We start from the raw sequence: 72,089 nt of genomic DNA, 5'->3' as shown, positions 1-72,089 counted from the left end.
CTTTACCGACCCCACCTATGACGGATTTGTTTACTCCTAAACTTTTGCAGACAAATCTTTTAATGGGTTAATATTTGAATCGTTTTTTGAAGATGTTGAACATACTGACTCCGTGCTTTCTGGCAAGGTATAACACTATGGGTTATGACAGAAAAACATTTGTCGAAACAGCGTTTGAATTTCGTCTGAAAGCAGTACGAATCGCAGTAGGGTACCTCGAGTAAAACGTATTTTAAGTCAATTTGTAGCTTTTATTTTAATATAGCAGTGTATTTTACTGATAGTTTGATAAACAAGAAATCCTTTTTTAAAGAAAAGTCAAACTGTACAAAATTGAATCCTATCACCTTCCAGGGCCTCGAGCACAAAACTGTTCCGCGCGATTTAAGACTCATTTCGTCTGGAGGGTCACAAATATTTTTAAGTGTGATTGCATAGATTGTTAAAGAAGCTTTCCTGTTTGTGTAAGTTACAACTACTGTATTGGGTTACTGACCAACAGCCTATGTTTCTATGGTTAGCTGCTTCTTTCCGCTTAGGGTATGACGAGAGGCTGATGAAAGATTTTATGTAGATGCACTTGTGCAGGGGCGTGTTTTTCGTGTCTATGTTGCTTAATGTAGTAGTATTTGATGTTTTGTATGTATTGTATCATACAACAAATGTTTCAAAAAAGGAAAACACTACACTTAACTAAAATACTGTATGTAAATGACTACAAACCATAAATAGCATATCATTGTCATCAGCGACTCTCAACATTATCGCAGTATTGGTCAAGTTCAAGTAATTTACACACACCGTGGTTGTCACCTGCACTCTACAGCGCCTTTCAGACGAGACAATTAATAAAATCAAAACACAGACAACAGTTTAAACTTTAGAAATATAATATAATTTAAAAATCAAAATAAAAGAAGAAAACAAAAAAAAAATAAATAAACACAATACAAAACGATTCCTAATTTTCCAACCCCACAATTCGTACACACGTTTCTTCCAACAGTTTCAAAAGTATTCAATCCTCTCGTCCAGTTTCTCTCAAAGTCTCCACTTGAAACGGCACAATGTTTCCGCCTCTAAGATACACATATATCCACATGAAAAGTACACAAAGTTTCCACTTCTTCTTGAAGTTATATTCCCAAAGAAAATCCACAAGTAAATCCAAAAGTAAAATCCACAAGAAAAGCTCACAAGAAAATCCACAAGTAAATCCAAAAGTAAATCCACAAGAAAACCTCACAAGAAAACTTCAACAGGTTCAATGTTAACAAAACACAAACAAGTCTGGTACTTCAAGTCGGTTCAGGACTTATACACACAATCCAAGTCTGGTCAGGACTTGTACACACAGGTCTACAACACCAAGTCCGTCAAGACTGGTTACAAAGCAATAGCCGTCCGCTCCGGACGCACTGACAACACCAAGAAGACTGTCCCTTCTTCCCGCTCCCGTCAAGGAAAAACCCCAATCAAACCACACACAGATCCAACACACTACCACCCTCTTTCCTTTGTTCAAAGTAACCACCAAACAACCTATCAACAGAACTTAATTACACAAAGACCGGCCGGCCATCCCCGTATGGCGCGGCACGCCTCAGACTGTTGACACTAACAGCCCCAGTGATAGCTGTCTTTACCACCTCACCCGAACAATTACTTTTACTAATTAAAAAAAAAACATTTTATAAAATACATCTCAACAGGTTTGTGACAAATAGCCCCCCACCAAAACCAACCTACGGCTTGGTTAAACTTCTACGGAGCAAACCTGCTCAGGTAATCAGCCCACATTATCCTTTCCAGTAATAACTGGCACAACAAATGCCAACAGTTACAGTCACAAAGCCCACCTCCCTTCTCTCTCATGTTTACTCTGACTGTCTTAGGGCTGTCGACTTCTCTCTTCTCAGAGTTGGTCGTTTTAAAAGGTTTTATGACACGTAAACCTCGTACATCTCTCCTAGCTTGTGCGTGAGTCACAACTGCAACAGCTGGTGGCGGCACTGGTGGTAATGGAGAATGAACCGACACTGCACTTTGGTTCCATCTCTCCGCTCGATGTGGTTGCCTATGATGACAGGCACCACCAGATTGGCGAGTACCACAGTTATTGCTTCACCACAATAGAATGGACTTTGTAATCGCACTAAAGCAGTTGGACATGAGAGAACCTCATTCTTGCAAGCCATGGTTATACTGCAGTGTGTAGGTAGCAAATCAGTTGGAGCTACCAAATCTGCATCCACTACCAACACATCAGCTCCTGTGTCACGCAAAGCTTTCACTGTCTTCTCCCCGACAGTAGCCAGACAATAAGGATTGTAGGACCCTGTCTCTGATTGTGCTGGCTGGTCGGCGCACCTAACAACAGTCACCTTCGAACTATTTCCAGGAACAAAACTTTGTTTTCGGTTTTTACAGTCTTTCTTTATGTGTCCTGGTTTCCCACAATTAAAACATGTGATTTCCTGCGATCCAGCTTGTTCTGTCAACTCATTCCTATCCTTTTGCCCATAGTCAGTTCGACCTGGCACTCCTGGTGAACGTTTGGCAGCTCTACGTGCATCAGCGTAGCGCTCCGCCAACATCGCTAATTCCTTCACAGTCTTTGGAGAACATTGGCGGAGATAGATGGCCATCTCTCCTCCTATAACCTCTAACATCTGTTCTTGCAAAACTAGATCGAGCAAGTCTTCATACTTTGTCTCTTTTCCAGACAAGCTCAGCCATCTTTCTACATAGCGGGTCAGTCTGGTGGCAAATTGAGGAAATGTTTCTCTGTCGAGTCTTCGTTCATTTCTAAACTGACACCTGTAGGAGTCTGGAGTCAGCTGAAATGCTTCTCTCAGTGCTACTTTCACAGCCTCGTAATCTCGTCTCTCAGTGTCTGTGAGTGACAAGTACACCTCCGCTGCTCGGCCTCTCAATTGACCCCCAAGCATCACCCCCCAGCTATTTACATCCCAGTTCTGTAGCTGAGCTACACACTCAAAGCGTCCTAAGAAAGTATCTAAGTCTTCCACAGCTTCATCAAACACAGGAAGTTTCACACTGTAAGTACTGATACATGGGTTAGATGGGGTTGAGCCCACTTCATTCTCTAGCCGTCGACAATGAGTTTCTTTTTCTCTTTCTTGTTCTAATTCAAACCGTCTTTCTTTCAATTTCAGTTCTAGCTGTCTTTCTTCTTCTTCTAACCTCAGTTTCCTTTCTCTCTCTTCTTCTTCTAGCTGAAGTTCTCTTTCCCTTTCTCGTTTTCTTTCATTCCTCTCTTCTTCTTCCAGCTGAAATTTTCTTTCTCTCTCTTTTTCCTCCAACTGAAGTTTCCGTTCTCTTTCTCTTTTTCTTTCCTTTCTCTCTTCCTCTTCTAGCTGAATTTTCCTATTTCTCTCTTCTTCTTCTAGCTGAATTTTCCTATTTCTCTCTTCCTCTTCTTTCCTTCTCTCCCTCTCTTCCTGACGACGATCTCTCAACTCCGCCGCTATGAACCTGACCAACTTATCCCCTGTCAGACCAAGTTCTGTGGCGAGTAACTTAGCTTCAGACGTCCATCTCTGAAGTTTACCTAGATGCCCCTCTATTTCCACAGACATTTTTTCTTGGAAAGGCATTCCCTTCATCTCTTCTGAAGTAGGATCAGTTTCCTTAACCCCCTTTGGATCAAATCCAGTAGCCATGACACCAATAAAATATCACACACAATATTCAAACAGTTTTAAAAAACCCTGCGTTCCAATACAAGAAAAAAAAAATTCTAACCTCGTCTGAAACGACAATATATTGCCTATAAAATCCCGGACAGAGCCCCCATTAATATTGTCACCTGCACTCTACAGCGCCTTTCAGACGAGACAATTAATAAAATCAAAACACAGACAACAGTTTAAACTTTAGAAATATAATATAATTTAAAAATCAAAATAAAAGAAGAAAACAAAAAAAAATAAATAAACACAATACAAAACGATTCCTAATTTTCCAACCCCACAATTCATACACACGTTTCTTCCAACAGTTTCAAAAGTATTCAATCCTCTCGTCCAGTTTCTCTCAAAGTCTCCACTTGAAACGGCACAATGTTTCCGCCTCTAAGATACACATATATCCACATGAAAAGTACACAAAGTTTCCACTTCTTCTTGAAGTTATATTCCCAAAGAAAATCCACAAGTAAATCCAAAAGTAAAATCCACAAGAAAAGCTCACAAGAAAATCCACAAGTAAATCCACAAGTAAATCCAAAAGTAAATCCACAAGAAAACCTCACAAGAAAACCTCACAAGAAAACTTCAACAGGTTCAATGTTAACAAAACACAAACAAGTCTGGTACTTCAAGTCGGTTCAGGACTTATACACACAATCCAAGTCTGGTCAGGACTTGTACACACAGGTCTACAACACCAAGTCCGTCAAGACTGGTTACAAAGCAATAGCCGTCCGCTCCGGACGCACTGACAACACCAAGAAGACTGTCCCTTCTTCCCGCTCCCGTTAAGAAAAAACCCCAATCAAACCACACACATCCAACACACTATCACCCTCTTTCCTTTGTTCAAAGTAACCACCAAACAACCTATCAACAGAACTTAATTACACAAAGACCGGCCGGCCATCCCCGTATGGCGCGGCACGCCTCAGACTGTTGACACTAACAGCCCCAGTGATAGCTGTCTTTACCACCTCACCCGAACAATTACTTTTACTAATTAAAAAAAAACATTTTATAAAATACATCTCAACAGGTTTGTGACAGTGGTCTTATATAAATATATATGTTAATTTATATTAATTTGTGTTGTTGACTGAGTGAGAAAACTTCTCTAAGGTTTTTGAACTAGTGTCATATTATCATAAATACTCATTAGTTAACTGTCTTTAAGGAGGTCTTCTATGGGGCCTTTCTGTGGACTCTGTGTCGAGGCTACTGTTCTACGCCGACGACGGCAAGGATGTCATCGGAATGATATCACTGGACAACAACAGTCATCATATTGTCGTCGATTCAGACATTGGTCAGCCTATAGACATCGAGCTGGACAAACACAATCGGTGACTATAATAGGACTTGTAAATAATAATAAACACTTGAAATTCTTAGATACTTAGAACCTTAGAAAAGAGTTGGAAAGAGATACTAAAAGATGGTGTATAAAAAGAGTAAATTAAATGAAAGTAGATGGAAATTAGAAAAAATATATAAATCTGTGTGTAGCAAGGTGAGAGTTGAACCTAAAGACATTGAATAGCTGTTCAAACAGACGAGATATGCACTTGTTTTAAATTGCTCATCAAATGTTTACACAAACAACAGTGTTATCTATTGGAGTGACTACATCGGGAGTAAAATAGAGAGGTGTAACTATGACGGCTCGCACCGTCAGATAATAATTTCCTCATCCTCGTATCTTCGAAGTCCAACTGGTCTTGCTTTGGACACAGTAGGTAAGATGTTTATTTTCTCCTGCACTCTTTTTTAATTTTAATTGGAAATTAATTGATATTTGTTCTTTCTTTTCTTCTCTTGTCATTTTTGCCTGCTTCAAAATGTTTGATTTACTTTTAGAAAGTAGGCTTTGTTCATTTAACTTTGTATTTGATGATTTGTTGCTGTTTGCGTGTATCTCATTTTTCTTTGCTTTGTGTAAATTCATCCGTTAGCATACATATTCATGTCTTTCCATTTCTGCATTCTATCATACGTACTTGCGTTTGTGTGTATACATTGTATGAATGAATACATTAACGAATACCTGGATGTGTGAACCGATGGATCAATGGGTACGAATGTGAAGGGAGGAGACTTTACTGGGCAGATGAAAGTACACACCTGATAGGATGGATGGATTTGGAGGACAGGCGACCTGACGTTTTTTTTTATCAGAGGGACTCATACTTTACGGGCCTGGATATCTACCAAAATGAGTTGTTTGTCACGAACTGGGGACCTGAAAAGTAAGCAATAATATCGACGTTTACGACGCAAAACCACGTAAGTGTAAACAAGGCTTTATACAATCAGTGGGAGATGTGTCGTAGCCATGATACATCCTAACTCGGGGCTGACGTAACCCGAGGACTGCCTGTACATGTTGATAAACAAAAATCTCTGTGTGGATTATTAGGTAGATTATAGATTTTTTTTTAAGACGAATTATCAATGGTTATACTTTACCTTTTGTTGAGTAGTAGTCAAATGCGACCGTCTGACATTTGACACAAAATTTGTAGTTGTGTGTCTACGACACTTTGTGTTATATTTTGTATTTCTGTTTGTGCTTCGGGGAACTACTACCAGGCATCTGTCAGAAACTACATACATCTATCGCATTGGCAAGAGTAGAACAATGCTGGCGAGTGTACAAGTTAATGGCAGAGTAAACGAAGTTCGTGTCTATGCCGAGGAGAGTATACATACAGGTGTGTAAACATTCTTTACTGGCCTCAAATTTAAAGCAAAAATATGAGTCAAATATTACAAAAATGCAGAGGAGAGGATTTTTTTTCTCTAATCGTTTATGATCTGCGTTTTATGCGCTTTATTTACCCCCACCTTAAAATTTAATAAAGCTTTCTGTACGCATAAAATTGTTCTAGACTCAAACTTTCATTCATACATTTTTTAGACACACCACTTGCGCATATCTTGGGCGGTAATGAGTGGGTCAACTGCTTTACATTTTCCATTATTGTCCACTTCAGTTGTTTTATTGCCCACTACAGCATTTCTTCCTCTCCTGGAGGTCTTAGAGTGGTGGCTACAGAACACATGACACCAGACCGTCCACTATCTTTACTGTAGCGAAAAGCGGTTCCAAATGTCCCAGGGTGTCAACGGTGTTCTGTACTAAGTGGTTGGTTTTGTGTTCCATATTAATAAGGAACTTAAGGCACTTGAACTTCAAAGGCCTGTGTTCACTGGTTCATACTAGCAGGCTTAGTGACACATTAATACTGAAAGATGTGAACTTAGCGTAATTTGTACAACATGTGTTTAGCATTACCACCTGATGAATTGGAATGGTCAAAGGTCTGAAAATTAGATTTTTGAATACATGATTCTTTCTTACTGATTTTGCTGCTTTTCCACCCCTTGTCCACCCTGTTACTGTTGTGATCATGACAGAATGTACGTAGTGCAGTTGTCATGGTTTTAATTAAATGTCGGCTCCTGTGTTCTTCTCCTTCTCCAGCTGTTTTTTTTTTCTTTTGTAAATTTCGACTTTGTGTGTGCCTTTGGTGTTAACATGACACTGTTCTTGTTAGTGCTGGTCTCCATTTCTATATAATGCAAAGTCAACAAATGGTAACAAAATCCCTTACCCTAACTTTCACTCTGCTTGCACTAGAATCCCACTTGAAATGTTCTGATGCCTTTAACGGTAACTTCAGCCAAGAAAAAAGAGTTTGATATTCTCCTTCAATTCTCTTCGATTTTGAAGTCAGCAACTCATTTAGGGTAAAAAGACATCACACATCTAAAGAGTACTTCTATGCCTCTAACTGATTCGTGAAATTAAAAGAAATGATTTATTTAAAGTTAATAGATACCAAAGTGTGTAAAACACAAACGGTAAAAACACAAGGAATGACCTTTATCTGATTATTAGGAGGAATATTGTAGCACAACACGTGGACATAAAGAGCCGTAATAATGGTGTTACTAACTGTTGCTTTTATAGCCTTTTAATACGATACTTCAACTTAAAACGTGTTGCTTTAAAAAGTAAAATATAGAAATATAACTTTAAATTGTTCAATTATTAGTTCTTTCCTATGATAATTTACTTATAATTGTGCGTTTTCATGTTTAAAAGTGATAAAAATTCCTTTTCCTTTAAAGTTCTCGAATCAGAGGATCAAACCTATGTGGCAATAACAGTGTAGATAAAACTTCATAGGAACTCCTGGGAACAGAAGAAAGTTTCTTGTTCCCTTAAACAGATTATCTAGTGTACATCTCATATTACAAATGAAACACTGTCAGACAATATAAGATATTTTTTAAATCATTAATGACAGTTAAACATGTTCGATACAAACAACAAACTTCTATTAATAAAAGCAAGAATTAACTTTGAGATTAGGGTATTATTTGCAAAACAGACTCTACATAACATTTGTGGAGTTTGAGAAGGCTTTTGACTTTGTAGACAGGGAAACATTTCGCAGTTGATGCATCACTACAGATTTCCACCAAAGTTTATTGACATGAATCTGAATCCCAAAAACAGCAGCAGCCAGTTGGTGAGCCACACAGGTAACACCGGTAACCACACAGGTAAAAATTGCCGCTGCCGGAGCGATAGCCTCTGGCTCGATGTTCGATCGCTCGCTACTCGCTGCTCGATGGCCGCTACACTGTTGACCGTAACATGGCAGAGGGGCAACACACAGGGCGGGCTACTCCACCCTGCTCCCCTCCACCTCCTTCTACCATACTCAGGTGAAGAAACACGGGATGCACGGACTAGTCCGTGACACCAGGGGATCAACAACGGAAAGGTGACTGCCCCCTTCTCAGTGAGGACTTGAGTGAGGCAAGGCTGTCTGCTCTCACGGACAGTCGTACTGATCGTCATAGACTGGATCATGAGAAGAACAATCTTTAACAACACAAGCGTTCAGTGGACTTTCGATAATCATCTTGAGGATCTCGACTTTGAAAATGTCCCACAAGCAACAACATACACAAAGCTCACTCGGCTCGCAGAAGAAGCAGCGATGACTGGCCTGGTCAACATCAAGAAGACAGAGGTCATGCGGGTCAAAAGCAGGCAAGAAGCTCCACACCAACTTCATGGGGAATGTTTTACAGAGTATGACCGTTTCACCTACCTTGGCAGCATTGTAAGAAGATGTAAGAAGCCGAATAAATAAATCCCGGCTTCCATTCCACACGCTTCCTCCTATCATTAACTTCAAGGCTTTATATCTTTCCACCAAGCTTCGCACCTTGAAAGCAAATTTGAAGTCAGTATTTCGATATGGATCTGAGAAATGGCGTGTGACAAACATAATCACCAACAAGATTCAGACAAGCGTCAACAGATGTTTGAGCCACATCCTCAACATCAGATGGCCCGAGAAGATTCCAATACAGACGCGTGGAAGAAAACCAACCAAAACCTGTCCTTTTAACGATATTTCCCCTAACACCTCTACTTTTCTACCCCTCACACACTCTACGTTGGTACGTAGTTCCCCCGCCCCCCAATTTTCTTGCATGAGGGGTCTATGGATGTGTTGTCTACTGTCTACCTTGCGTTATGTTTTTGTTTTGTTTTTATCCACCACACACCTGTAATCAGCAGACCTTAGAGTCCACAAAAGATCGTGCTTTACTTGCTCAGACTAAAGTGTCTCTTCTATCGGTGCATCAGTTCCGCCGTATCTCCAGGTGTGTTGTCTCTATTGCTGCTCTGTGACAATTACATGGACAACACAAACCTCACTCGCGCTAGTGGTACGCGTTCACCTCATTCACACGACGAGGACACACGCACGACACAGCAGCATTCATTCGCACTGACAGACTCACACATCTAAATAGGTTTAAAGACAAATATTTATTTACATAATTTACACATACAACTACTGTATCTATCCTAACCTACCCACCTAGCCTATCAAAATCTAGCACCTAACTCTGGGGAAAGAGGGTTGTTGAGTAACACGAGCCACTATTCCAGCGGACCAAAAAGATAATATAAACCCATTACATCAGACGTTTTTCTGTATAGACTTTAGTGCTAGGCGTTGCAATGAAAGTGACGAGACTGTCGATGAAAGATGAAAAGAATCAAGTTACACAGGAAACAGAGTAAAGCCTACTTTCCGTGGGAAATACAGGCGTTGCTGGCTCGGAATAAGGATGATGTCAGTGTTGTACAATGATTACTGACTATTTGAATTTTCCTAAATGTTTATAATAGTCGACTGTCTGGGTGGTATCACCATAGATTGCATCAAACTTGTTCATCCTCAAGTCCAGAATTATTTCCCTTGTCTTAAAGGCGTTGAAGTCAAGAAAATGTTGTTCACACCCAATGTACATGTACACTGTCAGACAGAGTGCCACTGTGAACATGTTCATTATCATACAACAGTGATGTCAGCAGATAGTGTGACAAAATCTCTGTCTATGGGCAAGCTACAGTGGTTCAAGATATTTATCTCCAGCAGTTCAGTTCTTATTTTACCATTTATTACTGAATAAGTGTACATTAATCTCATTATCGATATATTTGTCGGTATCTACCACACCGGTCAGTTGTTATACAGCAAGAACTAAAAGTACATGTAAGAAGGAACGCTTGAGGATCTGTGCGGAAAGCTTTTGTTTCGGTCTTAGTAGTAAGATGTTAGTTTAATACTACAGTTAATTAACATATAATTACTTGTGCTACAATTGAGTGTAGAACTAAGATATTTAACGTGTTGTACAAATCATCAGGAGTGTCAGATCCTTCTGTGTACGTTGATATTTGATGTTTCTATCTCATAACCAACTGATGTGAAAATCTTATTTCCTAAGCTACAACAACCTACACCTTTATTTCTATTTTCAGCATCTACCCCACCAGCACCAACAAGCGATCACACAATAGAAAGTGGAAGTACAGGTAGTGTTAAAAGATTCACTTATTGTCCCATTTACCTGGTCACATTTCTTAAAAAAAAAAAAAAAAAGCTTTTCGAAGACATTTTATTTCACTTCTTTACTGACACTCAATACATTTTAATATAATAATTTCACTCATTGTATAGTATCGGTTTTTAGACCCACATAGTGCTTTATCAAATAATTTGAAAAATTATGTACCGCCAATAGCGGACTATATACTATGTACCACAACCTTTGCACCCGGCTTTAAGCCTTGCGGCTTACCCAGCCTTGCCGCGTGTTTGCGGATTTTTGATTATTTTTCAGATTCCGATGGAATTTTTAATATGCTCCATGTTAAACTCTTCACGTGGTTGCTGTGTTAATTACTCACATATTATAATCAAAGCCTCACATAATTGAAGCATTCATATTAGTGTCCCAAGCACACACCCTGTTCATGCCAGAAGCGAGACAAAATGATTTCCATGCAGCTTTCAAGTTGTAGAAATTTGAGGTTTATAAGCCAGTCTCTGTAGGAGGGAGGATAGAATGAGGAGTCTGATGAGGAGCCAAGGTTTGGGGCAGGAGTGTGAACAAACAAGATTTCAGTAAAGTAGTGAGTGGGGAGGGAGGAGCTACAAAGAAGTCACAGCATAGAGTTGAGAGCTTGTAGTCTATGGTAGCTTTAACTGCTAGACAGTGAAGACAATAAAAAAAGTAGTGTGACATGTTCACATTTGAGAGTCCGGAGAAGCTGAGTTCTGGACTTTGTGAAGATTATCAATAAGGTTCTGTGGACAGCTAGCAAGACGAGAGTTGCAGTAGTCTAGTGGAGACACAACAAATGTGTAGATGAGAAGTGGTGAGATGGACAGAGTATGGTGAATGGAGCTGATCTTCTGGAGCTCATAGTATACAGAACGACAGATGTGAGAAACATGTTAATCAAGCAAACATCATGTAACCTACGTTACGTGTTGAAGTAACAAAAATGAAAAAAAGCAGAGAATTAAAAACAAATTGTAGTAGGAGGGCCTTATATACTGCTGCGCTAAAAAGACCGAAATTTACGTTGTGTGTGTGTTTTATAACGGAAGAGGAAATATATCATAAACAAGTTTGCAATTGTTCTTATATCTCTTATTATATTTTGTTGAAACAGACTCTGATGGCACTGAGACTTTAAACATCATTTTGGTCGGCGTCATCGTTGCCTTGGTAGTAACTACTGGCATCACCATTCTCATCGTTATCATTAAAAAAAGAAAATGTAAGTAAACATCAGGAAATATTACTAATATAAACATAACAACAATCCACCAAAATAACAAATAGATTACACATTAATTACTTTGACTACACTTTAAACATGACAAACATAACAGTTGCAACAGCACAATTAAACTTCTTGTCATAAATAATCTCCAAGTTTACAGTTTTCTGTGAGAAGAAATCACCCGGACATCGTCGGTCAGTTTTTGCGGCCTCAGGGCAAAGGTTACACACCGTCACACAAAGTCTCGCTGTCGCTATAGCAACGCTCGAGGAAAAAAAGAAAATTTGCTGATTATTTGTTCTAGTAGAGTGACAATTCTTCTTTGAAAACGTGAAGAATGAGAACATTCTGCTGTCTTTTGTGTACACAGACTTTTATCTCGTCTTTACAGAGGTAAGAAAAAGAATTTGTTTGATATCAGGCCCATGGTTTGCAAGACTTTGTTCCCATGTAACATAAAAGCTTGAAGAAAACACTATATTTCATAATTTTTCTGTAACGTGCAATTGATCTAACATTTTTGGAATCATAGCCGCTTTTTCTTAGTTTTTGTTTTTTTTGTTTTTTGGGGTTTTTTTGACATTTTTTTTTCTGTTTTGATCACATTTTTTAGAAGAAAAATCCTGAAACACTTCTAGTAATCTACTTGGTTTTAGAAAGTTTTCGATGTCTTCAGTTACGAAATGTAGAATCTGTTCACTTTAGCAAGGTCTTGATACATCCATCTATTAGTCTGTCTTTATTCTCGACCACTGTAATAACTGTTGCCACTGATAACCACTACTAGGAGGGAGATATGAGAGTGAGTGTAGTAATTGTATGGGTGTGTGGCAAGTGGCTGTGTTGTCTATTTTATTGTTTGTGAGCTCCAAATATAGAAAGATTTGTGTATCTTCTGTCCTTTATTGTTATGATCTGGCCTTTAATTGAATCAAACAGATCAGCAAGCAAATGGTTAGAGACACATCAATGATGATGATGTAGTTTTGTAACGCACTAGTATCCCTAGTATCCCTAGTATCACAAAGATGCGCTCAATGCGCGGTGAACCCAGCAGCCACCAAACTGCAGGTCAAAGGATCAACTGCAAATAATGTTAAACAAGTGAGTCTTAAGATTTTTCTTGAAAGATGCAATACTATCAGACTCCTTGATCGAGAGGGGAAGCGAGTTCCACAGAAGGAAGCGGGGCTACATTGGAGAAGGATCTGAAACCCGCAGTCTTCTTGTTAGTATTCCCTGACTGAACACTCGGTCGTTCAAGTCTGAAGTGTGCTGCTGAACGAAGGTTCCGCTGAGGTTGGTGACGGCGAATGAGTTCTTGGAGATAGACAGGCGCAAGGTCGTGAAGGCAGCCATATGTCAAAGTTAACAATTTATGCTCAATTCTCTTCTCCACAGGAAGCCAATGTAGGTCACGAAGTACAGGAGTAATGCGATCAGATTCCTGCTTGCGTGCAACTATCCTCGCAGCCGTATTTTGCACTCGCTGTAGCCTCGACAACTCGCTCTTTGAAATTCAACAGAGGCAGCTGTTTGCATAGTCTAATTTTGAACACATGAGGGACACGGCAACTGCATTGGCAGTCTTCTTATTGGGAATGGGTCGGAGTCGTCCAAGTGTGCGGATATGGAAATAATTAACAAACATTAAAGACAGAAAAATTTGCCCATGAAGCAATTCAGGGTTCAACTGGTCCAGAGAAAAGAAATTATGTGGCGCAGGCATAGAAGAACAATCCAGAAGATGGAGTACCAGAAGCACAGATCAAACACTGGATTCAAAAGGTAACATAGATTAAAAAAAGAAAGAAAGAAGGAGACATTATCTTGCTAAAAACACCTTTACATCGTTTTTTATCTATTGACACTCTTTCATCCACCAAACCGCAAGATTTTTAGGTGTCTCCATATATAATATTGTAATTTAAAATATAAACAAGGAACCATAAAATAAAATTGGAATAAACAAAATCTTACATCAAGATGTAAAATAATGTTTATTTTTGTATACTTTCACTTAAGTTATATTTGAAACATTTTACAACTTTTCTGTGATTGGAAATTCTTTGATCAGAACCTCAAAACTGATCTAAGGCCACTCATCTGTTACTGGTAGCAGCTTAACACTAGTACAATGGGGCAGTTAAACTAGTCCTAGTCTGATTTATTGTATTCTTATTCCAAGATTAATGTATATCATTAATCTTGATCATTACTGGGATTTTTCTTTGCTTTTGCTGAAGAGATTTTTTTAACCCCACTGTCATGCATATTGGTTACAAATTTCACAGACTGCATGCAAAGTTTTGCTTCCTTTCATTGTTTTTTTTCCCTTTGATTTCATTACCCTAGGTGGAAGTCTACACTTTCTGAGTGTTCTTGTTATTTTTGTTTATATATGTATGTAATATTTTTATGTAATATGGGGACCTGTTTTGTGACTCCTGGTTCAGTTTCCACCATTTGCAGTAATGCGTCATATGGATTATGGTAAATTTGGTTATGGAAAATTTCTTGTGTTCCCACTTCTTATGATGGCCTAAGTACATGCTAATTTTGCTTAATGGTTAATCCACCTTTGATTATTTGTATGTATTTTCTTTGGTTTCAGGGTCAATGACAGCAAGAGACAAATACCTATTGGCTTTTTATGACCTGTATAACAAAAAACTTGCTGAATATGTATCTGCTCCTGCTACTGCTAGTCATCATTCAATATGCAATGATAAAAGCACTTAAATGTGGGGATTGCATTGTAATACGTTTTGAGATGCAAGGTTGTTATCTAGTTTGCAGGTTTTTAGTAGGTGAATTGAATCAAGAAGAAAAGACTACAAACTCTGAAGTTTTAAGGTTTGCTTGTAAGTTTGAAGTTTCATGAGCTTTGTGTAATCACTTTGGTTAATTGGAATGTTTGTTAATTCAGAGACTAGGAACATGCCTAACATTTTAGTATAATTGCTGTGCATGTCTTCTGGTGGGGTATGTTAACTAGTAATTGTCAAACTAATATAAAACTAGGATGATGTATAATTGATAATATATAATATACCCATTTAAGTAATATAAATATTGTGCTTGTTACAACACATTACTGTATTCTTGTCAACAGGCATGCTGAAAAGGTTCAGCCAGTTTATGGTGAGTGGCAGTGAGGGGTATAGACAGGCTTTGTCCAGTGCCGTCGATAGCCATTGCAGAACCTACATCAGCAAGCTCAGGGCTGTTGCTGCAGAAAGAAATAGCAGCTTGATGCAGCAGCATGCAGCACATATGTACCATTGATAGTAGAAAGGCAAAACAGATAGGCCTAATTTTATTTGTGACTAGACTGCATGGAAATGACGACCACAATTATATTTAATCTATAGAATAAAACTTTTAATGTTTGTATTTATTTGCAGGTGGACTGGAGGTGGCCAAGAAAATCAGCGAGACTGTTTCTAAACTTAACAACAAAATGAAATTGCTGATCACTAATTACAACAGCTATAGTAATTTTAAACCCACCTTGCCAGCAACCCTTATTTTTTAGACATATTCTCTGAGAATAATCAGGTATTTTCCAAATTACCAGGGATCTTCCACATTCAGAGGAAAATAATATACATAAAAGATATTGCTATACGTTGTACAGAAGAAAGTCACCTTTTGAAAGTTCAAACAGCTACTGAAAGTCATTTTTATCAACCAAAAAGTTGCACTGTGCCAGCAGTTGATGGCTGTTCAGCAGCTTACAGCCGACAACATTGATTCTGCATGCAGCAAGTACAAAACAGGGATGGACAATGAGCTGATAGAAATCTCTAAACTAGAACAAGATGAATTTGTGTCAATGGTAGAGGAGGGACTTAAAGAACACAATGACAATGACAGTAACAATGACTATTCTTAATTTACGAGGAGTAAAATAAGCAGCAGAGCGCTTTTTTCCACTTAGCCCTCACCCTTTGCAGGGAAGGAAATTAACTATAGAAATGAAGTAATTAACCATTAAATGTAAAAAAAAAGGTAAGCATAAAGAGGGGTGGATATGTACAAGGCGATGATTAAAGAAAATATTTGCATATGTTTACAAGGTCACCTGGAGTTGGGAGGAATGTCTAGAGGCCTCATCTATATGTCTTGAAAGTATTCAGATAGATGGCGTCGAAAGCACCAAGACGTTTGGTAATCGCAGCACAACTGTTATTGTTGTACCCGGCAGGTCTCACACATTCATCTGCTAGCAACTCGCTTTTACATGACGCTGTCTTCTATATGTGCTGTAGATAATTTAAATGGTTTAACCATATCCTTCTTGTTGTAAATAATCAAATTGTTTAATCGTATCTCTTGCCTACTAATTGCACGTATTTACTAATTACAGAAATGAAATGTTGAGCGCGAATCAATACGATTGGCAGAAGCAAGATGACAGTGCATGATGGGTTCAAATTAACTAGTCAAGAGGTAAAGCACACACACACACTCTCTCGTATTATTGATGATTAACTTCGAAGTTGAAATCTATGACATGAACTAATTGAGTCATGCTTGAAATTCGTCGTCTGCTTTCTCAATAACAGTGGTGCTGCGATTACCAAACGTCTTGGTGCATTCTGGGGGAAAAGCAACAAGACAATCACATTGCTTTCTGAACAACTAAAATTTTGGAAAATTAATGCAAAGCAAAAGAAAGAAATTTATTTTTGTACTTATACACTTTGAAATTTAAACAAAATGTATGAAATCCAAAGCTATGCAATGAACTTTGTCAAAGTCTGTCATTTTTCTAACAATCACTTATCTGATCACATATATTTTCTTTGTCCTTAAAATGCTGCATGCCATTTTTTCAGTATATTTTACATGATTTACAAAAAGAACTAATTATAACAATCTTTAATTGTAGATCACACCAACTGTAGGTCTGGCTCAGTGAATTTTACCAGTAAGTTTATTTTGTCTCCCTCTATGATTTCATGAGGATCACTATACATGCACAGGTTTTGTGTTTTTAATGGTCTACATGCACATCCTTATTATATCCATCTAAACATTTTCTGTTAATTAAAAAAATTGTCAATAGACTTACATCCATAGTTTTGTTTTGTCATTACTTTAAAGACTAAAAGTAATATTTTTATTTCAAATACATTTTTGAACAGAGTTCTCAGCAAAGTTGATGAGCAGAGCAAAGCACTACAGAATGTAGTTCACAAACTAAATCAGGTCACCCTGCTTCTTCAAAATATGGGGAAAGAGGAGCTGATGAAGAAAGGAATTAGAACAAAAGTGGTATGTCATTTAAGTATAATGTGTTAGTACTAAAGACCTTTTTTAAATGTTACCTTTAGCTTTAGCTAAAATATCAGTTAATATGTATGTTATGCTTTACAGTCTTGATAAACCATTTAACAAACAGGCAGGCATAGCATCGGCTTACAGGTTAACTCTCCTGACAAGAATGTGTGGTCAGTGTAATATTTGTATTAACAAATACTACACATTTTATGAAGTACAAAATAATTTATTTTATATGCATAGATTTTATTTATAAAATAATTCTGTCACTTGCTTTTCATGGTGTCAAAATGAGCAGTCTGTGTGTCTATTAACTATGACCACTAAAATTGTTCTACTTTCATAAAGAACAGCTTTGATTAAACTCTTAATTAACTTGGTGATTTGAGTCACTTAATGCCATTATTTTCTCTGAAGTCCCACTAGGGTTTATTTAAGAGACTGTAGCTATATTCATCATGCAACCATTGATCCCTCATCAGTGGAGTAGGGTTCAGCATTATATCTTAAACTTACCCAATCCAGTGAATTAATTTATTTCGCATTTGTATTGTAATATTTTACATGGTGGAAACAACTAAAGATTTTTTTTAACAGGTTCAGCACCTCTCGTGCACGGAGAATTTTCAAACGGCTGCTTTCTTCAGAGTTGGCTCAGTGGAACCAAAGGGGAAAAAGTTTCCAGTCACTTCAGCTGAGAAGTATATTAATTGGTGTGTACTTTTTGTTTGGTTTTGATTTCTTTGAGGTGTATGTCAATATGAACTTAAAAGGACAAGTTTCCGAACAATTTAAAAAAATAGTGAATCTAAGTATTATTTTCTCTACATTTACAAATTTATTATTGTGTACAATAACATTTAAGTATATCTTACAATTTCTATTTGTGCACAGCTGCAGTCCAAGAGACATGGATTGAGGAATGATTCGAAGGGTGATGCCATCTAATGGTGAGTGGAATTACAAAATGAGTTTGTCAAGTTAAAATTATTAATGTGAGCATTGTTTTATTCTTTGTGGATTTACTCAGTAGGCCTATTTACTTTACTTTTTGTACTAAAGATTAATTGGTTACTTTCAGATATTATCCAAAACTTCTTATACACACAAATGGCCATCAAGACATTACCGTTTAAAAATCTTTTTATTCGACTCTTGTTCAAGTTGTTGTAATCTCACTAGTAATTAGTAGATTTATGAAAGCTTTAACTCTTTCTTTACACAAGGCTAAAGGCGGTCAAACCCCACTGTACGCATGAATTTACCCTTTTTCAAAAAATTATAAAAAAATAACTAAACAAGATAGAACAGCAACTTAAATTGATTATGACAGATCAAAATGTGTAGAAGTGGAACAATTTACCGTGATCTTGCTTGTGAACTCACTTTTATGATAATCCAACCAAAATTAGGTATATTATGTGAAGTTTGGAAAATGTTTTTTTTTACACATTTCAAACAAAAAATTCAGGAGCAGATGAAAACCATTTTTACACCATTCGTGGTCAAATTCTCCTTCATCTGAAGCAGGAATATCCTCTGGGATGTTCTTTCTTTTGTTATTCGACGTTTCAGATGCATGATGTTCACAATGTGTACCATCGAAAAGGACAGGTAGTGTAGAATATCGGCGAGACTTTCGTTCAAACGTACATCCTTCGTCATGTAAGGGAGATAATTGTGTTCATAAAGGCCTAAACTATCTTATTTATTAAGTTTTTCTTTTAAACCACGAGCTGTAAAGGCCTAAAAAAATTACACCAATGCATCAGCCCAATGTGAATATTGCGTAACAAGTGAGCGGGGAAAAATCGGCCACCCGTGTTGAGTGCATAAAGAAAGAGTTAAGCTTTCATCTATGTGAGAGGTTAGTTCTACTTACATAGCAAAAATCAAAATATGTAAATACATTGTAACTTTTTTCTTTTCTTCTACAGGGATTCCACCACTCATGGATCGATTTTTGGTGTCATATTTTTCTATCTTTTATGTAAATTGTTTGACTTTATGTTATAAATAATTATTTCAAAAATAACTTTCATGGGGTAAAAATTATTGACTGCAATTTTTATGTAAATAATTGGATGAATGCTTATGTTCAAAAACAACTTTAATGCTTTAAATAATGTAAACTGTTAAAATAGTTTTTTGTTGTAAATAATAAAATTGTTTAATGATATCTCTTGCCTACTATTTATGCGTTGTGAGGAAACAAGATTTTGAAAAGCTGTTGAATGTTTTCTTCATGGTGTGCAAGCCTGTGTACCAGTGTAAGTAAAAGTGAGATAGGGTGAGGGATGCAGCAAGAGGGGAGTGGGAGTGGGGAATTTGATGGGAAAACACGACTTCTCATGGGCGATCGGTGGGTATGCAATGGTTCTTTCGTGGGAAGGTGGGTGGGTGTTTCGTGGGAAAACATGGGAACCCGTGGGAATTCCCTACGAGGTCCCCTTAGGGTCTCTCTTCCAAAACCCGAGTGGGACCCAACTTTCTTCCCGAAGAGGTCCCATGAGGGACCCAAGAGTTCTTGCAGGCTGGGTTAAAGCCTTACATTATAACAGCTCTTCATGGCATTTATTACACTGAAAAATTACCTTCATCACCATCTTCAGCAATTTCATAATTTGAAATAATAAATTTTGGAACTAGAAAGCAGAAAACTAAGGCTTAAAACACACATACAAGAAGCCGGTTCACGAGGAGACTGCAGATTGGAGGATACTGTCGGGGCTACACGTTGTTATAAAATTACTCTCGCTAAACATATGTGGTATTTTGTCAACCTTGATAATAGGGTATTTTAAATAATAATCGTTAAAAGACACCACTTTGTACACGGCCTTAATCGTAAAGCTCGTACTCAGCAAACTCCAATCCGACTACACATTGTCTAAAATTGCTCCCGCTAAACAAATAAATATATGTTTCCACATAAATAATAGAGTATTTTTAACACTAATCATTAAAAGATACTTACCACTGTGTATACAGTCCCAATATTCCTTTTTAACGGGAACGTCAAAGAAACTTCCGTCTGCAAACTTGAAACCGATAACAATGTCCGCCATTTTGAATAGCAAGCGTAGGTCGTAGGACCTCCACAGGCCGCTAGCTTTGCTAAACTAGGGAATAGCTTCGTTAGCTTGTTTGGGTGCGCTGTGCTACGCTTTGGCTCGGGTGGCTAGCTTCGCTCGATTCGCTACGCCTATGCAACACGTCTTAGCTTATGTCGCTTGACTGCTGAGAGTAGAGGTTCCTGCCCTGCGTACCGTACCGCGGGCGCTCACTCACGCCTGTGAGAGCCTGTGATACCCTTCGCCCACCGTGGGCGCCTGTTAAAATGGCGGCTGACAGCGAAGTAGAGAATATACAGTGTTCCCTCGCTACTTCGCGGTTCATATATCGCGGATTCACTACTTCGCGTTTTTTTTTGAGTGAAGTATCAATCGATACTTCCGCGCCTCTACAAAATACCATAGATATTTCAACAGGAAAAAGGTGAAAAATGTAGCTATATTTGTATTTCTATTAAAATACCATGGTTATTTTGTAGATAGAAAGAAATAATTCTGTAACAGAAATCTATTGCTATGCGTAAGCGACGAGCCGTGATGGTTATCTCCCATCTCGCAGCCAGTTCGCATCACTTTTTTGGGTTTCTCTGAGTAAAGTTATAATTTTTTTACACTAATTTGTTATTGTACTGTATTAAAACCATGATTAATATATTACTTTACACTCACATGATATTGTTTTACAGGTATATATTATTATTGCATGTATGTCCCTACTTCGCGGACATTCGTTTATCGCGGCTGATCATGGCACCTATCCCCCTCGATAAACGAGGGAGCACTGTAATTTTGTTGATGGACATATTTGACAGCCACGACGAATTAATAGAAGCAATCTATTGCAGCGCCAAACAATATACTTCTAGTGGCATTCATTTGGGAACTAAAGAGGAAAAAGTCCATGAGAATTAAAAAGAAAGAACAATGCGGTAGTCAAGCATATCACGTACAAACAAACGACGAGTAGACTTTCTGTTGTTGTGGTCCCGATTCGAAGATTCAAGATCGAAGGCAAATTCATCTACCATCTCTAGAAAGACATGACGATGAAATCTGAACTTTTAATACACTTCTTTGTCGTCGTATATATCTATCTATTGCAAAATACTTATTTATTAGAAGATCGACCGTGAATATCATCGACACGCCTAAACTCGACAACCATGGCGGCCATCTTTGCGCCCTTGGCGTAGTACCTCTAGAGCAAGTACGCGTGCGCCCGCGGGCGCTCACTCAAATTTCGCTGCGGTACGGCCCGCCCGTCATAGGCGCCCGCGCGCGCACGCGTGCGCCCGCGTTGCGGTACGCAGGGCTGGTGTCTTACGAGTGTGGCAATATTGTTTTGTACAAAGTCGTGTATAATAGATAAACGTTGTACTAAAACGGTATAAGGAACTTGATATCATGTCTGGCTATTAATGATACAAAGAGACAAACGGGTTTTCGTAAATGGTCTTTTGAAATGAGGGGAGTATTTACAATACCAGCTGTTTGTATTACAGTGTAATGCACTTGTATTAATAACAACGTGATGGGCGGAAATATGACAAAAGACTAGTCAACAATTTTTTATATAAAATCATGTTACTGAAATAAAATTATTCGTTTCTCATCAATTTGTTTGTTCTCAATACGAATATGACAATCAAAATGAAAAATTGGCTCTAGATTGTTGTTGTTGTTGTTGTTGTTGTTGTTGTTGTTGTTGTTGTTGTTGTTGTTATTGTCTGCAATAATTAGTGCGAACATCACGAAACGCAAGCTAATAGTAACTGAACTCTGGCTATAACACCTGTAAACAGGTCAGAGACTACGTGTTAGATGTGTTTGCCTGTGTTTAGTAAGCTGTTCGGGGAGCATCTCTGGGGAGTGTCCACCAGTAGTTAGCCAACATGATAGTGGACAACGTTCCCTGACATCTTTTTCTTCCATTGTTGCGATATCTTGATGAAAACGTTGTCCATGTTTATCACGAACCATACAACAGTTATCAAGAAAGAAATCCAGATAGGGATGAATAAAGTGGATCTTTATAAAGCGATATAGAAGCCAGATTTCTTCTATTGCATCAGCATTTCTTCTACTAGCGCCTTATAGTTTTCTGCCCTAACATTCCCGAGGAAGGTTGTAGACACTAGGGTGACTAGGCAAAAAGCATTTCAGCCTCGTTTCGCATCACCTTGCTCCAAGTTGTTGAATCAGTCATCTCTGAAGAGCTATCGAATCTGAGGACCCACAAAAACATCCTTCTTCACTTGAGAATGATACTTTTCTTTTCGTTGACAAATGTCACATTTTTTTTACAAATATAGCAAAGATTGGCAAAGGTATTAATGCACTTTGGAGACATAAGTGGTGTGTATTGTCGCTAAATGGATAAAATAATAACAGTTTGATTTAACAGTAGCTTAAATTTATTAGACTTGGTGTGAAATAATTAATTGCTTCGCTTTTGTGACTGGGATACGATATATATATATAGTACACTGTGACGTCAGCTTACTTCATCAACCGTTTGGCAGTAGTCCTGCATTACATCAGCAATCAACTCTGCGTGACATGTGCGTGACAGTATTATTCAATCTGATGTAATATGACGTCATTGTAGGCTTATTTAGGATGTTACAGACTTACAGTCCTACTGGAGACATCTACACGGTGAGACATAGACAATGGACGACATGAAATATGTTTTAAATGAGGGCAACTAAAAATGTCCATGGTCATATTCGTGTTCAGCAAACCAAGATACTACACGTCACACGCCAGTAATAAGTTCAGTGTCGTACAGTGAAATTTGTCTTTCCTGGGTCCGGAAAAAAATCTGTACTTATCTTTTAGCGTTACATTCAGTAAAGGGAGAACTGTCAAAGAACAAACAAGAGGGAATCGTAAATCGATGAAATATAAAGAGGATAAATAAGTCCAGGGATTAATATTTGACTTCCTGATATACAGAAATGTCTTGAGCATTGCGATGCAGTCTTCACTCTTTGTACACACACGCACACACATCTTACCCCTATACACACATAAGCACACACAAACACATACACCAACCAAGATTAGTGAGCCTTTCAGATACATTTATATTTAGTAATAGATAAATGTAAGCAGCTTAAACTCCATTTTCTCCTGAACTAAAGATCGCACTAAGTGACTGATAAGAGTTCTTCTTAGAATTCTTGCAACAAATTCGCCCCAGTCACTACCTCAATGGCATTTGATTGCAAGAAAAACTGTTTCTGATACTCCAGACGGTATTGAGAAAGCAGCTTTACAGCTTCACTGATACAAAGACTATGTAAATAGAGAATACTAAGAATCGTTTTGCATACAAATCCTGCTTAAATCAACATTAAAAAAACCAATTTATTCCGTTTTAAGAAAGCTTTATGACCAGTACTTTTTATTACCAGCTCGGTTACAACAACACAATCTACTTCCTAAGACAGGACAGTATTGACTAGTCACATGTAATGTTTAATGGAAGACAAGGTGAAGGCTGACAGACAATATGGCCAGCAAGAAGTTATTTCTTCTTGGAGAAATTGTACCGCTTAAATCTGCAATAAATCTGTCTTTCCTGCCTGTAATGTTCTGTCTACAAGCCCTCCATCTCACATACACACACACGCAGAGTATTGAGTGCTCACAAAAAGCGAGTGAACTAAGAAAGTGTGAACGAGACACGGAAAGTATAAGAGAGTATTAGAGAGGAAAAGGAGGAAGACTGATTTTCCTGCTTTGAATGTTGATGACTTATCAGTGAGAAACATTCACGAAGGTCTCTAAATACTCATTGTAGCTTGGCCTTGGCGTGTGGACGTTAAATCCTATGAAATCTGCTTCCTTATCGTCTCTGATATTTTAGTCATTCTAAAGACAACGTTTGCTAGTTAGTTTGCTTCTTTTTCGAGTGTATCATCATCAATCATCAATCATCAATCATCAATCATCATCATCATCATCATCATCATCATCATCATCATCATCATCATCATCATCATCATCATCATCATCATCATCATCATCATCATCATCATCATCATCATCATCACTACATTCTAATTAAGTTGCACATTTAGAAACAGCAGAATTAAAAATTACAAAAGTAACACAGTATCTACTATTGTGGCAACAATGAGTAGAAAAGTAAGAAACGTGGAGAAAACTGCATGCTTTGACATATCTTTAGAACTTGCGGTTCTGATCTAGAAGCACAACTTTCATGCCAAGTATTGTGTTTGTTCATTCTATTCGAATTTTTCACTTTGCAATTAATAAAAACTTCCCCTTTTATTCACCAAGAGTACACAATGTTCCACAGACTTTATGGATTAAGGCAAACTATGTCTTTGACATTATTTCATACATGCTGTCTGATGTTCTGGAACAGGTACAGTGGGTATAACAGTACAAGAGAGGGAATTTCAGAAGGCATTGAATCCCGCATGTCTACCTTGGTCTAGTTGTCATCTCAAACCGCTGCTCTGCATCTATTGATGTTGTTCAGTGCAAAACAAATCCTGGCTGTGCAGCACTAAATCTGAAGTGCCCAATAGGTTTGATCCTCTTTAGCTCCCTGACGGCTGGAGCCAGGAAAGCCTGCAAGTTGGAGGTAGGCACCACAACACTTCCGTCTTCATGGCCAACAAGCTGGGGAACGTTCACTCGCGTAGTCGGTGTACTTAGTTCCTCAGTGCGAACAATGTCTGCCAGGACTCATATCATCCTGCCTCCTGATGCATTTCTTCAACAGACTAAAGCACCAGTCTGGAGAGAATTTTGTTTCCAAGAGGCATGAAGGTTACAGGGACTTCTGTCCTCGCCAGCATACGTATCACAGTTTTCCGTGTTCTTATTCTGACCAGCACAATTGTTATACATTTAAACATTTAAACCTAACCCATAGTGTCCACTCTCCCTTCCCGGCCCTCTCGTCGTCACCAAACTCTATACAACCCCTCCCCCCACAACCCCATTTCTCCCACCAAAGACCAATACATTCGCCCACTAAAACGAGGACGGGACAGACTACCCTCAGCCCTCCAATTACTAGACGACAAATGTGTTCAGAGGTAGTGGCAAAGCGATATCAGTCGACCAATCACCGACAGGATGACCCTTCCGGCACTCTGCTGACCTACAAGAGCACCTTTTAAGGTATGAACTCCTCCATACAAACCAATCCGGCTTTAGGCCCCGTCACTCTTGCCACACTGCACTTGCATCTGTGGTGGAACAATGGCTAAATAATATTTATGACAATCTTTTCTCTGCCGCCTTAATTGTTGACTTTGCTAAAGCCTTTGATGTTATAGATCACAATCTGCTTATCAGAAAACTAACTCTATATAAACTAAGTACCAGTAGCACCGAACTTCTTATCTCCTTTCTCGACAATCGAACTCAGCGAGCTGCTGTAAACAACAACTTTCTGATCCCCTTGAAATTAAATTTGGTGTCCCTCAAGGGTCAGTATTAGGACCCTTGCTTTTTTCCATATACATAAACGATCTTCCTCTTCGTATATCCCAATCTTGTGAAATGTTCAGACGACACCACAATACACGCACACCACCAACAGATTGAGTCACTTGCTTCCATCCTACAGCTGAGCGCTGACGAGCTTCAGGCTTGGACTGATTCAAACCACATGTCCCTCAACCCCCAGAAAACTGAAGTCATGCTTATAACAACTAGACAGAAAAGACAAAATCTAGCCACCCCATTTCCTAAATCCCCAAATCGGTGCTTAGTTAATAACTGAAGTACAGTTTCACAAACTCATGGGTGTTACCATTGACAACAACTTATTATGGTCCCAACACATCGTTACCACAAGTAAGAACATCTCAAAGAAAGTCTACCAGCTGTCCAGAATAAAACATTTCCTTGACATTCACACAAGAAAACTCTTCTGTATCACTCACATCCATTCAGTCATCGACTATGCCTCTACCCTCTGGGACTCAGCTAGTGGAGCTTCCATCAAACCTCTAGCTAGTGTTCAGAAGCGAGCTGTCAAAGCTGTTCTACTAAAACTGACAATAGACCCGAATGACTTCACCTCTCTAGGTGTCCTTCCTCTGAAAAACAGACTTAAATTTAACAAATGCATTTTCATGTATAAAATACTGACGGGCAAACTATCGCCAAGACTCTCTCTCCTATTTTCATCCAATAACTCTAGAACCTTCCCAAAACTGAATATCCCCTTTCCCAGACTAGACCTCTTCAAATCAAGTCTGAAATTCTCAGAGAGCGTGCTATGGAACAGCCTCCCACTCCATCTCAAGCAATTGCACTCCCTGAACTGCTTTCGATGCCATCTATCTGAATACTTTCAAAACATATAGATGAGGTCTCTAGATATTACTCCCAACTCCAGGTGATTTGTAAATATATGCATATTTTTTCTATAACAATCGCCTTGTAATATCCACCCCTTTTTATGCTTACTACTTTTTTTATTTTTAATGTTTAATTACTTCATTTATGTTGTTAATGTCCTTCCCTGTAAAGGGCGAGAGCTAATTGGAAAAAAGCGCTCTGCTGCTTTTCTTACCCTTCGTAAATAAAGAATTATCATTGTCAAAAGAATTGTCAATGTCTGAAGAAGTGGTGCAGGTAACTCATAACTGTTTTTCTGCATTTAGAAGAGCTGACAGCTTCATCAATAAAATAATTAATTTTCTGTGGGATGGCCTCACAGCAAACACCAAACATTCCACATTTTCTTGATGTTAAAATGTTTGTGTCCCGGTTGGGCAGACATACTAGGGAAGTGTACTTGCTGGGCAAAATGAAACGACTCGTGCATTCTGAAATTCCCACTGCTGTGTTGACTGGCTTGTAGACGCTTAAGATGATGTTGTGCAACTGTCTTGCACTTGTTGACAATGTCTCTAAACTCCCTTCGTTCTGCTTGCACCTGGTTAAGATGCTGCTGCTGTTCTTGCAGAAGCTCATACTTCTCATTGCAGGTCATGTTGGCGCCTCTGTAAATTTTCTGTTGTTTACTTGATATTTCCAACAGAGGTCAGTCAATGAAAGGGCAAAGGTCTTGTGAAAGTTGGTAAAACGTTGTTGGAGCCCAGACCCGAAACCTCGTGCTCAGCAAGACCCTTGTACATCTCGTATTTGCCACTTTTAGGTATGGCTGAGGACAGTAAACGGATGTCCTCTTTTTCAAAACCAGGCACTCTACCTGAAAGACAGATGTCATTGTCTTCTGCATAGATGCGGTTGAAGTTAACCACTTCCTGTACATCATGTGTGCTTAGACTCCTTGTACTGTTCTTCCTGCCACCTTTCTTCTGCAGTCTTGGTGCCAGCGTCTCATTCTGGTAATGTTTGCTGAGAGTTGTCAGCAGGTTCTGGCTAATCCTGAAAAAAGGAAACAAAATGCAAGAAACCAGATGGACTCAGGACAGACGGTATTGAGACAGCAGCTTTACAGCTTTACTGATACAGAAGACTATGCAGGTATCAAATATATAAACCATTTCCGTCTAATATTCTTGATTTACTCAACATCAAAAGGTATTTTACTGTTTTGTAGGAAAGATTTCAGACTTCCACAATTTACTGCACACGCAGTTACAACACAGTATAATTCATAAGACTAGTCAGTATTTGCAAGCCTGTCCTCGCATGTAATGTTTTATGGTAGTCAAGGAAAAGGTTAAAACACGATATTTGACTATCAAACAGTTATTCTTGTGGACAAGATGCGCAGCTGTAATCTGAACTGCCTGTAGTGCTTAGTCAATAAGCCCCCTTACCTCATGTACACAAACACACAGAGTGAGTTATGCGCAAAAACAAGTGAACAAAGAAAGTATGAGAGGTCAACGAGGGACAGAAGCGAGAGAGAGGTTTACATGGGAACAGGACGAAGGCCGTCTTTCCTGATGTGATTGTTGATGACTTATCAGTGAAGAACACGAAGGTTTCTGACTATTAACTGTAGCTCCGGACTGGCCTACGGAAGTTAAAATCCTATTAAATCTTTGCCTTTATCCTATCTGATGTTTACTCGCCCTAAATTTAAATTCTATCGGCAGAAAGTTTGCAGATTATGTTGCTTGTGTGTGTGTGTGTTGTTCTTATTATTCTGCTTGCTTTATTGTGACTAACTGTACATTTTTTATCATCATCATCATTATTTCTTTCAAGTGCGGAAGACCCACATAGATGTATATATGCCACTACTCTGTATTTCTACTACCGCCAGTTGATGCAACCCACCTTGTAGTGGTGTGGTGGATTGCACGCCTTGTCGATCCACAGAGCGATGTCGGCGGGAGCCTTGTGCTCCTGGCAGGTGTAACCAGGTCCAACAGGTCTGTCAGGGGAGAGGCCAGACTAAAATGTTGTACCCTGTCCCTTCAGGTTGCGGGTTTGCGTTTGGGCTAACAACCCACTCATGTAAAAACAAAAGCTGTTACAGACACCGCAACAGTAACACAACAAGGGCATGGCCGGGATGATTCCTCTCTAGAAGAACTCGTGAGGCGCGATAGTGAAAGCCTTAGGGAAATCAGCTGACGACCAAGGCAAAAGCCAGGATTGGGACCTGGAACATGAGAACCCTCTATGAAAGTGGCGTCAGCTCAAGTGGCAAGAGAAAGAAAAAATACTAGGGTTATGAAACGCTCGACGAGCCCCCGCGGTTGACGATAAGAATGAAGAGATTTGTAGGAGAAATTAATTGAGGCAGCACACGTTCAGAGGAATGTCACTGAGAGAGTTATAAAGAAGATGGAGGAGAAGACCACTGTTCCCCACCCCCCAACCCTAACTTGGCTATTTTTAGTGCAACTGCTTTTCTCTTACATACGACGTCCTTTTCTGCTGCACTTGAAGTGGAACTCACAACCAGGAGAAACTATTATTTACTCTGGCCACACAGACCTGGTCCACGATCACACCCAGGGAGTAGCACTGCTGATGTCAACTGAGGCAACAAAGGCACTGATGGCCTGGGTACCAGTCACACCACGGCTCATGTCAGCAAGACTCAACGCTAGATGAAAAACATTACCATCATCCAATGCTATGTACCAACAAAGCAGAAGATGGAGGAATAAAAGGCTTCTACAGTTCCCTGCAGTTTCTGCTTGGCCACATACCAAGAACAGATATGAAGATCATTATGGGAAACTTAATGCCAAAGTGGGAAATAATAACACCAACAGGGAACTCATCATGGGAAGACACGACGTCGGCACCTGCAATGAAAATGAGGAGCTCGTCACAGACTTCGGCGTTTTCAAAGTCCAGGTGGCTGTGACTGTCACAACTCCGCTGCGCTAAATTTTTCTTAAATACTTTTTTTTTAGCCTGGAAGGGGACAGGGAAAAGTAACTTGAAGGAGGAGGTGTGGAAGACACCAATTACTGCGGCTGTCAGTGCCAACAATCTGAGGGGATTGCCGCGCCAAACAAGGCTGGCCGGAGCGGACGTTTTTCTTTTGTAACGATATTATTGTTATTGACTTGGTGTTGTAGTATGCAGGGAGCACTGATAGCGCTGCTAGAGGTACGATATCTCTATCGTCACGATAGCGCGGGAAAATTCGTATGCAGGGACCGCCGATAGCCGGCTATCGTACCTATCAGGCTATTGGAGCCTCACCCCTCCGTTAGCTCGCTATCGTACCCAAAGCACAATATGGCGGACTGGATGTTCGGGGACTGTATTGTACGCTGTTTGCGCCGAGAACTTTTTCGGGACAGGAATCATGGCCTGGACCGGTACAACGACCAAGAACTTTACCAGTCATGTCGATTAAGAAGACACGATGTTCTAGAACTGACAAATCAAATTGCAGCAGCAATAGCATTGTCGAATCGACGTCGCTTTCTCCAGTGTTACAGGTACAGAATAAATCAGTTACTACGCTGCTAAAACTTGTTCAGCTTGTTGTATATTTGATTTTAGCAGTAAATAGTTGCTTTATATATAATATTTTAAATTTGAAAAAGGCAAAATTAACATCCTGGCTTAGGTATTGTGCAGGCTAACATGACTGTAATATGACAGTCAAATCTTCTAGTTCTTGACATAGGATTTTCACAAGGCACAGCGAGGACGGTAACCCTTGTCTCGCATCTCAGGTGTCAGACTGTAAGTGCCTGTAAGTAGCGCTGCGCGTTCGTGGCATGGGCCTGTCTTGAACAAACTTACTGCTTACAGCCGCTAAGGCCCTCAGAGACGGTAATTCCTGCTTCGTAATGGGGAAAAGGCCCCGACTAAGTATCTACACTAAACTATATACTGGTAGAACACGTGATCACTCTGCACCAAGCCTAACTTGCCCTAACGCTATCGATCTAACACTAACCTACTCGCTACCGCACTATACCCCTAAACTGATACATCTAACCCCTCGACCCTGGGCCTTGAACGCCAAAACTTTGCGGCTAAACATTTCTCTGATGATGAATAATGAAGGCCGCTGTGGTCGTTTCTTCCCAGTGTGCTTAGAGAAAATGTCTGTGTGTGACGCCCAGTCACGAACTGACTTCCTTGTATGTTCAGCCAATCAAATGTCTGTGAGGTGGCCAGGAGGTCAGAGTACACAAAATGTCCAACCAATAGATCGCTTGTGGGCTCGTCAGACAAGGAAGTGATGTCTTTGTACTTTATAAATGTCCACAGCGCACCACCTCTTGGCGTCTTAACATGGAAGCTCTTGGGTGACGAAAATTCGTTTGAGTTTTTTCTTTTGAGTTTTATTCATAAAGATTTAAAAAGCAGAGCCTATATCGGTGTGAAAGCTTTAGCTGTATTATACTGTGGACGCAAATAAAAGGAAAAGGTTCTCTAAGCAAGTCTATGAAGTAGCGTCTCGATGTAAGTAATTATCATCATCATAATCATCATCATCATCTGTATTATTATTATCACAAGCTCCAGAAAGTCCAGAAGTCTGTTGCACGTCTGATGTAGAGCTTGTAACCGGACCACGCCACCCGTCTCTTTCGTTGTCTACACTGGCTTCCCATCCGTTCTGACATCCAGTACAAACTGTCCGTGCTGTGTTTTAATTTCTTTGCTGGCACCAGCCCTGATTATTTCTCTGAACTGCTCTTCCCTTACATCCCAGCGAGACAACTGCGCTCCTCATCTGATGATCGTTTCCTTACTCTTCCTGTCACATGTGGCCAGGATGTTTAGTTATTGTACAGAGAAACTGGAACTCTCTTCCTTTCAATATCCACCATCTACCCACTATTAAATCATTTAAACGTGCACAGAAAAGCTCTCCTCTTCAGTAAACATTACACCTAACAATCTTTCCCATAATGTGAGTTCTTTTTAACACCCTTCCTTTTGCAATATCATGTTACTCTTTGTTCTTGTTTTTTGGTTCCTCTTTGTGTTTCCTGTATTTGATTTTACTCTTAGTTTAGCATTGCTGTTTATTCTTTTATAGTTTAAAAGCTATTTGTTTTCCTGTCATTGTATGCTGTCCATATTTTGTTCTTGTTCTTAAGGACTAAGAGGAGTGTGACTATGCGTTTTACAAACGTATTATTATTATTTGTCGTAGCCCTATGGGGTCTAGGGTCGTGTGATGAACAGTGCCTCGTAGTAAGGAGTCCGGAGCGGACGTTTTGTTTGCAACAAGTCTTGTACCCACTTGGTGTTGTAGTCCTGGGTACTAATCCTGACCAGATTTGTATGTTATGTACAAGAACTGAACAGACTTGGAAGTTAGTCCTAACTGGACTGGGCCGATCCTTACCAGACTTGTATCTTAGTGTAACATTAAACCTGCTGAGGTTTTTGTGTTTTTTTCCTTTTGTTGTTTGTTCTTCACTTATGCATCATATCGCCTGGGGTTCGCCGACCAGCGCTGAATTAGAAATAACTTCAGTAAGAGCATCTGTGTCAGTGGAAACTACGAAATGCTCGATGACGGATCGTCTTTCCCGATCAGCGAGAGGTCGAGTGGGCTGTTGAGTAGGAGACTAGAAAAACTTACTTGTCCACCCAACGGCTGTTGAGTTTGATTTTTCAAAAGAGTTTAGCTTTTGGGGATTTTCCTGCCACGTGCCTTAATCTAGATAGCGTGTTTGTGCTTTGTTTCCCCTTTAATTTTTTTTCTTTTGCTCCGAAAACATTGTCACGAAGATTTTACAAGTTTTTAATAATATAAACAAAGTTAACTAACACTCTTAATGATCTTTTGTCTAGAAAATACGGAATTAATTTCTTTTTCAAGTAAGTCACTAGGTGGACTAGTATAGCTTTTAATCTTATAATCTGCTGATGCATTTTACATTTTAGTTAATGCTATGTAATTTTTATTGACTGATCTTTTTTCAAAATGCTTATATTCTTCATGTCCTGGTCTTATTTCAGTGATAAAGATGACTATGGAGCTTTTTATGTGTTTATTTACACTCTTGATTCAGCACCACGTACAGAAAACACGAGGTAAGATCCCGAGATGGTTAAACTATAGGGTAGAATCAGTTTGGTTGAGAATTTACTGGTGAATAATTTTTTTACAAAAATCATGTTACAAACGTCATTTCTAAACGAATTTTTATTTGCTTAATGGCAATCAAAATGTAAAATTTGCTTTAGTTTTGTGTTTTACTTTACTCCTTGTTGCTCTACCAGGAGCATAGGTTCGCAACACCACCTCGCCAGCGGACAAGGTATAGGGCAGCACCCCTCAGTTGGGCCCATGTGGTTCCCCCGTCCTTTGCATCGCCTTCCACTGTTCTTTTCCAAGTTTGCTTTGATCTCCCAACTCTCTTCTTTCCCTGAGGGTTCCAGTCAAGTGCCTGACTGGCAATGGTGTCAGCTGGTTTGTGCAGGGTGTGTCCTACCCAGCCCCATTTGTCCTTTGTGATGTCTTGGCTAGTTGAAAACATGCCGGGCCCTGTTGATGCGTCTTTTGAAATCATCGTCCACTTCACCATCCTTATTGACAATGCTCCCCTGAAACACAGACCGATTTGTTTCCAGGATTCTATCTCCTTGAAATGTTATTGGGAGTATTAATCAGTTCAGTCGTCTATCTGTTGACCTTTAAGCCAGTCTTCTCTGCTTCCTCTGCTAGCTTACTCAGTGGTTTGTGCGTGTTGTTGCCGATGAGATAGAAGACTAATTTCATATGCAAAGTGAAGGTACATAAAGCTGTTTGGTGAGGGATACGGGTGTTGTTTTCTTGGGTTGTCTTGCGTATAATCCAGTCTTTGATCATCAGGAAGATTGTTGGTGATTATATGCCACCCTGTCCTACGCCGGTCTTTATTACGAAAAGTTTAGTGAGTTTCCGTAGAGGAATAGCTTGAAAGGACGAGTCTTCACACAAACCATAGATAATGTTTATTAGCTTATGTGGAATACCATAGTGGATCATGAGCTTCCAGATGAAGTACTTGTCTACATTATCGAATGCCTTCGTAAAGTCCACAAAAAGTTATATAGAGACAGGACTGCCACTCAATAGACTGTTAAAGGATTATACGAATGGTGGAAATGTGACCAGTGCATAACCTTTCCTGGAGAAATCCTGCTTGTTCTTGTCTCAATCTGTTGTCTAGTGACTTCTTCAGTCTCTATAATCACCCTTGATAGAACTTTACTGGGGATGGACAGCAGCATGATCACCCTCCAATTTTTGCACTTAGAGAGGTCTCGTTTCTTTGGTAACTTGTCCAGGTGGCCTAGTTTCAAGTCTAGTAATTGAATTCTAGTTAATAACTATAAACAATCAAGTCATCGACTATGTCTTGGCTTTCTTTGCCTGTTTCTCGTACAGCTGTTCTGCAGCATCTCTGGCAAGTAAGTGTCCATAAATAGTCAGCCTGTATGGTAGTTGTTAATTCTCCTTGGTATAATTTCTCAATTGTTTAAATATTTTGATTAAAATGTTTGCCTTGTTCATCCCTAACCATATCACAAATGTCAGGAAAGAAATCCATATGGGTAGGAAGGAAGTGAATCATTAGAGATATAATGCAGCCAAGTTTCTGATAATGCATCAGCATGTCTACTCATAGTTTCTTGTAGTTTTCTGTCAACATTCCAAAGAAAGTTTGTGGACATTATGCGAAAAGCATTCCATGATTATTTCTCATTCATATTGATACATATTCATAACCGTGCAGCAAGTTGTTGAACCTGTCATCTTTGAAGAGCTCTGGAGCCTAAACCCTCAGTAGCAGGACTATGTGAGCCTCTACTAGAGCTGAGTGATGGATATATTTCTGTCCAACTGCAACATTTTATCTGCGAGTCCATTCTTTCTGCAAATAATGAAGTTCACTTCCTCGGCTATCGTATATAAATACATGTTTCTGATATAACATGTATTTATATATCCCTGCTTCAGTCCCATTAAAAGGACAACTATCTTTCAGTCACCAGAGAGGTTCCAGCTGTACATGTTGTACTAAATGGAATTTAGTGGCTCTTTCTCGGGACAGTATACACTACTGGATTAGGTTGAAGACAGTTTCCATTGTACAGCTTTAAGAATAATTTGTTAATAATAATAATGATAAGAAGAAGAAAAAAGAAGAAAGAAAGAAAAAGAAGGAAAGAAAATAGAAAGAAGAGAAAAGAAAAAAGAATTAAAGAACAAAGAACAAATAACAACAAAAATGAAGTTAATTTATAACGTGTTTTACACCACCTTCACGGACAGACAGAGTTGTGAGTAAATTTCTAAAGCATTAATAAGGTCCTGAATATCGGAACAGAATACCAGATTCTAAAGAAAAAGATCCTACTGCTAGAACCGCTTTTGATATGAAGTAGTTGTGACATCTTCTAGAAGATAACATTGTTGACGTTGTGAACCTAGCGAGTCTGCCTTGTTCTTGGATAAGTTCAAATCACAAACCAGGTCATTTAGTTCTTCCTGTGTGGGGTTGATAATGCACCACAATAATATTCTGGATCACTGCATGCTGAATGACCAGAAGATGAACATGTCGGTTCACCCTCATCCTCATCAGCTGAATAAAAAAAAAATAGTCTGCTGGAGGTTCTGAAATACCACGTCCCTCATCATGTGGAACTGGTCTCAATGCAGACTTAACATTGGGATGGACTATTCTTGACTTCTTTTGCTTCGTTATCCCGCAGGAAGAAGAAAGAACCAAGCAGAAACAGTTATTAGTGTAGTTATTGGCTCTCTCAAAACACGAGGACTGCAAACGGAATTGATAGTTTTTTGCAATTCAACCACTGTGACAGCTGTTACATATGTAGCACAACATACAAGTCTTGTCTTGGTCGCCAATCTTGCATCTGACATCCACACCCATGAAGTCTCACGTAGCCACAAAGTCTCAAACCCTCACGTTAAGACTAAATGTTAATTACGATGAAGTCTTATATTTTAGTTTTGGTCATTGGCGTTCAAACAGATTTGTTTACATTCTAGCCTGTGATGGTGTGTACACCTCACCCAGTGGCTCCATCTCGTCCCCGCTGTACCCCAGTCAGTACCCGCCTAATGAAGACTGTACCTACATCATCAGCACAACACAGGGCCATCGTATTACCTTGACATTTGTTACATTTGACATTGGTGATGGAACCGATGACTGCGAGTTGGACTATTTGGAGGTTTGTGATTGTTTCTTTGCCTTTATTTTGTTACAGACCAGTGCGTAGTTGAGGGGGAATGAATGGATGGGGGTAAGGATGACACGTGGGATGGACCTATTTTTCGTGGGAAGAGTGGACCATGAATTCAGCGTGCGGTCCGGGCAGTGCTCACCCTTCGTAGCTGAAGCAGCCAATTGTGGCTTTGAATTTCTACCCATCCCCCTAACTCACCAGACACAGCCCCATGTGATTTTACCTTTCTTAACCTTAAATCCAACTACTTTGTCGCCAGTTTGGAAAAACATGATGAGATTACATGTGCTGTGGAGGAGTTGTGATGGCCCAGAAGGCCACCTTTTTCCGTAATGGGATTGCAATGCTTGAGCATCGCTTGAATGTGCATTGATGTCAAAGGGGACTATTAGAAAAAATTCCGAAAAACTGTCTTGTTTTTGCAAGTCCTTCTGAATGACACAACGTTTTGAACTGCCTTCGTTCTCATTTACAATACGGTCTTTACTGACATGCAGTGAAAAGAGTCAGAATAAAATACAATTTACATGAAAACGCAGGAGAAATGTGATTTTAACTATTCACTTATTTTATATATTTAGTATGTAATCTGTCTTGTACAACTATATGCTTGTAGGAAATTGAGGTGGGTATGAAGGTTTCTTTCTGATATAATAAATAACCGTAACGTTTATGAACTTTAGCAGTCATTATCATATTTTTGTTTATCTTTAACGACTTTATGTTCACATCCTAAGATCCGGGATGGAAGCTCCGAGCTGTCACCGTCTATGGGTGTCTTCTGTAACACGAGAGTTCCGGACAGAGTGAGGTCCACGTCTAACACCATGTGGATCAGATTTATTTCTGACTCATCAGTGTCAGGCACTGGCTTCAATGCAACTTACTCATCAGGTAAAGCAATAATTACCAGATAGCAATAATTACCAGATTACAAAAAAACTAATTACCAGATAGTTATAATTGTGTCCTTTTACATATATTCGTCTGATATATACCAATGACATGTACAGCACACATAAATAGTAAATCGTCTGCCCGAGTTTTGTGATTTAATCATAAACAGACATATGCATTGGGGGTTTCCTTTTATTTATCCTAAAATTTATTACTTTGGCTCTTTTCTTGTTTCTTATTTCTGTCAGGGACCTAGTCACTTTACTACTACTGAGTACACGTGTGCGGACAAAAGTCGTGAATGATGGAAGTTTTTGGAATGTGTGCCCTCTTTTTGTTAAAGAAGAAAGAAAAGGTGTGACTGGAAAGGGAGAGAGCGGCCAGCGAGGAGAGATTGGGGTAGAAAGCATAGGGCGAGAGCAGGTGAAACTGGACGCTTAATGGAGGGGAGGAGGATTGTGTTTCTTAGGGAAGGGAGAAGTCACTGCCGAGACAGTGTACGGAGATAAGAGAAAGAGATTCGGAGACAGGTGGACGCGTTTTAAAAGAGCAGAGAGCCATTGTCTAGACCAGGGGTGGGCAATTAATTTTCCCAAGGGGCCACATGAGAAATTGGGATGGTTTTAGAGGGCCGGACTAATATAGTCAACTCAGTTTTACCCAATACTGTATATATAGTATATATACTGGCGGGCGGGCCAGCGTGCGGGCCGGTCAGAGACAGGGCTGGATGCGACCCGCGGGCCGGCCTTTGCCCAGGTCTGCCCTAATCCCTACTAATTTCACCATAAAAAACCAGAAAATCAGTTTTACACAATTCTTAAAGTTATATACCTTTTAGAGGAAAAAAGTTATTATTACAGTGCTATATATGTTATTCCGTCATTGACTGAATCTATGATGTCACGCATACCTGTATTTCACAAATAAGAAATTATGAAAGTAGGTATGTGATTTTTTTAAATATATGATATGTATTGTCTATTTATCATTTGTACATAGCAATAGAGATAGAAGAGAATAGAATATGTGTATGAGTGAGGATGTGAGTGCATATGTGTATGTGTTTAAAACTTGTCAATTTGGCATCATGCAGAATCTATACCATAAGTGTAATCTGCTAAGGAAAAAGGGGGAATAACTGCATAATTTGATCAAAAACATCAGTAGCTCCTAGTAACACAATATTCGAAATAGCAATGCTTTGTCTTGACAAATATAAGGACATGTAGGTGTATTGAAAAAATATGACAAGAGATGAAAGTAGACAAATATTCTGAAATCTGAATACAGACTTACACATGATCCTCATCATACAAGTAATCACTTGCACTGTCATGCTTGAAATATGTTTACAAGTAAAACAATATGATGGAAATGATGATAATGATGCTATGAAGACTTACATAAAAGGTAATGATCTTGACTTATTGTAATGTACATGTGTTTAGAAGATTAAATAACAAATACTAAATTAATAGACATTAAATAGTATTCACATTATGCACATTCAAAAAACTATGGATTGTCAAGCATTGATCATATTACCAAAAAAAAAAAAAATACACAAACACAAAAGAGAGAAAAAAGAGAAGGAAGAGGAATGTGGAAAAAGAAACAGGATTCGCAGGCTCCTCATTAGACCACAATGTAAATGCATTCTCACTTTAAAAAAAAACCCACATGCACAAACAAAAACATTCAATGTGTGAAGAGAAGCTGCTTATATGGTATCCACTTTTGCGAAAAACATTCTGGCTTACTATTTATTGTGTAGTAATATTTCTCTACATGATATCTTTTCTTTATTTCCAATACAAATGAGTTCACACTTAGATGAATATTGAAACATTTGCACCAGTACATATAAAACTTTGCCATAATTAGAATAAGGCTGAATATCTTATCTGTCATAAGTTCATTTCGGACTCCAAATAGTATTAACTGTTTCTTTACTTCTATCTGCTGACAATGAACACATTTTTCTTTTAACTTAGTAAAGAGATCCTTCCAAACTTTTTTAACAATAATACAATCAAAAAACAAGTGTTCTATAGATTCCCTTGACTGAGTGCAGCAGGTGCAAAGATCTGAGTCTCTTAGTTTTATTTGATATAATAGTGTGTTTGTAGCTAGAACACGATGCAGAATACGATATTGAAATCACTGAAGTTTTTGTATCCATTGTAACAATAAAAAGGGTGAGCAAATATTTGTCCCACATGAAGGTCTGGAAAAACATTTTCCCATTTTCTAAATGCATGTAGGAGGCGTCTGTGGACACAACAGTTATTATATATACCTTTTGTGCCTTTTTATGCTTGATTATGGCTAACAGTGCGCATAGCATGTAGTATTTCTAGTCTGATTGTTTCCAGAAGTGATCAATCTTTCTTTTATATTTGACAATGGCCATGATTCTACTATAATAATATAGAAAGTTTATATTTTTGCCATGTATTTGTTGGAATACTTCAAATTTCATAGGTATTCCATTATTATCAAGTAAACCCCCAATTTTCATAATATTACAGTTTAACCATTTTTCTACTGTTTTTTGTGTATCATTTTTAGACAGAAAAGTATTAAAAAAATAACGGTTCAAGCAGAAATTCTGTAAGTGACAAGGGGCTAAATCTAATGCAAAAGTCTGAAAAAATAGCGAATACATCTTTCCAAAACACATTTGTTTCCCAGAAAGTTATCCTTCAAAACTGTTTGAAAAAATTAAAATCTGTGGATTGAATTGAATTCAAAAGGCACTTCCAGCCTGCATTTGATGTACAAATCTTTCCTTTTCCATGTCAGCTTGAGTGCATTATGAAAAGCATGATATCCACTACCTTAGTTCCCCTTCTGAGTATTTCCTGATAACACTGGTTTTTTTAACATTTTGTGAATTTCTTCTTCCAAATGAAGTCAAAGGCTGACTGACTAATTTCATCAGGACAGGACAGGGTAAGAGTAATAAATAGATGAAGTAAATAAAGACAGGATAAGGGATTTGAATACAGTGTTTCTTCCTATTGGTGAGATCTCTTGCCTTCCTTTCTATATAATCCTGTGCATTTTAGTAAAATTCTTTTGGTAGTTAATATTTATCACAGCTTCAAGGTCTAGATAAAAAAGTAATACCAAGGACTGTAAATGTTTCGGGATTTTCCATTGAATTTTTAATTGAGTCATATAGGCGTGTCAAGCAGCCTCGATTAATACCAATCCAAATTGCAGCAGTTTTATCAAAGTTAATATTGAGACCTGAAAACAGAGCAAACTTCTCCAATTCCCAAACAGTTGCTTTGTTCAAAGATTCTTTAGATCCATCAAGAAACAATCACATGTAGTCAGCAAATTGTGACACTAAGAAGATTTTTGGCTGTATGATTTGTTTCCCACAACTATACCTTTAATATCAGCATTATCTCTAAGTAGAATGGAGTGAATTTCTGCACATATAAGGAAGATATATGGCGAAAGAGGATCACCCTGTCTGCAACCTCGTTCTATACGAAAATGTCGAGAGACACAACCATTTACAATAAGGCAAGATTCGCATCTTTATAAAATACATTTACCCACCGTAAAAGATCTTGTCCAAAGTTAAACAATCCAAGGGCTTTCTGAATGAATGAGTGTGCAATAGAATCAAAAGCTTTTTCAAAGTCCACTAGCAGTAGAAAACCTGGCTTCTGCTGTAACTGATTATAGTATAATATATCGTATACTAGTCTAATATTATCTGCAGTCGATCTTCCTTGCATAAAACCTCTCTGATCCTCGTGAATAATAGATGGCATAACTCGCTTTATTCTCTGAGCTATACAGGCTGTGGCAATTTTATATGACATTTAATAAAGAGATTGGGCGCCAAATTTTTAACAGATGTTTGGGTTTGTCTCCTTTCAGTATTAGTGTTATAACCTCCTGTCTCTGTGTTACAGATAAACTACCCATTTTAAGCCCCTTATCTAATGATCTTATTAGAAATATTCCTAAATCTTTCCAAAAGAATTTGAAGAACTCTACTGAGAAATCCATCATTTCCCTGGCTTTTATCGTTCTTCATTTCTCTAAGACAGGGGTGGGCAACTAATTTTTCCAAGGGGCCGCATGAGAAATTGGGATGGTTTTAGAGGGCCGGATTAATATAGTTAACTCAGTTTTACCCAATACTCTATAGATGGTATATATACTGGCGGGCGGGCCAGCGGGCGGGCCGGTCAGAGACAGGAGGCGGGCCGGATGTGGCCCGCGGGCCGGCCTTTGCCGAGGTCTGCTCTAAGAGCTCTGCCTGCTCCTTTTTCTGTTATTAAACCTTCTAATTCATTCTTTTCATTTTCACTTAGTATTGGGAAGTTATTATTCTCCAGACAGTTTGGCTTAAACTCTAATAATTCAGACTCCTTACTTCTATACAATTCTCTATAATATGCTTCACATTCTTCTGTAATCAGTTCTTGATTGCAAAGGATTTCCCCATTTTCTTTCTCTATTGTCTTCATTAATTTACTTACAAAATGTCTTTTCTCTAAATTACAAAAAGTATTTAGAATTTCTTTCTCCTTCGAAAATCCATTTTGCCTTTGATCGTATCCTCAATCCTTCAACTCTTTTTCCCTAATATTCTGTAGTTCATTTTGCAGTGCTACAAGCTGTAATGTGAGTCTTCAGTCATGTTTTCTTCTATGTTATTTATTTGTTGTTTTTAGCTCTTTCTCTCTTGTAATCTGCTTCTTCTTTTTGGCAGATGCATAAGCTATACTGGCTCCCCTAATCTCTAAAAGTAACATTTCAAAAAAAGTTGATCACTTATTTGGAGGTGAAGATCAGAAGGAGAGATGGAGTCAAGTGATTCACGACAATATGGTAAAGCTGCATATTGTTCTCTAGTCTCGCTAATAACCTTCTTGGCTAATTGTATGTACTCTTCATCTTAAAGAAGGGATTTATTAAACTTCCAGAATGTCTTGCATTTTCCATGATTTTTTCCAAGCTGAAGTGATATCATTATAGGGGAATGGTCAGATCTATAAGATGGTTCTATTTTTGCTGAAGTAACTTCCCCGGCTAATGTTTCTGATATCAGAAAGAAGTCTAACCTAGCCTGTTGTAGTGGGTGTCTCTTCCGCCAAGTGAAACCTTTAGTCTCAGAATGCATCTCTCTCCAATATCAACAAGATTAAACTCTTCAATAATGCTTTTTACTATTTTCCTCGAATTGGGATTATTTATTCTTTATAGTTGTAATAATCAAGAGTTGGGTTTAACACCAGGTTCCAATCACCAGTCATGAGGACATAGACTTTTTCTCGATTATGCAGCTTTTCTTAAGTTCACTGTAATAAGCTGGACTATTCAGTATTTGGGCCATGAAGGTTAACTAGCAGATAATCAGTCATCAATGCCCACTTTTAAAGTCATAAAGTTTCCAGCTGGATCATTGTATAGATCTTTGTATTTGTATTCGAAGTTATTATTGATTAATATTGCCAGACCCTTAGCGTTTGAACTGTTAGAATTAAAGTAAACATCATATCCCCATTTTGCTTTGACAATATGTTCTATTTTTTTAGTAAAATGAGTTTCTTGAATACAGTATCCGTTGTATTTTTTTTGTTTGTTTAAGGAAATGGAGAATATCATCTCTCTTATTCGGGTCTCCCAAGCCTCGACAATTCATAGAACATATAGTTAACTTATCCATTATTTTTAATTAGAGAAACAAAAATCACAATTAGACTGCCCAAAGAGTCATAACTAGACTGTTTCCTCTTCCAAAAGTAAAAAGTAACAAAGTACAGAGCAACAACATGTAACAACAAACAAAAAGGCTGGCACGGTGGCGCAGCAAGGCCACAGCATTTTGCCATGAGCGGTATTCACAGATGTATTGATGTTGATGATGCATATGGTTACAGAAGGGGATGACATAAAGGTCCCACTGTGCATCTATGTTTACGTCGGTGAGTTTTTTGCTGTGCATAAGCGCTACCTTTGTTTACGGCTGCGTACTTTTAATTGATGCGGATACATGGGAGGGGGGAAGAGAGCACACTCAATTCTAAGTAGTAAAAGTTCCTGAAATTTAGAATTTAAATATGCTAATAACTGTCTCTTACTTTTTTATATAAGAGAGAGAATTTCAAAGGGTGGGTGAGTACAAAAAGAATATTTATAAAAAAAAAAAAACGCGGAAGGAATAGTGATACATGTGGGTCAAGTAACCCATCCTTGGCTCTACGTATTTCCTACTAGCTTCTTCACTCCCCTTATTGAAGTTTATATATATATACTTGAAAAAAAAAACAGCAAACAGAAAAAAAACTTATGTGCCTTAGATGTTGAGTAAGGATATATAAGCCACGAAGAGTACAAAACATATATATATATGGAAGTTACTTACCAGTACACACTGGTTTCGAGGGGAAATCAAATATGTCCATAAATTATCAGTTTCTACATACCGAATATCTACTGATTTTCGGCATTAGTGTTTCACAATTACACAAGAGGATTATCCAATGTTCTGCTTGTGTTTTCCACATCAATGCTGCTGACATCACTTGCGGAAGGCTGCTGTTCCTTGTTAGCGGCATGCTGATGGAAGACCATATCTGTCTCTAACACAGGTTTCGGCGCATCTCTCACGAAGACGGCCTGTTCTCCCTTCTCCGTCCGTTGTCTTGGAGCTTTCCATCGCACTTTCTTCCGAACTTAAAGCCTTCTTTCTTTTCTTGTCCTTTTGTTTCCTTGAGGTCATAACCTGGCCCGTGTTCACCAAAGCTTAGAGTTGTTTACGAAGTCGGCAGAAGCAGAACTCACCACATCTCACAATCGCTTATTCTTTTACAACAACAACAACAACAACAACAACAACAACAACAACAACAACAACAACAACAACAACAACAACAACAACAACAACAACAACAAAACAACAACAACAACAACAACAACAACAACAACAACAACAACAACAACAACAACAACAACAACAACAACAACAACAACAACAACAACAACAACAACAACAACAACAACAACAACAACAACAACAACAACAACAACAACAACAACAACAACAACAACAACAACAACAAACAACAACAACAACAACAACAACAACAACAACAACAACAACAACAACAACAACAACAACAACAACAACAACAACAACAACAACAACAACAACAACACTACTCAGCGGGTGCAGAAATCTGTACATTCCCTGATATTTTTTACTGCTTTTCAAACATCCTCAACATCGATTGAAGTAGGTTTAGGGTAAGTTTTCTTTGCCATAGACAGGAGCATGACCGTCCGCCATGTCGAACATCGCTCACCCAGGTTCGTAAATACTTCCTCCAAGGTCCACATGATCTTTACACCAAAAGCTGTCAGTAAACACAACACGAAGTTGCGTGAGCCCAAACAATCCTCATAATATAAATTATTCCTTTTCTTTCCTTTCCCTCCTGCATCCTTTTTTTCACCTCTTCATCTTTCGCCCGATCTCTTTTTCAATTATTTTATTCTTTGTTAATCCTTCTTCTGTTTATATTTTTGTCCTGTACTTTAATTTAGTATAAGAAAAAGTGTAGCTGAGACAGTCTCTGAGATAACACACATTTTTAAAGTAAGCTCTTCATGTTAAATGTTAAACATTACTCTTGTTATAGCTAGAATAATGTCAGAAACTTTATCTTGTCCACAGCAATCATTCCACAGAAGTTTCTCCTTGTCACTGACACTCATAACGGCATCCATCGCATAGACATCGACACGGGAAGTAATGTTACAATCCGTCCCATTGGTCTACAGGACCCATTGGGTATTGACTACGATCCAGTAGACGGTCGTGTCTATTGGTCAGATATAGAGGACGAGACCATTCGATCCGCTAACCTTGATGGCAGCGATGCTCGGCTGGTTCGCAATATTATTCATGGTAAAATGACTTACACAGACACCATGGCCATTTGTTCTGTACTTATTAAAAAAATCTAAGAACATTTTGTAATAATAAATAGAATTTATACAGCTTATTTTTTTTACTAAAGAAAAGACTCACAGTGCTTTACAGAAAGGCAAAATCACAAAATAGACACAACATGCCTAGTACACCCAGGCCCATGTCAGCAGCCAAACTGACAGAGAAACATTCAACACCAGCAAACAAAAAGACAGAAATCGTAAAAACAAAGTTCGGCAGGAGAGCGAGGTATTAAACAAATCGTTTAGCAGTCATAACGATGTTTGATAAACACATGGAATAACAAAACTACAGAGAAATTATCGTGTGCACAACCTTAAATCATAAAGTTGTTATGCATGTTCTAATGAGAGATCAGACGAGACTGCCGATGATATGCTCCTACTTCAGCTCCTACAACAATGAATGACACACAAGTTGCATTACAAGTCAAAAACGTTTATGAAGCAGTTTACTAAAAGAGCTTTACATCCTTGTTGCTGACATACGGATTAAAACAAACAACAGATACAAGATGGCGCAACTGTGGTAGTAGAGTCAGGTGAATAGGAAAATGGTCCACAAGTACTACATGGCAAGGCGATATTAATTAAACAATCCAGAAGAGGGCAAATGTCATAGCAAACTCATTAATCAACAGGACACACGTGTGACAGAAATTTACAAACTAAAAACAAAAAGAAATGAAAAAAGTTACATAGCCAGGTAGACAATCGACATCTCGGAAAACAATCAAGCTTGTTTCTTTAAGCCAGTGAGGATTGATTACTAAGGTTACCATTGTTTAATAATGTTTGTTTGCTGTGAAAGCAGCCATGAAGAGTAAACAATCACCTAAACGTCAGGGTTAGACACGTTTTTCTCCCTGTCATTAGTCAGATTGATTTATGTTACTGTAGTCTAATGTGTGTATGTATTAAGTAAAATCACTGTGAAGTACACAATTACAGTCAGTAAAATGTCACAAAATAAAGTATGTTTGCAAATTATTTCAGTAAATTAGAGCGTACATGAATGATATCATATAAAGTATAACTGTGTAGTTAGAAAAACATTCACCACACTGAGTCCGGACCTTCACCTTGATTTTGATACCCAGAATCGCAAGCAGTTAAAGTATTTTGAAAATTATAAAAAAATGGACACTAGAGAATGTTATATCAAATTTGTAATTAAAGTTGAAAATGAAGGACAAGAAACTGTTCTGACCAAAGTAAATTATAAAATTGTATTTCTTGAAAGAAAATTAGACACGATCATCAGGGCGGAGCTCTGTCCGATGAACAGACTGTGGTAAGGGTTACACACCATGTAAAAATAACTAAATATAATATGTTAGGAAAAATTCAAATTCATAGCCAACATCTTTTTTACTTTTTTGTAACAACGTCAGTTCAGTCCCATGCCCGGTCCGGGCGTAGGGGGAACCTTCCGGCAGCAGCAACAGACATCTTTTCTGTTGTGCGTCCATGAGTCCTTTCAGTGGGCTTTGGCGAACTTGGTGGCGCCCGTCTCCTCCCCAAGTATTTTATTGACGTGCATAAGAACACGTCAGCCCCTCACAGCGTTTGGCCCGCCAGCAGAAGCGGTTACCGGAGAGTAGCTAGGTTAAGGACATGGAGCCAGCTGTGAGAGTTGAGTGCCATGTGGGGACCAGTGCTCCCGTCTGTCCCAGGGGACACTGCTGCCGGAAAGTCAAAGGTGCTACCTCTACATGGACACCCCAGACACCCCAACAACGTACAAAACTCAAAAATGTGATTTACATTGTGTGCATAGGTCTGTGGTAAAAATGACTGACACACGTAGCTGCTTAAGTTCTCAAAGATTTTGATTCAAGAAATTTGTGTTGTTGGTTCATTTACCTATATTCTCTATAGGTGTTTGAATAAGTGTGATATTATCATAAATACTTATTTGTTAACTGTCTTTAAGGAGGTTCTCTATGGGGCCTTTCTGTGGACTCTGTGTCGAGGCTACTGTTCTACACCAACGACGGCAACAAAGTCATCGGAATGATATCACTGGACACCAACAGTCATCATATTGTCGTCGATTCAGACATTGGTCAGCCTATCGACATCGAACTGGACAAACACAATGGGTGATTTTACTAAGACTTGTAAATAATGATAACACATTGAGTTAATTCATTTTAATACCTTTACGATGCCGAAAAAGAACAGCAATTAATGTTAGAGAATTTATTCATCACATATATACAGAAAAGCGATTTATATGCTAAGGATGCCCTTGGGACATAAAATAAAGATAGAAAAAGCAACAAAACCAAGGTGTAAAGGAAAAGAAAATAATTCGAAATCTTTGTGTTGAAATGTGAGAGCTGCAATCAGAGATTGAGACCAAATATAAATGTGATTGAGTTCCGCTCTCCAATTATTTACACAAACAACAGTGTGCTGTACTGGAGTGACTACACCAAAGGTAGAATAGAGAGGTGTAACTATGACGGCTCGGACCGTGAGACACTAGTTTCTGCATCCAGACATCTTAAACGTCCTAATGGTCTTGCTTTGGACACAGAGGGTAAGATGTTTGATTTTTCATGCATTTATTGCTTATTTTTATAGAACGTACTATGATTTTTGTTCTTATTATTTTTTGTATTATAATTTATTTCGTTTTGCCTACCTACTTTAACAATTTGTTTACATTTAGAAAGTATGCTTTTTTCTTTTAACCTGTGTATCGACGATTTGTGGTTGTATTCTCGTACCTTACCTTTCTTTACTTTTCATAAATTGATCCGTAAGTATAAATATTCGTGTCTTTTCATTCCTGGTTTCTCTTGTACTTACTGGTGTTTGTGTTTATACATATGTATGTGATGAATGAATGCATTTATGAATGTGTCAACGGGTGGATCAATGGGTGCGCACGTGAAGGGAGGAGACTTTACTGGGCAGATACAGGCACACACCTGATAGGATGGACGGATGTGGACAGCAAACGTTCTGAAGTTTATTTTAAACTGGAGGGCTCATATTTGATGGGCCTGGATATCTACCAAGATGAGTTGTTTGCCACTGACTGGGGACCTGAAAAGTGAGTGATATATCGATTTTTCTTTCGCGCATAGAAATAAAAAATTTGTTGTTAACATTGGAATGCAAGGTACAGGATAGAGAAAAAAGCCTTAAAACTACATTTTCAAGTAGCCACAGTGAACAAAGTTTCATGCTTCCTTTTTGTTGTGAAGCTTTAGAAAATGTTTTCGTTTCTAAGGAAACTAAACATTTAATTTTACGAATAATACACTGATTAGTTACTTTAGTATGACTTATATTCCACACACCTTGCCTTTTTGTTGCTTGGTGAAGAAATTCGCCGGTTCGGACCTGTGGAGAGGTATAACAATTAAAAAATGGAAATGTTGTATGTAAAATACCTTAGAGGAAAATGACTAAGTCTTGGTTTTACTACTTGCCATTAATTTTTTTGATAGGTACCTGTCGGTGGGGAGTGAAAATGCGAACGCATGGAAACATTTTAACCTTTTTGGGTGATAGTGAACAGGTCCAGGGATTTTGTAATTAGGGAAGGTTTTGGATTTAATGACATTTATTTTACAGGTTGGAATATTAATTTCTGGCAAAATTACTTTTACAGAATATTTTGTAAACGTACTATTTTAAAAAGAACAATTTAAATATTAAACTTGAGCTCATACCAAGCAAAAACGTTAAACATTTTCATTCCTACAACTTTTGTGTTATTCAGGCAATATTTCAAGTATATGGAATAAATATATTTTGTAGTACTGTGCCTGTTATACTTTGAGATATATTTTAAATTTCTGTTTTGTTTCGGCGATCTTCTCGATGGTATCTTCATGGTATCTTCATTGAAACCAATAAATACAAGGAAATAAAGTGGACACGACTCAGCTAGAAAGAAAGTTTTAGTCTTCTTGGTATTATTTTTATACAGGCATCTGGCAGAAACAACACACATCTATCGCATTGGCAAGAATAAAACAATGTTGTCAAGTGTACAAGTTAAAGGGAGAGTAAACGATGTTCGTGTCTATGCCGAGAAACAACACGTAAGGTCAGTAAACAGTCTGTTCTGCAGGAATAAAGCACAAAGAGGAGTCTAATGTAGAAATGCAACAAAAATATTTTTCTGTCATGTCTCCTTTCGTTTGTCTGTGTGTTAAGCGCTTTATTGACTCGCAGCTTCAAATGCAATCAAGCTTTCTCTACTCATATATTTTCTTCACTCAGAAATTCTTTCATCGCTTGGTCACGCTTTTTGGTTTGCTTTAAGCGGTGGTGAGCGGATCAACTCCTTCACCCAGTCGGTCTCTTTATTGGTCCACTACATGTGTCGCTGTACTAGATAACTGGTTTTGCGTTTCTTGTAGCATATTCGTTACACTCTTTACGGGCACCTGGCATGAAAGGCATGTATTCACAGGTGTATATTTTGCCATACCTTCGACTGGATTATTGGCAATGTGGCTGCACATCGTGTCAAAATGAAGTGCAGATAAAACGGTTTTGATATTGTAGATGTTGTTGCTGTTGTTGGTTTTGGTTTTGAGGGAAAGCGGTGATTTGCGCTGTGGTGGGTGGCGATCTTTGCACGATTAGGGTATGGTGGATATGGGTGTAAGATGAGGGGTCGCTGTCTTGTTACGCTGCAGGTATTGTCTATTTTGTTTGTGCTCTCTTTTTTGATGGAGATTCGTTTTTCCAAGCCTTTCTTGGTGATCAGATTAAACCTTGCCGCTTCGTACTGCTTATATACAATTACCTAAACTTTCATGTGATATGATTTACTAAACTTTATAGGGGTTGTTCTCCTTTCAACAAAATTTTAATTTCTCGAATCACAGGACCAAACGGATGTGGCAACAACAACGGAGGCTGTAGATACATCTGCCTACCAACCCCTGGGAACAGAAGCAAGTGTTTTACTCCGTTAGACAAGTCACATGGTATGTGTCAGATTTCTAGGATTTAAAATGTAATGGTCAAGAAACTGTCAAATCCTTTTAAATTATTGATGAAAGATGAACATGTTTTAAAAAAAATCAAAGCACTATAAAGAAAAAGAATATAGGTCAGTTGCTGCTTAAAGAAGGTAAAGTGTTCTAAATTTAATTGACAAAAGATTAATTTGTTTGAAGTAAATTCAGTGACGTTTCAATGGCTATATCAACTTCGTGACATAAACTTAAACAAATAGAAGATAACGACATAATTCTTTTTGGACATTAAATAACCATTGGCATTCCTGGCAAGTATGACATTAGTACAACAAACGAGTAGGCTACCAATGTAAGGAATCAAACAACAAGAAATGGCAATTAACTATTGTCTGTAACCTTTCTGTTTGCTTTACCTATTTGTCAATAGTTGTGATTATAGTCACGTGACTAAATCACTTTTTTTAATCTGGATGTTAATGACCCTCTCCATCCTTATTGTTTGCTTCGTGATTCCTCTTTTTGACTTTTATGTTTTTATCTGCATAATTCTTTTCTTATCTCGACAATCTTACCGTGTCTACTTTTTTTTAGTTTTGAACATATGCTGCTTCGTGAAAGTACATAAACAACACGTTTATAATGTTCCATAAACATGTTGAATAAAACATTCACAGTTCTCTTTTTATTGTCTTGTAAAACATTACTTCCTCTGCCTCACCTGTCACTTAGTCATTAACCATCAGAGCACTACCAAGAAGACAAAGACTCACGAGAAAGCCACGAAACCTGGGTTAGAGAACCTGGACATAACGTACGCGTGTCATTGTGATGATATAACAGTGAAGACATATAAACAAGAAATCGTCTAATAATAAACCAGGCATCGTCTAAACTATTAAAATCTTCTGAACTTAAATCGTCTTAACTTAAATTATACTGGGTATCCGTGTCTCCGGAGAAACAGCTGTCCACTATGATGTGGATGGCGGACCTCGTAGAAAAGTCACGAAAAACAATCCGACTGGTCACTACGTGTAAAGTGTCTTACATGGACTGCGAGTACACAGCTCATCACCTCATTGCAATGCAGCGTTGAACTACCGAGATCCAAAGGGAGTTTTAGTGTGAGCGTGGCAATAATAAAAATGTCAAAGATGTTAATGAAATGTGTATTTAAAAGGGAATGGTGTAATAGCTGTAACATTAAATGTGCAGGTAGCACAGACACCATTGAGACCCCTTTAACTTCAGGCTAACTGTTGCATGAATTTTCATTGCTTGTAAGTCATTAAATACTTTTGTACTTGTGATATAATTGTTACTTATTTTGCTCAGTGTAGAGCAGAGTTTGGGGCTCCTTACTCGCTTTGTCGTTCACTGGCTAACGTATTAAGATTATGGGTAACTTTTCCTTGCAGTGTTATACAACCTTAGCACTGTCAACCACATGCTCAGTTTTCCCGGGGTTAACGTCTTGCAAAAACCACAGACAAATTATAATAAAAAGGTAGAAAAATTGCCTTTAGTTGAGCTCATGTTGGTAACCACCATTTTCGGTTTGTTTACAAGTCTCAATGTAGATTAAGACCTTTCAAACTATTGTCGTACCTCTAAGGTCCTCTGGTAATCTGTTGGACGCGCTGTATATCAACATATGGTTCTTAACTTTCTTAATAACAACTGGCATGGTTTTGAAAGTGGAAGGCAAAAGCTTCAAGAATTTGTCTATGATCTCTGAACAAAATTTTTAAACGAATGTTATTCTTGAGGTCTTTCCTGTAAGAAGAAATAGAAAACTAATTTAACCAGACAAGAATCTACTGGTTTACCATTCGCACCAACATACTGAGCAGAGCACTTCAAGCGATTTCCACCTCCCTTACCCTGAGCGGCTCATGGTTTATCCAAACTCTAATGTCCACAGAAGTGGGCCTAAATATTTGTCCCCAGCACTAGTCTCCGACCCAACTTTTACACAGACCGTAGACCCCAACAGCCCCAGTCTTCCTTGCTGCAGCCAGCGGGTTCCTACAACGCTCAGATGTCCACCACCAGTCGAAGAGGGGAAAATGTCCGGCAAATCCTCTGTCAGCCACTGCTCTGCCCCATACACATTAAATGTGTCCACCAAACTAAAGCTCACCTTACAACAGCAACATGTCTCTACTGATGGAGTAATACGACCCATGGATTGTATGATGAAAGAAACTTTTTCCTGGGTACTATCCTCGTCTTGTCACCCAACAGTCTGCAGAGCCATCAACTATCCGCTGGTTAGGCACGAGACGACCAAAAAGTATTCAGGTGCTGACATAGAGAGTGATGATAACACGGTCTTAGCGATTCCTGGGCATCTTTTAAACACTCCCGAAAAATCTGTTTATTTAGAGAATCAGCCAGACTGAACTTGATGGACTACGCTGCAGACAAAATACCTTGAGGCAACAAAGAGGTGCTACTGTCAACAGCCCAAGAACTTCTAAGGAGTCAAAGAAAGAAACTCCCCTATTACATGGACGATATCCTAGTTCTCTGTGACCAAGACCACCTTGAAAGAAGAAAAAAATTCTCCAATAAAATCACCTTCCAAATACAAAGAGGTAAACATTTCCATCAAGAAAAAGATGATCGAGAACGAATGATACGCCATAGAGGAGACAATGATAGAAGGTGTAAGCACAAAGGCATAACAACTTCTGAGGATTCTAAGAAGTCTGCAGATTCCCCCATCTCACAGAATGGAATGATGTTTTCATGTAATAGAATGAATATTGCTAAGATCTGTTAAACTTCACCAAGTATTCGAGATGCACTGCAGGTAAAATTCTCCGATTACGTGCATAAAAATAATTATAAATAATTGAAAAATTTGGGAAAAGCGGAGTTATGAAATACATAATAGAACTAATTAAATCTTGGTTGTATTTTATTATTTTATTTTTTTGCAAAACTTGCTAAATAAGATAAAGAATCCAATATAGAACGTGGGTGGAATTAAAATATTACATTAATAAGATACTTAAAAAAAAATAATTTCTTCTTCTTCGGTATCTGTTGTGTCTCTTAAAATATCTAAATCACCGTTAGTTACAACTTGGATTTAATCTAGAGATGCGCAGACACACTTCCAAGACAACCTAAAAACTTTACTTAAATCGCCTTGCTTTGTTCATGTCCGGTACTGCTACAGAATGTTACTGTTGTTTATTTCCAGGATGTGGTGAATATGTTTCCCCTAGTGGCTTCATTTCGTCTCCATCATACACTAGACAGGACCTGGACATTCTGGATTGTATTTACATAATAAATACCACAGCAGGCTATCGCATCACCTTAACATTCCTGACACTTGAAACTGAAGACTGCAGATACGATTTTCTGCAGGTTTGTGGTTGATTTGTTACTTTATATTAAGGATTTTTAAAGCTCTTTTAGTTAATATAAATTATGTGCGGAAATAATTTGTGCGTGACAAATATAACTTTAATTATGAATTCCTTTTAAGTATTCAGTAAACTGTATGTCTTGTACAACGATATGTTTGTAGGAAAGTAAGTGTGACTGAATGTCAATTTATGTTTCTTTCTGATATGACAAACAACGAAACGCTTGTGACCATTAGCACTCATCATCATGAATACTTTTTAACTTCATTGAATTTATGTTCACATCCCAAGATCCGGGATGGAAGCTCCGAGCTGTCACCGTCTATGGGTATCTTCTGTAACACGAGTGATCCGGACAGAGTGAGGTCCACGTCTAACACCATGTGGATCAGATCCCGGTCTGGCTCACAGTCAGGCACTGGCTTCAATGCAACTTACTCATCGGGTAAAACAGTTTTTTTTTCCAAATTACTACAATTATTTCGTCTTCCCCTAATGCGTATATTTGTACTGATTTGTCAAGAACATGTAGAGTACTCAAAAATAATTAGTCGTCCTAAGGAGCTTTTCCATTTAACAAAAAACAAAAACAAGAACCAAGAAAACACGTGTTTATGAGCTTTCCTGTTTTGTAGTGCAAATGTGAATACTGCTTTTGCCCTTTTTCTTTTCTTCAAATTTCTTTTGATGAAAACACTTGATCAACTAGTGCGATCATATTGAAAATATGACGGTGGTATACTTCACGTCATATACAAAACTCCACTAACATACTAATTAGTCAAATGACATTTTATGTTATCTACTACATTTCAACTCTCATCAGGAATGTGATTATTTCACTCAATCCTCTAAATCCTGTAAGTGAGCTCGCATTCGTCCACACGACATTCACGCTCTCTCAGTCGTGTCCACTAGTGTATACAACACATCACCACCACCGACAACGCCGGGCATTCATGGCAACAAGTCTGTCTTTCCAATAAAAAAGCAGCAATAAAAAAAAAGTACTTTTAAACGAATAGAAATGGCAATAGTAATTTTATCTGAAATATCTCATAGCTGACTCATTATTTGCAGACAAAAAGCCTCATGATCACAAATACAGAATAGTATTATGTATTATGCTGTAGTATATACTTAGATCAGCCTTTCTGACTGTGTTTACGGCTCTATACAGACATCTCATTAAAACCCTGACAGAAACGATGAGACAAACAGGAAAATGCAAGGCCAAGTCGTGTAAGGTGGTAAAGAATAAAACCATCATTCACCAATGAAAATCTCGCAAAACACAAGAGTTTCACGTCACGGATCCACAGGTTGTTCACAAATCACAACGTGGGTTACATTTCAGAGGGCAGTCGATAAAATGAAACTTCCTCTATTCGTACTTAACAATTAAATAATTTCATCCTTCTCTAAGTCTCTCTGTACTAGTCACTTTTTCTCTCCTAAATGTAAAATGTGAAATGCAAGCTTAATCTGTTCAAAACCCTCAGTTAACACTAACATACCGCGAGATTTTTTAACTTGTGAAGCTGATCAAAACTGAGTAGTTTGTAAATATTGTACTGACTTCTTCTACGGTCCATAGGGTCTATGACATAGACTCTATGTAGACAACACTATCACTGAACACAAGAAATATCCACAGCCGAAACAATCCCAAAGATAATTCACCTTCCTTGTCCTTTCTTCTGCTACTTTCTCCTCCTTTTTCACCTCTTCTTCTTTCTCTGATCTCTTTTTTCAGCTTCCTTTATTCTTTATTATGCTTTACTGTATTTATATTTATGCCTTATACAATTAACCCCTCCCATAAGTAATAAAAGAAGCAAAATTTGTCGGTAAGACATGTTAACACACTATTCTTCTTCCTTCGACCCTGCTCACCTGAAAGTTATAAAAAAATTATAAAAACCTTACTCTTGTTATAGTAAAGAAATGTGCAGAAAACTTCCTTCCATTTGTGTCAATCATATCGCTCCCACAGAAGTTCATCTGCCTTGTCACTGACACTATAACCGGAACGGCATCCGTCGCATAGACATCGACAGGAGGAAGTAATGTTACAATCCGTCCTGATGGTCTACAGGCCCATTCGGGTATTGACTACGGATCGCAGTAGACGGTCCGTGTTTATTGGTCAAATATACTGGAGAAATCAATTCGATCCGCTAACCTTTGATGGCAGCCGAATGCTCGGGCTGGTTCAACAATATTAGCTCAAGGTAAAGTAGCTTACATGCAACCTGGTTATATGTTTTAGACTTGTTACAAGATTGTTAAAACCATTTGAATAATAATAAAGAACATTTTACTATTTCATCACTTTATTTTCTACTAATAAGAAGCAAACTTTGTCAGAAGACACGACACACATTTCAGTCACAGACAACACACTGCGTCGTCCACAGGTTCTCACGTGTTCTTTCTGACAACAGATTTTCAAAACCTGTACGTGTGCTTACATTCTATATTATTCGGGAGTTTGTGTTGATTTTGGTTGAGAGGAGGGCAGTAAATTTTCAAGATCGAACTCGTTTCCTCAAGGTTAATAGAATATCTTAAGTGACTAGCTACCGACCTTTCACTGTCAGGATTGTAAGGGTGCTTACCCGACTCACATGGGGTCAACTTTCTCTCGCAGAGTGACTCTCAGGAAGCGTCTGTCTCATTAGGTCATTCATACAAGTATATTTTACACACTAACCTCGCATATGCAGTATGCAAAATAAAAAACCGTTGTATCTAGATTGTAGAATATTAAGAAATTATTTTTACAGAAGGGAAATGAGAATGTGGTATCAATGTGATCTCTCCTTACAACCTCTTCTGCATATGGTGGAGTATGTTGAAAAGCTGATGAAAGATTTTGTGTACATGGACATGTAAAAGTACGTATTTTTTCAGTGTCTATGTTTTTGTTTGGGTGGTAGTATTTCATAATCTTTTTTTGCATTCTATAATCAAAAGACTTGTCAACATCGATAAAAAACTTTAAAACATTACAACTTACAAATCAATATATGTAAATGACTACAAACCATAAATAACATACCATTGTCATCAGCGACTCTGAACATTATCCCAGTATTGGTCAAGGTGAAGTAATTTACACACACTGTGGTCTTATATATGTATTAATTTATATTTCGTTATAGAAATTTGTGTTATTGGTCTAATGACAAAACGTCTCTTAAGTATTTGAATTAGTGAGATATTATCATAAATGCTCATTTGTTGACTGTCTATAAGGAGGTCGACTATTGGGCCTTTCTGTGGACTCTGTGTCGAGGCTACTATTCTACGCCGACACTGGCAACGATGTCATCGGAATGATATCACTGGACAACAACAGTCATCATATTGTCGTCGATTCAGACATTGATCATCCTATAGACATCGGCTGACAAAACACAATGGGTGATATAATAAGACTGAAAATAAAATAAACACGGTTGAAAATCCTTAATAACTGGTGTTAGGAATAAAAAATAAAGTAAATGAGAATTAGAAAAAAATACAAAAATCTTTGTGTCGAAAGATGACAGCTCAATTCAAAGACATTGAGTAGTTTTTCAAACAGGCGAGATATAAATTTATTTTTAATCGCTCATCAATACTTTACACAAACCACAGTGTCATCTACTGGAGTGACCATGTCAGGAGTACCATAGAGAAGTGTAACTATGACGGCTCGGACCGTGAGACACTGGTTTTCGCATCTTCGCATCTTAAAGGTCCTACTGGTCTTGCTTTGGACACAGAAGGTAAGATGTTTGATTTTTGTTGAACTTATGCTTATTTTTTATGTGAACTTACTAAAATCGTTCTTACTTTTTTCCCCATCATAATTTATTTGATTTTGCTTACCTGCTTTAAAAACTTATTTACTTGTAAAATGTAGGCTTTTGTCTTTTAGCCCGTGTATCGATGATTTTTGGTTGTTTTCTAGTACATCATCATTCTTTACTTTGCATAAAATGATCCGTAAGTGTAAATATTTGTATCTTTCCTTTCCTGATATCTTTGATACATATGTCTGTGTTTATACGTATGCATCTGATGAATGAATGCATTTATGAATGTGTGAACGGGTGGATCAATGGGTGCACATGTGAAGGGAGGAGACTTTACTGGGCAACTGCAGACACACAGCTGATAGGATGGACGGATGTGGACAGCAAACGTTCTGAAGTTTATATTAAACTAGAGAAATCATACTTTACGGGCCTGGAAATCTACCAAAATGAGTTGTTTGTCACGGACTGGGGAGCTAAAAAGTAAGCTGTTATTACTTCTCTTTACCTTACAGCAACACATTTATTTTTACAATAACCAACTTTATTTGCCCCGTTGGGCACTTTGAACGTGGAAAGCTGCTCTAGTCATAAAAGTAAGTTAGAAATAAAACATTAAAAGTTCATTGTAAGGTTCAGCGTTGAAAAGATGTCAACAGCGAAAAATATGAGCAAATGAAAAAGAAGACGTTATGAGCAAGTGACAATTATATATATATATTAACAAACTTACATCAAGACTATTCAAGAACTGTATGTGCGCACCTACATCACACACACAGACACACATACACAACTAATAATTTATCTGAGGTTGAGCAGCTGCTGCAGCTGTGGATTAGTAAGTAGATTATACATATCGCTTTACCTACCTAAAGGCAGTTCACTAATACTTGTACTTCGCCTTTTGTTGAGTGGTAGCCAAACGCCTGCTACTTTTGCTCTGTGTCTACGATACTTTGTGTTATATTTTGTATTTCTGTTTGTGTTTCGGCGAACTACTACCAGGCATCTGTCAAAAACAACACACATCTATCGCATTGGCAAGAACGGAACAATGAGGTCCATTGTACAAGTTAATGGCAGAGTAAACGATGTTCGTGTCTATGCCGAGAAGAGTTCACATAAAAGTCAGTAAACATTCATTACTTGCCGCAAATTTAAAGCAAGAAGGTGACTCTAATGTAGAAATGCAGATGAGATTATATTTTTCTCTAATGTTTCCTTCATTTGTCTGTGTTTATGTTTTGTTTAGACACAAAACTTGTGCATATCTTGAGCGGTGAAGAGAGGGTCAACTGCTTGACGTTTTCCATTCATTGTTTTATTGTCCACTACAGTGTCTCTTCCTCTCCTGAAGGTCTTAGAGTGTTGGCTAGTCAACACAAGACAACACCAGACCGTCCACTATCTTTACTGTAGCCAGAAGCGATTCCAAATGTCCCAGGGTGTCAACCGTATTCTGTACTAAGTGGTTGGTTTCGTGTTCCTTGTAGCAGAATCATATCCTCCGTCTTAGGCACTTGAACTTCAAAGACCTGTATACACCGGCTCACACTGGGAGTTTTAGTGACACAGATGTGTACTTAGATAACTTGTACATGTGTTTGGCATTACCACTTGATGAATCAGACTTGTCAAAGGTCTGAAAATTAGATTTTGGAATACACGATTCTTCCAATGGCACTTACTGAATTCAATAACAATAACAACCAACTTTATTTGTCCCAATGGGAAATTCAAATGGGGAGTGTGCTCTGGTTACTATATATATAATAATAATAATAAAAACGTACATCAATCCCATGCACACCTACACACACACCGCTGACAGTTCATCTGTGATTGAGCAGCTGGACTGCTGATGGCACAAAAGATTTCAGATGCCTATTGCTCTTGTACAATGGCATAACATAGCACGTACCTGAACTTAATAAAATAAATTCCCCCTAGCACATGTTCAGGTATTGACAGAATGCGGGAAGCTTTCCTTACTAGTTGTTGGTAACTGAAGGAAGTCAAGTCCCTCTGTTTGATGCCAATTATCTTGGAACAGATGTGAACAATGCTATTCAAACTTTTCCTATCATGGACAGATAGATTACGAAACCAGCACACAATGAAAAGGACAAAAGACTCTCAATAAACAACTGGTAGAAACGGCCTAAAATTGCTTGGCTGAACTTTAAAAACTATTTAACTGCTGCTGAATTTGCTGCTTTTCCACCCCTTGTCCACCCTGTTAATGTTGTGATTATGACAGAATATACCCGGTGAAGGTATCATGGTCTAAAATGGCGGCTCTTTCAATGCAGACTTTCAACGTCCAAATAACCCAAACTGCGTACTTTGCCAGCGGATAATTAATTAGCGAGTGGGTCAAAACCGACAGCTGATATTTACAGGTTAGATTTTTATCGCCTATATCTACCCATATCTGAAACAATACCCAAAACGATTCAGGTTTGTCTTTAAGATCCGGTCTCGATGTACATGTAAAGTCGGAGTTACAGATGCTGAAATCGCTTGGACTGCTGACCAGTTGCTCCGTCCTCTGATGTCCCCATTCCATTCAATCATCAAGAAACCGACACAGTCAAGAGAAACATCACTCTACTGACCATCTACCCTGTCTACAAGTAGCGTAGTGGACAGGTGACTAAATCCCTTCTCCCGGTGTGGGACCCTGAGGTGTCACACTCTTCTGATTGATACTCTGCCAGCCGGCTGGTCTCTCTTGGCGAATCTATCCACTTAATGTTGTCTCCCCTAACACCTCTACATTTCTACCCCACACACCTCTACGCTGGTACATAGCCCCACCCTCCCTTTCTTGTTTAAGGGGTGTATAGATATAGACTTACTCTGGAAATGGAGTTTAAAAATAGTATAGAAATACATTGACCCTCTAAAAAGAACAAAAAATGATTTCAAAGATTTCATTCAACATTGTGTACGTTGATCTTTGATGTTTATATCTCATAACCGACTGATGTGAAAATCTTATTTCCTAAACTTTAACAACCTACACAATTTATTTCTATTTTCAGCATCTACCCCACCAGCACCAACAAGCGATCACACGATAAGAAATGAAAGTACAGGTAGTGTTAAAAGATTCGCTTTTTGTCCCATTTACTTGTGTTTCGGTCCAACATTTCAAATAAAAGAAAAAGCATGTGAAAGGCATTTCATTTTATTTTTTTTACTGACACTCAATACTACTTGATATTATAATCTCACTCATTCTATAATATGACAGTCAATACCATTTGATATCATAATTTTACTTATTCTATAGTATCACCTTTTAGACCCAGATAGTGATTTATCAAAAAAAATTGTTTTAAAAATGTATGTACCACCAAAAGCGGACTATATACTATTTGGCACAACTTTTGTTCCCGTCTTTAAACCCTGTTGGTTAACAACCATGGGATGTGATTGCGGATTTTCATCTTTTTTACAGATTCCGATGTATTTTTCAATGAGCTCCATGTTAAACACTTTGCATGGTTACAGTGTTAACTGCTCACATATTATAATCAATTAGTGTCTCAAACACTGACCCCGATCATGCGACAAGCGAGACAAAATGATTTCCCTGCAGCTATCAAGTTGTACAAATTTGTGGTTTCTAAGCCAGTCTCTGTAGGAGGGAGGACAGAATGCGGGAGTCTGATGAGGAGCCAAGGTTTGGGGCAGAGGTGTGGACAGAGAAGATTTCAGTGAAGTAGTGGGGGGAGGGGAGGGAAAGGGGATGGAGGAGCTTCAAAGAATCCATAGCACCAAGTGGAGCTTGTAGTGTATTGTAGCTGTAACTGCTAGACAGTGAAGACAAGAAGTATTGTGACATGTTCACATTTGCGAGTCCTGGAGAACGAGATGAAGAGTTGAGTTCTGGACTTTGTGAAGTTTATCAATGAGGTCGTGAGGACAGCCAGCAAGACGAGAGTTGCAGTAGTCTTGTTTACACAAAACAAATGTGTAGATGAGAAGTTTGGTGGTGAGATGGACAGAGTATGGCGAATGGAGCTGATCTGGAGCTCATAGTATGTAGAACGACAGATGTGAGAAACATGTTCATCAAGCAAACATTATGTAACCTACGTGACGTGTTGAAGTAACAAAAACAAAATGAATTAGAGAATTAAAAACAAATTGTATTGGGTGGCTTATATACAGGTGTGCTCATGACACCGAAATTTGCGTGCGTGCGTGCGTGCGTGCGTGCGTGCGTGCGTGTTATAATAGAAAAGGAAATATATCATAAACAAAGTTCTAATTGCTCTTATTACTTTTATTACATTTTGGTGGAAACAGACTCTGATGGCGCTGAGACTTTAAACATCATTTTGGTCGGTGTCATCGTTGGCTTGGTAGTAACTGTTGGTATCGCCACTCTCATCGTTTTCATCAAAAAAGGGAAATGTAAGTAAACATCAGGAAATATTAATTATATAAACAAGACAAAAGTGCACGAAAATAACAAATACCATAAAACATTAATTACTTTGAATACACTTTAAACATGACAAGCATAACAGTTACAAGTACGACTCATGTCATAAATAATCTCTAAGTTTACAGTTTTCTGTGAGAAGAAGTCACTCGGACATCGTCGGTCAGTTTTTGCGGCCTCAGGGCAAAGGTTACACACCGTCACACAAAGTCTCGCTGTCGCTATAGCAACCCCCGAGGAAAAAAAAGAAAATTTGCTGATTATTTGTTCTAGTACAGTGACAATTCTTCTTTGAAAACGTGAAGAACGAGAACATTCTCGTGTCTCTTGTGTACACAGCCTTTTATCTCGTCGTTACAAAGGTAAGAAAATAAATTTGTTTAATTTGAGTCTCATGGTTTGCAAGACTTCGTTCACATGTAACATAAACATGAAAACTTGAGGTCTGTATTTTTCATACATCATTTTTCTGCAATGTGCAATTGATCTAACATCTTTGAATCACGGCCATTTTTGTAGCTTTTTTGGACTAATTTCATGTTTCTCTCTCTCTCTCTCGATCACATTTTTTTGAAGATAAAACACGAAACACTTCAAGTAATCTACTTAGTGTTTGAAACGTTTTTTGGCGTCTTTAGTTTCGAAATGTACAATATTTGTTAGTATTTATAAGTGAAATCTGTACATGATGTGAACATCCTTTTCAGTGGAAACAATATTTTCAGTGAAACATTTTTATTTGCAGTCACCTCATCGGATTCTTTACTATGATGCAAACTGGCTTCGTGAGGAAAAAGTCGTCAGGAAAAAGTTTAGGAGAACCATTTAATAAGGACCGCTTTTTCGTGGACCAGACTGAAGTGGATTATTTCCTAGTAATTATCCTAATAATGAGCATTTGACAGTGATGTGTGACATTGCTTGGGTGCTTAAAGCACATTTTAAGTTTTGTTCATTTTCTGTCTATCAAGATTTTATCTGTATTTGGTACCTGCTGTGTAGTATATCAAATAGGGAATACATTTCAGGATTTTAATTGGATATAGTGGGCTCTTGATCACATTGTCTTTATTGTTATGCAGAAAAGCAGCATTATTGACATTGCACGACTGAAGTTCCTGCTGCCAATATTTCATACCTATGGCAATAAAATGTCTCGTCAGGTGAGAAAATGTCCGTGTTCATTTTAGGGTTTATGTCAGTTTGACATACAAGTACAAAAGTTGATATTGACAAGAGAAGTAAAGTTTATATTTTAAATTATAGGTATATTTCAGTGAAACATTAAATCTAGTCAAATATACACCCCTTTACTAAAAATTACTGCAACAAAAAAGTACAAATGTCAATTTGGAGCAGCTGACTATAACTATGTGACTGTAAATATGTGTATGTATAGTACGTGCACATAGATGCATCTGTGTGTATGTGTTACTATGTGTGTGTATGTATCTTCGTGTAGTGTAACTAGGTGTGTATATCTGTGTATTTTATTATATGTATGTATATGTGTGTGTAGGTGTATTTGTTGTCTAACCTATGGGGTCTAGGCAGGTGTGATGGGCAGAGCCTTGTAGTCAGGGCTTTACTACACTCTTGACTACTCCGCGATCCACGCCGACTTAATCATGTTCGCAGTGCACATCAGTAAATTCTCTAATTAACGTTAATTAACGCTTATTTCGAGCTCCCAGCGCAAACCCTTGAAACAACACAACGCAATTTTAGTGAAAGAAAAAAAAATTATTATGTCACAAGATCCAAAATGCCGAGAGCTTACAAATTAATGAAGGAATGAAAGGAACATGCAAACGAACTAATTCCCTATCTTGACTAGTTATCTAAGGTGTCCCGTTAATACTATTCTCGTTAATATTTTATCTAGATACTAGTGAGTCAATTAATCTACATGTATTTTGAACTACCTCACTCGTACCACTACACCGCTCACTCACTCCAAGTAGCGCCGACTCTTGCGACCAGAGCAACTTTTCCACTACGCTGCCAAGAGTTGATCGTGGGTTCACAGGGACAGAGGTCACTCTTCTTTTACACTCAGGTTGATGAGTGTGCAAACACCTTTTTGGTCGGTCCCTACCCCACGTCTCTTGTCTGACTGGTGACACACGTGGTGGCGAAGACTTGACATGCCAAGTCATCTTCTTGATGCTCACCCTCCAAGAGTCAAGTATCGAAAAGCCTCCAGTTTGGGTCCCAAACCAATGTTAAAACGCTGGGTTTAGCCACACATGCACCCGATTGGTCAGTCATAGCACATGACATACCACTACGACCAATCACGCATCACCGTTAGGGTGAGACTAGGTCCCCTCAGCTTCTAGTAATACGATAAGTAATCCCGGCGCCTAATTTTCTGCTTTCCGTTCACTAGCTGGTATTGTGACAATATTTTCCTTCTCTAAGTCGTTGTTGTCGTCTGCGTATTTGCCCCCATTACCCCCGTCTCTGTCTGCTAGCCGGTCGTGTAGTCAGACCAGGCCCGCAGTCTGCTTTGACAGATGGGACTTAACTGACAGTAAACATTCCTCTACTAGGATTATCCATATCCACCGTTTGTGGCAACCCACAGACCGCTGGCACTAGGTCTTCTGGGCTACCATTGCCTCTTGCCTGCAGTGGCGCATCATCGACAGCTACTACCCCCGTTGTTCACTGTTGTCCCGTGCCCTGAGCGGCAGGACATCGACAGCTAGTGTCGCACCTGTGTTGAACGCCCGCCAGAAACACTCGCCTGTGGCGGTTCCATGGCCACATTTGCTATTCGCACCTCGCGATAGCTGAGCAGCGGTATCTCCTCAACAGCTAGCGGTCGCATCTTGCGATAGTCGCTGCCCACTTCTTGCAAACTTTCTACTTTTCAACTCGCGATCGCAGCCGCCGTCCACCTGCAACGGTGTCATCTCGATAGCCCTCCGCTTGCACAGATACAACCTCGACAGCCGGTGCTCGCCACCCGTGATGGCCACTGTTATCATTTTGTAATAAATCAAGCTGATTCATTGTTTCCTGGCTTTAAAAAATGAATAAAAAACAAAGCAACCCCAACAGACAATTTAGAAATTGTAATCAATCTGGGTGATGTTCCAAGAGGATCAACACATACAGTCAGGGAGCCTGCATTTCTCAATGATCCCTAGTGTTGTCCCAGGCAAGTGATAGCTAAGTTAATAGGAGTACGATTGGGCACAGGTCGAACATCTTATTTGTCAAACAAACAGCCATCATTCACTGATGTGAACGGGCCTCCAGAGTAAGATACTTTGTTTTGGTCATTGGGGAAAAGTGTCAGGAGGCTCAGACCATGAAAATGGAAGTCCTGATCACCGAATTGGACACCAGAACAGTTTTCAGCATGTGCAAAATGGGCGTAGAATGTCTTTCTATATAAGCCAAGATATTGTATATGAAAGCAAGATAACAAGAATATAGTCCAAGACATATATAAAGTACGTTCGTTGCTGTGTCCATGCATATGGTGATTGGGAATGGTGATGAGGATGGTGACATACTTTTATGAAACGTAAATTTTTTTAATGTAAGCATAGCGGTTTTACTGGTGCCAGCATTGTTTTAGGTTTCAAATGCAAAGAACCTGATTTCAGAGGATATATTTTTCGTGTCTATGACATATCATTTGTCTGTACATTTGAGCTGAGAGAGGTGTCATGATTCGTTTGTTTTTTTAAATGAATCCCCCCATATACTGAAAAGACATTTTTGTTGAAATACTCAGAATCAAGCATGTCTTTTAACATACAGCACCATCATTACGGTATTTATTATGTTTCAGGTTCAAAAGATCTGCTCAAAACTAAAAATTAGAATCAGTGAATAACAGATTGACTTAGATATACATTGTGGAGTAATGTTGTCATTTAACTCACTTGGAGTCTGCAGCTCTGTCCCTTCAGTCTTTTGCTTTATCTAGTTATGATCTTTATTATATATCGATGTATATTTACAAGTTTGTGTTTTATACGATTTTAAGATGTTTGTATTAAAGACCCAATTAATCAGATGTTAAACATGTTGATTGAGCAAAAAAAAAATTGTCATGCTAATTCTTTATGGTATAGGTTTGTAGGGTGCCTAACATAAAAAGGATAATAAATAAGTATAAAGTGCGCAGAAAGGGTTGTGGAATATCTTATAAACCTTACTTTTGGAGAAATAAATGAAATAAACTGCACTCGAGGTCACACTTACCGTTGTAAATGTCCTTGTGAGCCCACTGTAGCAAACCGGTTTCTACCTTTAGTGTGTTTAGGTGTTTAGTTACTTTGTTGGGGCCAAGTTTTGATTAGAGCCGTAGGATAGAGACAAATAATGGTGAACTGGGCAAGCTGGCAGCACATCGGCCCCATTCAACAACCGGTGGCCAGTCGGTGCTAGCGCAAAACATGGACGTAAAGGGCCGCAATTAACATACGGCCAGGGGAGATAACTGTGTAGCAGTCCTACCCCTTATTGTCCAGCTAAAAGCCGGGTATCGCCCCCTTTTAGTAGTGGCTTTAGACCATGTTTCATATGTTCAAAGAAGAAAGAGGACCAGAGATACGCCGACAGGAAGGAATACACCCACAGGAAGGAACAAACAAGACAGTCGGGTACAAAGAAAGAAACTTCATTTTCCGGGTGGCGATCGGGTAAGCTGCCGACAGAGAGTCCTTCTTATAGAAGACATTAAAGTGTCCAGGGACTTGGTGAAGTTTTAGTCAATGTTTAGAGAACTCATAGAGAACTGGAAGTACGCAGCGTGGTTAGACGCAGAGCATTGTTGTATACGAAACAGGGACTGAACTGTGAATTGTGAACTCTAACGTGTGAACCCGTTAAAGTGGAATTTGTGAACTGTAACTTGTGAACAGCGAACAATGGAATTACTATTGTGAGAACACTAACAGGACGAAACACCAGAGAAATAAGATTTATAAGATTATGTCAATACTTGTAAACTATTATTTATTATATATGTGTGTACTCTTTTCTTTTTTATTATATTTTAATTTGTTCTGAAGTCTCTTTATTAGATATTTACTGTGTGTGTGTGTGAGCAAATGTTAGATGAGTGCATGCCAGCACAGTTAGCCATTGCGCGCAGGGCCACATTCAGTACATTACACCCACAATCTTAAGGAGAAGGGCCAAAGGTCATTAGTAGTGGACCTGTGCGTTTTTTGTTTGAGAAACTAATTTCTGAGTCATTCAGTCAGAAATCACAGAAGTTATATTCATTTATATTATTTTTTGTAAGTGTGAAAGCAAAACAAAATCTGAAAACAACTCTGCGCCATTACGTTTTTGATTATGAATAAATATCAAACAACTACAGAAAAATCCATAAAGGCTAAGCGAGGACAGTGTACAGTGCCGTTGTCATCGTAATAATCCTTACTAATGATAACTACATTCTCTTTTCCACTGGCTTGAAATACAGAAAAAGTAAAACAGAGTTCAACAAACATGGGGTATGGGGTAAATCTTTCTCCAAACTCTTCTAGAAATGACTATGCAGAACAACACTTTGTCCGTTCGAAATAAGAAAACAATTTTATGCTAACAATGTTACAAAAACAAAAATCTGAAGTAAATGTTAATGTAATCTGTACACAAAAAACATAACAAATACAAGTAGCGTCGCATATAAAGTGCAGGAAATGTGTAATATTTGTAGAGAGTATATTATATTATTTTACAGAGGAAGAAGCAAAAGTAATAATCAAACACACGAATTCTCCACAGTTTCTCCATATTCTGAAATAAACTGGTGCTCACGACAGCGAACACTTTTGTAAAAAAAAAATTTGAAACCTGTATGTCTTTAATCAGCTGCTGACATTTAAATAAACCAGTGTATTCATTTAAGAACTTCTGACTGAATGAAGGCGCTGAGTGTGGTCAACGCAAAAGTGACACGGACAGGGGTTAAACTGCTTGTTCTGCTCACAAGTCTGCTTAAACAGTATTTAAAAGTGTAGTCCAATACAAAAAATTTGACTAACTTTCATCTGTTCATTACAAAATATTCTTTTTTTCAAACTCTAGCAAAAACAGTAGTTCATTTCTTCGATGATAAGTAGGTCCGTTTCTGTGGAATCGCCATCCAAAAGTTGTGAAGCTCCTGCTTTTAGCTCAGCCGACGGTGAAGTCTGAAGTCTGAAGTTCAAGTGAAGGCCAAACAGTGAGTGGTTCGTCTCCCAATCACTCTACAACAAAAACGATACAAAATATCCACCTAGTGACGGTTCTACTTTTTGTCGGAAATTCCGTTGTAGAGACTAAGCAATTTTTTTTAAAGTGCATTGAAGAATGTTCGCATAATTTATGTAAAAATGTGAGCATATATTAAATTTCCTATGAGTGAATTTACTTTTAGAACTTACATTATGTGAAGAACTTTTTAAAATTTTTGTACCAACCTATACCGGCATATGCCTACATTTATTATGTAAACGTCAGTTTGCAAAATTTGGATTTACTTTGGGATTTACTTTTGGATTTTCTTTGGGATTTTCTTTGGGATATAACTTCAAGAAGAAGTGGAAACTTTGTGTACTTTTCATGTGGATATAGGGTGTATCTTAGAAGCGGAAACATTGTGCTGTTTCAAGTGAGACTTTGAGAGGAACTGTGCAAGAAGATTGAATACTTTTGAAATTGTTGGAAGAAACGTGTGTTCAAATTGTGGGGTTGGGGAATTAGGAATTGTTTTGTGTTGTTTTTCTCATTTTGATTTTTAAATTATATTTTTAAAATTTAAATTGTTGTCTGTGTTTTGATTTATTTATGTTCCTCGTCTGAAAGGCGCTGTAGAGTGAAGGTGACAGAGGGGGTTGCTTTATGTTCTACCCGCCTAACGTGTGGGGTTACATTGCGCTTAGCGGGTACTTGTTTTGTTTATTCTGTGCTGATATTTGCTTGCGTGATTTTTAATGTTAGTTATTGGCTTTTTTTTCTTTTCTTTTGTGCTGGTCGGCCACATCTAGTGACCTCCAGTAAACATATACAGTGTGGGGCCATTAAGCCGCGGTCCAGTAGTCCATGACTTTCAAATGGTGACTCACGGGTCAACACGTGAAAAAGAATTGTGAAAAAAGCATTTTTTCATTGTTTATTGTAATTTATGCATTATCAAAAAATACTTAATCCACGGTTAAATTAAACAGTTAGGACCCCAATCACCGCGGCTTGATAGCACTACTCTGTATTTTGTACTGTCCGTACGTGTGCGTGTTTATCTGTTCAGTGAGGAGAGACTGGCTTCGTTGCTCGAGTCGACCGTGTGGTGTCTGTCATGTGAGTCTGTGTGACTGTGAGCGTGTCTATGACAACGAATCTCTCAACGCCCTATTGTGTAACGCGACATAGCGATCGCTCCATGAAACCCTGTTAACGACACAACTTGACATCCGACATAAAGACCCTCAGAGGACGTCTGGTCCTGACAAAGCTCTCACGAGGCCAAAGACAGGAAGAGACAGCACTTGTTAGCCTGGCAAGTCCTACAGTCGTCAGATAATCATTCAGAGCAGGAGGCGCTTTGCAAATCTTTGCTCCTGAGTGCGCTGTGTACAGTGAATGTTCTCTGCACGTTGTCAGGTCACGTGACTTAATGCCACTTGAGCTCTACACACAGTCAGTTGCCCAAGTCAGTCCTAAAAAGTTCGTATCCTTCTCGGTTCAAATAACATGTTGCCATTGAATGTACCCACACCAGCCTGCTAATAACGTGGACACGCGTACAATCGCATTAATAACTTTTACACCTACTTACTTTAGCTCTCTGCGTGTTCTGTTTAGTTTTTGTCTCAGAAGAAGTGGGTTTGTCCTGATTGTCTTGCGATGCCGTTCTGACCACTTAAAACTGTATTCAATCCACAAAAACTTACATTCATCACCTTATCACGGATGGAAGATATCGGACGAATATATAACCGTTACAGCAGCGGTTCTCAACCTGTGGGGCGCGACCCCCTGGGGGGTCGCGACGTGCCTACAAGGGGGTCGCGAAGGTGGTCCTCTTTTAAAAGTTTCTTATACTGGTATTAGTGAAATTAGCTTAGATTGTGTAACCGAGTGGTGAGGGCGATCAAACTCCAAATCTCTTCTCCCTATTCAAGTACACTGTCTCGGCATGCAGTGACTTCTCACTTCCAAAACTCAAAACAATCCCCCTCTCAACAATTAAGCCTCCAATCTCCCTCCTCTCGCCTTTTGCCCTCTCTCTCCCCCAATCTCTCATCGCTGACTCCCCTCTCCCTCTCCAGTCACACCTCTCTCTCTTTTGTTAAAAAACATCTAAAAGGCACGCAGTCAGGAAACGTCCATCATTCACACCCTTTCCCCTCGCACGTGCTCACTGCTCAGTCCTAGTACTCTATAGGTCCCTGACAGAAGGCCATGACCAGACAGTGCGGGATGGGGGCTTAAGAACGACCGATGGCTGCTGCTAATGGCATATTTATCGGACATATTTGAGAAGCTGAACGTTGTGAATACGTCTCTGCAAGGGAAAGACACCACCATATTACAAACAACTGACAAGATGAATGCTTTCGTCCGAAAAATTTCGTTGTGGACGCAAAAGATACGCCAAGAAAATATTTTTGATATGTTTCCGTGCTTGTGTAAGTGCAAGGCTGACAACTTGAATCTTGATCAGGTGAAGAAGGTAATTATTGCCCATCTAAACGGACTGCAAGAAAGGTTTCAGCATTACTTCGCTGAAACTGATGTGACTAAATACGATTGGATTCGTAATCCATTTCTGGCTGATCCTACCACAAGCGGGTTGTCCACGGAAAAAGAAGAGCAGCTCATCAACCTTTCGAGTGACCAATCCCTGAAAATGGTCTTCCAAACAACACCAGTGCCAACATTCTGGATTAGCGTCAACGGTGAATATCCTCTCCTTTCTGAGAAAGCAATGAAAGTTCTTCTGCCATTTTCAACTTCATATATGTGTGAGCAAGGATTTTCAGCATTGGCAGCACTGAAGTCTCAATACAGAAATCGTGTGGACGCAGAGGCTGAGCTGCGAATAGCAGTGGGTACGAACATCGCACACAGGTTCGCTTCTCTATGCAACAGCAAGCAGGCTCAACCTTCTCATTAATCAAAGTGAGTGTCTAATAAAACTAATAAAATAGTATTTATTAGCACCGCAGAATTTGCTTTAGTAAAATTTCATTAACAGTTATACTTCTTGCAGATACGAACTTTGTTCTTCCGTTGTTGATTTCCTCGACGCGGGGTTGGAGGTTAGCTAAGGCTCTCCCGCTCTTCCACCGACCTAGCTGGCTAAGGGGGGTCGCGGACGTACCGGTGCTCGTCAGGGGGGTCGTCACAAGTAAAAGGTTGAGAACCGCTGCGTTACAGGATGAATGCAGATCATCTTTCTGTAGGTAGACGAAACAATGGATAAAGATATGTGTATAGTCTTTATGGAGAAACTAAATAATAACAAATAAAATATTTGTGAGCACAAGCTATAGTGCAAGCTATAGAATGTATTGTGAAATCAATTACTGTTTCCCTTTGAGCCTCTATTTTTTATTGTTACCATGAAACATTCGTCGTTGCTGTTTTAAAAATTTAAATTAAAGGGTTCTGTCGTTTTTATAACCCAAACTAAGATATACTTATACAGTTTTTTTACAAGGACAATAAGAACTGTTGACATTTCAATACTGTTTCCAATGTTTACTGAAGACTCTACTGAACATGACAGACATGTAAGGTGTTTCCTTCACTTGAGGCTAAAGACACATCGACAGTCGAGTCCATTATCTTTTTCTCCTGCTGTGTCAAGAACACCACGATGTCAGGAGAATTAAAGTATTAAATATTAAACCTACAATTGACCATTGTGGGACACCATATATCAAGACAAAAGCATGTAAGTATATTCCATTCACACACAGTCTGGGTTCGGTCCATGAGATAGGATCAACAGTAGGACAAAGCAACGGGAATACCAGAAGAGTGCGGAAGTCTGTGTGGAGGTATACAATAATCTGCAGTATCACATGCAGCTGACAAGTCTAACAACCAGAAATTATTTTGCAGCCATGTCAAAGGTGAAGACAGTTTAGAATGGTTTCGGTTATCTCATGTGAAAACTACCCTGGAAATCCCTTCAGTGCATGTCTATGAGGGACCTATGCAGTGTCTCTACAGTCTAGGGTTCCCTCGTATCTTAGAATTAGAACCGCAGTATGAGTGGCCTACCTATGTTCTCACAAAAAGTGATTAACTTACCTGTAGGGGCTTCATTTTATTACTCGCACCGACAGAGCAAACATGTAGCGCATGTTGCCAGTCCTCTAGCCAACTAAACAAACCTGGCAGTTCACATATCAATAATCATGTTTGTACATTTTATAATGTCTCTGTATTCCTTTTATCCCCTTGTTTCTAATTTATGTATTTTTTAAATTTCTGCTACGAAGTCGGAGAGCTAGATGTCACAAAGCATGACTCTTGCTTTTTCTGTTGCCCTCATCAATAAAGATTTGTCATTTATCTACATATATAGGCTATAAATAGGACGATCTCAGTTATTGCAGTTTCTTGGAAAGGGAGAAGAAATTGTCTTTCCTGTCTCCTGGCTCGTTTGCTGTTCTAAGTAACTAAAGCAGTTCATTTTATTTGAAAGCAAAGGACAGTTGAAGAAGTTTTGCCTC

At 38.6% G+C, this 72,089-nt stretch overlaps 3 protein-coding genes across 3 annotated transcripts; 2 read left to right on the top strand and 1 right to left on the bottom strand.

The window, feature by feature from the left end:
• Window positions 1-1,985: 1,985 nt before the first annotated feature.
• On the bottom strand, window positions 1,986-3,686 carry LOC112556052. The gene is made up of 2 exons (XM_025224665.1): window positions 3,575-3,686; window positions 1,986-3,148 (listed from the first exon to the last, which is right to left on the bottom strand). Exons 1-2 carry the CDS (start codon window positions 3,684-3,686, stop codon window positions 1,986-1,988), a joined length of 1,275 nt encoding a protein of 424 aa, XP_025080450.1.
• A 1,802-nt stretch (window positions 3,687-5,488) lies between these two features.
• Window positions 5,489-13,033, top strand: LOC112556910. The gene is made up of 4 exons (XM_025226363.1): window positions 5,489-5,962; window positions 6,306-6,427; window positions 10,579-10,632; window positions 11,773-13,033. Exons 1-4 carry the CDS (start codon window positions 5,850-5,852, stop codon window positions 11,892-11,894), a joined length of 411 nt encoding a protein of 136 aa, XP_025082148.1. The 5' UTR covers window positions 5,489-5,849; the 3' UTR covers window positions 11,895-13,033.
• A 17,904-nt stretch (window positions 13,034-30,937) lies between these two features.
• LOC112556896 (low-density lipoprotein receptor-related protein 4-like) lies at window positions 30,938-63,248 on the top strand. The gene is made up of 12 exons (XM_025226338.1): window positions 30,938-31,121; window positions 32,637-32,711; window positions 35,683-35,867; window positions 36,620-36,776; window positions 44,494-44,727; window positions 46,708-46,876; window positions 56,761-56,891; window positions 57,245-57,404; window positions 57,930-58,051; window positions 59,972-60,025; window positions 61,245-61,352; window positions 62,129-63,248. Exons 2-12 carry the CDS (start codon window positions 32,645-32,647, stop codon window positions 62,152-62,154), a joined length of 1,413 nt encoding a protein of 470 aa, XP_025082123.1. The 5' UTR covers window positions 30,938-31,121; window positions 32,637-32,644; the 3' UTR covers window positions 62,155-63,248.
• The last annotated feature ends 8,841 nt before the right edge of the window (window positions 63,249-72,089 follow it).

Source organism: Pomacea canaliculata, linkage group LG2, assembly GCF_003073045.1.
Source record: "Pomacea canaliculata isolate SZHN2017 linkage group LG2, ASM307304v1, whole genome shotgun sequence".
NCBI classification, from domain to species: Eukaryota; Metazoa; Mollusca; class Gastropoda; order Architaenioglossa; family Ampullariidae; genus Pomacea; species Pomacea canaliculata.
The sequence above is the reverse complement of the archived record's forward strand: the minus strand, read 5'-3'. Positions and strand labels throughout refer to the sequence as shown.

Coding starts and splice junctions, on each gene's coding strand:
- LOC112556052 (XM_025224665.1), bottom strand. CDS start 3,686: ATGGCTACTGGATTTGATCCAAAGGGGGTTAAGGAAACTGATCCTACT. Junction 3,149..3,574: donor GGAAATAGAGGGGCATCTAG/GTAAACTTCAGA, acceptor GGTTTGAATTAG/AACAAGAAAGAGAAAAAGAA.
- LOC112556910 (XM_025226363.1), top strand. CDS start 5,850: ATGGATTTGGAGGACAGGCGACCTGACGTTTTTTTTTATCAGAGGGAC. Junction 6,428..10,578: donor CGAGGAGAGTATACATACAG/GTGTGTAAACAT, acceptor TTCTATTTTCAG/CATCTACCCCACCAGCACCA. Junction 10,633..11,772: donor AATAGAAAGTGGAAGTACAG/GTAGTGTTAAAA, acceptor TATATTTTGTTG/AAACAGACTCTGATGGCACT.
- LOC112556896 (XM_025226338.1), top strand. CDS start 32,645: ATGACTATGGAGCTTTTTATGTGTTTATTTACACTCTTGATTCAGCAC. Junction 46,877..56,760: donor GAACTGGACAAACACAATGG/GTGATTTTACTA, acceptor CACAAACCACAG/TGTCATCTACTGGAGTGACC. Junction 56,892..57,244: donor TCTTGCTTTGGACACAGAAG/GTAAGATGTTTG, acceptor GCACATGTGAAG/GGAGGAGACTTTACTGGGCA.